The sequence below is a fragment of the Magnolia sinica genome, chromosome 12, assembly GCF_029962835.1.
Source record: "Magnolia sinica isolate HGM2019 chromosome 12, MsV1, whole genome shotgun sequence".
NCBI classification, from domain to species: Eukaryota; Viridiplantae; Streptophyta; class Magnoliopsida; order Magnoliales; family Magnoliaceae; genus Magnolia; species Magnolia sinica.
In genome coordinates this window covers 73,383,887-73,441,925 of record NC_080584.1, presented here as the reverse complement: position 1 = coordinate 73,441,925, position 58,039 = coordinate 73,383,887, and the positions used below count along the sequence as shown (strand labels likewise).

General features: G+C 39.7%; 1 protein-coding gene and 2 long non-coding RNA genes across 7 annotated transcripts; 1 reads left to right on the top strand and 2 right to left on the bottom strand.

Annotated features, from left to right (window-relative positions):
• Positions 1 to 15,899: 15,899 nt before the first annotated feature.
• On the bottom strand, positions 15,900 to 17,514 carry LOC131220640 (uncharacterized). Its single transcript, XR_009158748.1, has 2 exons — positions 16,125 to 17,514; positions 15,900 to 16,040 (listed from the first exon to the last, which is right to left on the bottom strand). It is a non-coding gene; the product is annotated as an uncharacterized LOC131220640 (long non-coding RNA).
• Positions 17,515 to 17,640: 126 nt separating this feature from the next.
• LOC131221701 (uncharacterized) lies at positions 17,641 to 22,252 on the bottom strand. Of its 5 annotated transcripts, none has more exons than XR_009159538.1 (4): positions 20,670 to 21,181; positions 19,437 to 19,907; positions 17,874 to 18,806; positions 17,641 to 17,724 (listed from the first exon to the last, which is right to left on the bottom strand). It is a non-coding gene; the product is annotated as an uncharacterized LOC131221701 (long non-coding RNA). The 5 variants fall into 5 exon arrangements; XR_009159537.1 differs by lacking the exon at positions 17,641 to 17,724 and adding an exon at positions 22,014 to 22,252 and having other exon boundaries at positions 17,738 to 18,806; positions 20,670 to 21,081; XR_009159539.1 differs by lacking the exon at positions 17,641 to 17,724 and having other exon boundaries at positions 17,738 to 18,806; positions 19,437 to 19,539; positions 19,813 to 19,907.
• Positions 22,253 to 26,932: 4,680 nt separating this feature from the next.
• On the top strand, positions 26,933 to 37,517 carry LOC131221699 (uncharacterized). The gene is made up of 7 exons (XM_058216996.1): positions 26,933 to 27,161; positions 35,514 to 35,584; positions 35,690 to 36,240; positions 36,350 to 36,454; positions 36,546 to 36,617; positions 36,701 to 36,964; positions 37,058 to 37,517. The coding sequence occupies exons 1-7, from the start codon at positions 27,154 to 27,156 to the stop codon at positions 37,322 to 37,324; spliced, it is 1,338 nt and encodes a 445-aa protein (XP_058072979.1). The 5' UTR covers positions 26,933 to 27,153; the 3' UTR covers positions 37,325 to 37,517.
• The last annotated feature ends 20,522 nt before the right edge of the window (positions 37,518 to 58,039 follow it).

Genomic DNA, 58,039 nt, shown 5'->3' with positions numbered 1-58,039 from the left:
TGCTTGGAACCATCCAAAGTATAGTTTTAGTTTGACTTGTATGACATGTATGCAATTTTATACTCACTTGAGATTGGGATATACCTCATTTTTGGTCTCTTGCCTTAAAATGATCTATAAAAATAGATAGACAGCATGAATGAAACAAATACATCATGGCGGGGTCCACAGCACTGACCACCGGTCATTAGCTGGTGGCAGGGGGAGTAGCTAATCCGTTTCCGTAGCTGATTAGCCATGACGTTTCTAGTGGCCCTAGTTTCTAAATCACATTCGCTTGAAATTTAAATCTCAAATGGAGCAAATTTGAAGTACTAGAAAATCATGACCCTAATCCCTGTGTCCATCCGTTTTTACCTCTAACCTCTGGTTAGAGGGTTTAAGCCCAAAATTGAAGTATATCAAAAGCTCAAGTGGACCATGTCATCCAACCTGTTCAAAAAATAACATAGACATGGATTAAATGAAAATATAAATATCAGCTTCATCCAAAACTTCTGTGGCCCCCAAGAAATTTTAACGGTAGACATTCAATTCACAATGTTTCCTGTAGTGTGGTCCACTTGAGATTTGTATATGCTTCATTTTTGGTATAATTTTGTTAAAATGTATGATAAAATGGATGGATGGAGTGGATAAAATACATGTATTACTGTAGGCCCAAAGAGTTTACTTTGTATGCGGCATGCTGAGTCACTCAATACGCAGTCCGCTTTGAAAAGTAAAAGGAAGGGATTTTGGCTGTACTGACCTTGAAGTTTGGTCAAATTATCTAAAAAGATTCAACCTTTCAAATATTTCAAGGGTGGCCTTCTAACTAGCTTCCAAAAATTACTTGGACCAAAATGCCTTTATCCTTGTTTCAGTAGTTGTACAGTTTTCCAGGGAATAAGAAGTTACGTCGTATTTAATGCCAAGGAAGTGATGTGTACAGAACCCTTTTTGCGTGTGGGCAAGGACCAAACTCGTGGGGCCCACATTGATGTATGTGTATAATTCATGCCACCCATCCTTTTTGCTGTGTCATTTTAGGGCTACGGCCCAAATATCATCCTGATCCAGAGCTCGTATGTTAACTTGGACACTGTCCAAGTTAGGACTTTTTGGGTCCACAATGAGCTGACCGACAAGGTGGATGAAACGGATCATCCCATTATGGGCCTTGGGCTACTGTACCAATGGCTATCCTTTACCACATTACAACTATGACCCATATCACACGACAACCACGACCCATATGACATGACAACCACGACCCATGTCAACTACGATCTTTATCACATTACAACCACGACCCATATAACATGACAACCATGACCCATGTCAACTACGATCTTTACCAAATTACAACCATGACTCATATCACATAGGTCGTGGTTGTAGTATCGTAAGGGTCGTAGTTGTCATGGGTCGTGGTTGTCATGATATATGAGTCGTGGTTATCATGAGGTAAGGGTCGTAGTATTCATTTTATAGGCCTTGGCCCTAAAATGAGAACTATGACCCATATAACATGACAACCACGACCCATGGGGTTAAGGGTCATGGTTGTCATGCCAGATGGGTCATGGTTGTGATGTTATAAGAATCGTGCCTTTCACTACCCTGTGTAGGGCCCAACTCGTTTGGCCCATAACCTTAGATTTATATCCGTCTCATTTTTGGGCTCAAGCCCTAAAATGATCTATAAAAAACAGATGAACGAAATAGATGAAACACAAACATCATGGTTGGGCCCATGGTTGGTGACGGGGGAGTAGTCAATCTGTTTTTCCCGATCCACAATCCAACATTTGATGACAATCACGATCCAACGTGGATAAAAACCACGATCCAATGTGTATGTGAACTACGATCATATGACAGGGTTGTGGTTGTTATACACATTGGGTCGTGGTTCCCAACCACGATCTATTGTGGATGACAACCACAACACATAGTTTGTAATATCCACGACACTTCGCAATCAGCACCACATTCTTTTTCAGGAAATCGCATAAATATTGCTTCTTCCTCGTAATATCGAGAAACAGTATTCCTAGCATCGAAAAACTATTAATCGCACTGCATTCTAAGCACATTAACCATTAGTTGACCAGCCTATAAAAGTGGTACTTAGGTTTCAAATTACTTTCACAAGTCAATCCGAATAAGAATCCTTATTGCAACAGCTTAAGCATTCATAGATTTATTTGCTCTTTCAATCAAAATAATGAAGGAGATATTTGAAGAAGGCATTGAGTCCTTCTTGCGTTCTTCCTTTATGGGTGATCCCTTCTCATGAGGTAAGGGTTGTGGTTGTCATATTATATAGGTCGTAGTCTTCATTTTATAGGCCTTGGTCCTAAAATGAGAACCACGACCCATATAACATGACAACCCCGACCCATATAACACAACAACCACGACCCATGAAAACTACGACTACAACCACGACCCATTTCACATGCGAACTATGACCCATGTTAATAACTACAATCCATGACAACCATGACCCATATAACATAACAACCACGACTCATATAACATAACAACCATGACCCATGAAAACTACGACCCATATAACATAATAACCACGACTCATATAACATAACAACCATGACCCATATAAAATGATAACCACGACTATAATTACAATACAATATGAAGAACAGTTCTCTTCAACGGGCACCGAGCGAGCTGAAAAGCTTTGTTGAGAATGTTTTGTTTAAGCCTGACCTTCTCTCAAGCTGTAGGCTTGGCATTGCAATGCAATAGATGCTGCCCTTCTCTCAACCTGTTGAAGTTTATGGTCAGGCTCAAACAAGACATTCTCAACAGAGTTTTTTAGCTCGCTGGGTGCCCGTTGAAGAGAACTGTTCTTCATATTGTATTGTAATTATGGTCGTGGTTGTCATGTTATATGGGTCGTGGTTGTTATGTTATATGAGTCGTTTTCCCATGGAGTTGTGGTTGTTATGTTATATGGGTCGTGGTTGTTATGTTATATGGGTCATGGTTGTCATATTATATAAGTCGTGGTTGTCATGGGTCATGGTTGTTATGTTATATAGGTCATAGTTGTGATGTTATATGGGTTATAGTTGTTATGTTAAATGGGTCGTTGCCCTAAAATGACACTGTAAAAAAGATGGGCTACATGGATTATACACATACATCAATGTGGGCCCATATGGGTCGTGGTTTGCATGGGTCGTAGTTGTTGTATTATATGGGTCGTGGCTGTCATGTTGCATGGATCGTGGTTTCACGTGTTCACTTCCTTTTATACCAAACCATTAGTACCCTAGCTTAAGGCCCCACAATGGGGTGATCTGATCCATTCACCTTGCCGGCTAGCTCGCCATGGGCCCAAAAAGTCCTGACTTGGGCAGTATCCACTTCTAACAAGCATCACAGTGAGCCTGGAAAGTTTCTACAGTCACTATTATTTTCTATTTTCTACTGGTAGATTTTAATCCCCACTTTGTGATCCACTTGTGCATTGGAACTGACTCAATTTTGAGCTTGTATCCTAAAATGATATGCCAAGATAGATGAAGGGTGTGGATAAAACCCATAAATACATCATGGTGGCCTCTTGAAGCCCCTGTTCATTCCTAGCTACAGACAGGTAAGTGGGCCATGGTGCAAAAATCAATTTATTAACTACACACGTGCAGGACCTAGGTAGTCCATTAATGGAGCTGGAAAGGCTCATTTATTAGATGGATGAAATAATCTAATTATAGTGAAATTGTTTAGGGACCAATGAAAGACTAGGCCCACGGGATGCCTGGTTCGGATGATTACACACATGTGCAAAAGTGCCTGACCCTAAATATGTACTTCTTCGAGAGCCGGGTATGGGATGACTCGACTCCTCGGACTAGTTCAGACTTACAAACATGTCAAGCCTGAATATGTACTTCTTTTAAAGCTGGGCATGGAATGACATGACTTGACTCTCCCGACAGACCCGACTTGATATATATATATATATATATATATATATATATATATATATATATATATATATATATATATATATATATATATATATATATATATATATATATAGCAGAGCGCTCACCTGCGAACCAATTCGCACGGACTACCTACGAACTTTTTTGAGAACTCATCATATCTGATGAGTCTCGAAAATCTGAACGGTCCACATGAAGCAGAACCTCATGAAACCCCTTGGTGCCAATTTTACTTTGAACCAAAACTTCGGTGGGCCATAAAAATGTAAACAGTTTCTTCCCTTAATTTGAATTTATCTTTGCTATGGCCCACCAAAATCTTAGATCAAGGTGAAAATTCACCCCCTTAGGTTTCATGGGATTCTACATCCTATGGACTGTTCGGATTTGACACCCATGACACATGTGCAAAGGTGCACACGTGCATAGGTGAGCATGCCTTAATATATATATATACAGCTATATATATATATATATATATATATATATATATACATCTATATATATATATATATATATATATATATATATATACACATACATATTGGAAAAAGTTCTATGGGGTTGAGCTCATGGGAACTTCCCATGAGGTCGAGCTGTGTGGGCCCCACCGTGTGATGTATGTCGAACATCAAAATCGTGCATTTGAGGGGTCCCCTTTAAATTATGGGATATCCCAAAAATCAGCCATACACTAAACTCAAGTGGGCCATACTAAATAAAATCATGTGAAAACATGCCTAAAACATATAAAAGCACTTGGAGGGGCCACCTGAAATTTGGATGCGTCTAAAACTTGGTCTAACCCCTCATCCAAGTGTGACACACATAATGGATGGTCTGGATTTGTGAACCACATCTCGGTGGGCCCAACAAATGATTATGAATGTTTTAATAGAGGGTAGCCACTCTCAACTTTTATATGTGGTGTGGCCCACACAAGTCATGGATTGACTCGATTTTTAATCCAAAGGCCCACTATGGAATGGTGCATGCGGTAGATGTTCGACATGAGATTAGCTAGAAAATCTTAGTGCGGGGTTTGATTGTATTTGATTGTAATAGCCCAATTGAAAACACAACTATACAAGTTTTAAGGTGAACCTGAGAAAACCTTGTTTCATAGTGAACGCCAATATTACGTGAGTTGTGATTATTGGGAATGGAGTAGGTGTGACTGTTTGAGAATAGTTGGTGTACACATCGAACCACTATAACACTTAGTGTTTGTGGTGGATGATGATGTATGTGATGGATGTGTGTTGAATGTTTGTAATTTCTTCTTTCATGTACATGTGGTGAATGTGTGTAATAGACAACATCCTTTATTTGCCTCTTGTTTTAGTTTGCGATCTTGATCCTTATTGCGTCTAAGAAATCAGATTGTCCTACCATAAATATTTATTTTGGGTGTAAGGTTGTCATTTGAAAAATGTTTGAATCAATTTCTCAATACTATTACGATTGAGATTTGTGATTGATTCAGTTATATTTATTATTTCTGTTAAGTATTTTTTAATTTTGGCATGGTAAGGCTCACCTGGGCCTCACATACGCCCCAAACTAGGCCGGGGCCCTATACAAGGACCCCTAGACAAACAGTCGGAGTAGATTTACCACAAACATCACAGAGGACCCCACACACAATGCATGTGCAACGTGTAGCACCATGCATGAGGTGCACTAAGCCAAGCTTGCTCTGTCAAATGGCTTTGACTGAATAGAAATGCAATAGAAAGAAAAGAACTCCCGCCATTTCAAAGGTTTGAAACTGAGGAGTTTCAAACCCCTAAGTGAGCCGCCCTGACCACTTTCCGGGTAATCCAGACCGTCCATTTTGTTGGTGGGGTCCATCCCAACAAAACCGTATTGGGATGAGGACCCTTGCAAAGGAACGAAGGAAGTAGCTTCGAGCCGTCCGTTTTTGTCATGCATGGCTGGATCTTTAGAGGACGAACAACTTGTTGGCGTGATGGGCAAGACAGTGTTGGTTTACCTGGAGGATTACCGACGTGCACCCGCCAACTAGAGAGGGTTCTCTCTCTCGAGCCAAAAACGCCCAGACAAGGATGAAATGAGGGGCAGAGCTTTCTGTTTCTGGAAAACAGGGACTGGCACCGATGGCCATTGTTTGGGGATAGGCAAAACTGATCCTAGCCATTGGAAACACCCCTCCCTGCCTATAAAAGGGTCGTGGATACCCTCAGAATCCACACAGAGAATGAAAAGAAAGAGAAAAAGAGAAAAAGGGAGGAAGGAGTGAAAGCAAGGAGTGTTTGTTCGGACGGGTGGGCTCATCGCACACTGCCCTAACTCAACCCATAAAAATCGGACCAAGTCAGGTCAGTGTGGGCCTACAGCTTCACCACCTGAGGGTGAGGAAGAAAAGGAAAGAAAAGAGAGAGTAGAGGGAAGAACTGTAGGTGTGTGCAGTCCAAACGGGGCCGATAGAGCAGGTAACTCCTCTCTCCCTCCTCTAAAAACTCCAGACTCAGCTAGGCACTTAAGCTTAAAAATAACTGGAATCTGCATTGTAAGAACAACTGAAATCGGGGCCAAGTTTGGGACCGAAACCATGATTTCTGCTGGGCAGTTTTTTTTTTATATTTTTTATATTTTTTTTATTTTTTATTTTTTTATTTATATAATGAGAATGTGATATATTCAATCTAGACAAAAATTACAGAGCTTCGGATATTCCTCAGAAAAAAGGACCAAAGGAAGACCTATTGGAAAGGCCGAACAAAGGAAGAAATCAAAATTACAAAAAAATAAAAATAAATAAATAAATGAAAAAGAGAGGAAACCGGGGAGGGGACAAAATCTAAATCTTCCTCTCCCTAATTGCTCCAAGCCCCACCTTGTCGAAGAAAAGGATGCCCCGCACATGCCGAGGAAGATCAGCAAAATAGGAGAAAAATAACCGTGATTGGGACACGCTGCCCACTCGAGCAAGACTGTCCATTGTGTCGTTGCCCTCCCTATAGATGTGCTTGAAATTCACCATTGGGAGACCTCAGAGCCTATCAGTAAGGGTTCTCTAACCTTTCCATACCCAGCCAATGTTAGCCCCCTCATTGAAAACCTTAATCACTATATCCAAATCTTATTCCACTATAATTTGGGAGAAACCTTTCTCCAAGCACAAAAGGATTCCATCATGAACTGCCTTGAACTCAGCACCAACGTTCATCATAGGACCATAACCTGAAGTAAATCCAAAGATAAAATCCCCCTTATCGTTTCTACAAACACCACCTCCCCCTGCCAAGCCCGGGTTTCCTCTAGATGAGCCGTCCACATTGACTTTTACCCAACCAGTGGGTGGTTTCTGCCATCGGATGACTGCTAGCGCCGCGTGTTTAGGATAGGAATCTCTAACCGACAGAAGTCCGTCCACATATTGGAGGCGCTGGGTGAACCTGTTTCTGGTAACCTCCTCCCTATCGCATGACAGCCACTAGAAGACTTTAGCTATGACCGACTGGTAGTTCATCAACCTGTCATCAAAAAAAGCTCCATTCCTAGATTTCCATAGCTCCCACAAAATGTATGCAGGGGTGAAAAGATGACGCTTCCCCTGGTTTCTCCTGGCCGCACAGGCAGTTCTCCATTGTATGATTTTGGATTCTACCGTCAACGCCTGCATGATGGAGATCCCCGCCTGCACACCAAAGAAATTCCAAACAGATTTTGCAATTTGGCCATCCAGAAAAAGATGGGAATAAGATTCTGTAGTTGGGCCCGGCACGGATCCGTCTCTGTAGCACAAACATTTAGAGGCAAGGGAAACTCCTTTAGCTTGGACTGCTAACTGAAGGGGAACCGCGTTTTGGAGAAGCCTCCAATGGAAGAGAGAGATTTTAGGCGGTTGCTGGGCCGTTAAATAAGCCTGAAAATAGGGAAGAAACCAGGCTTCCATCGGCCTGCTATTTGGACTACAGCCGGCCCTGCAAAGGGCTCAAAACGGTCCTTAAAAAGGACCCTAAAACCAGCAAAGATCCGGCCATTACCCAGGCTCTGTAATGAACCAAAAAGGGCTCCAGATTGGGTCGGACTCCGGCCTTCACCAAGTTCTGGTTCGGGCTAGAAACAGCCAGTAAAAGAGCTATGCTATAGTCCAGAAACAAGACCGAGTTGCTGACCTTCTGTTAACCTCCAAGATAGCTCAAGGTGGCCCACACCAAATGAGAGTCCGGACCCTCTGTTTGCCAAAACCACAACTCCCTATTCTTCCTCCCTTTCTGTATAGTGATGGATCTGTCTCAGCTATCAATGTAGAGTCAATGCATTCCACGGTCACACGGTCCAAATTGGGTTGCAGATCCGTATGGGTGGGCCACATCGGAGATTCAAATCTCAGTGGGCCACAACATCTCAGACTGAGGGCCACCCCACATTCCAAATGGGTGGGACACACGCTACAAAAGGCAAGTGGGCCGCACCACATTCTAAATGGTGGACCGCACCCTGTAAATAGCAGGTGGGCCACACGCTGCAAAAAAGGCAGGTGGGCCGCACTCTGCAGCAAGCAGGTGGGCTGCACTACACCACGTGCAAACAGGTGAACCCCTCCCTGATGTATACGTTACATCCAACCATCTATCCATTTGACGGAAAATGAAGAAGATTCAATTCTTTGGTGGGCCACATATGTGGACCCCACCTTAATGTATGTGATTCATCCAAACCGTCCATCCATTTGGTGAGCTCGTCCTAAGGGCTTGAGAAGAAAAATAAGACAGAGCTAGTTATCAAGTGGACCACACTGCCATAAACAGTGGGGATTGAACATCCAACATTGAAACCTTTGGGTCACAGAAGTTTTGGATCAATATGATATTTATTTTTCCTCTTGGTTCAGGTCCTTGTGACCTTATGAACAGACTGAATGGAAAATAAACATTATGGTGGCCCTATGAATTTGTAACAGTGAAAATCATTTTTTGAAATGTGGTCCAGATGATCTTTTGATATGATTCATTTTTTTGGATTAGACTCTAAAATGATCTCTTAAAATAGATGAATGGTGTAGATGGTGCGGCCCATCCATGAGGCCCACTTGATGTATATGAGGCCCATGTATGAGGCCCAATTTAGGCCTTAGCTGTGGGCAAACTCCAGGCCCGGTCTAGGCCATTAGTTGGGACAAAAACCTAGTGGGCCTAGCCACCCTAAAGCAGGCCCAAATAACCTAACTTATGAGCCCTTCTTTGCCTCCATGTAACTTCAACACGTCGGTTAGCTATAGTCTTGAAAATACTATCTAATAAGAACTCTTGGGTTGGAAACAAACCTAGGAAATCAGTCACACAATGTTGAACCGCTGGTTGATTGCAGGAATCTAAATCAAGGGAGGAGCTACAAACCCCCAGGTGATGACTTTTCCCCTTGGGCTTTCCATCCCTAAGTTATCCAAATATAGTATGTATTAAATTGCTACTACTAGTTATGGTTCTAGCATTCATTATAAATGCCTAATTTCTATTAACCACCCTGTCTCAACTCTATGATTCAATGTACTATGCTCATACTATATGATAGGCCCACTTGCTAGTTAATTCTTGTGAGATAATTACTATTCACATGTCTTAGTATTGTATCATTCGATAGCTAGTATTTCAGTTTCATGATGCCTCCTTACATGTTTCAGTATCATCATTTAAATTTATAAGTTGTTACATGATTGTTGTAAGTCACCTTATCATTTAACTCACAATGCTACACGTGGAGTATTCCACTATTGTATGTGAGCCACACATGGGATGTAACTAGACAGATTGTGTGAAAAAAAAATAGAGCCCTTGACCCAATGTCTCTTTGATCAAGGGATCTTATTTAAACATCCCAAGGTGGAGAACCTCATAAGCCGAGGATGGTGGTCATGGGACACTATATTCGAGTCGTCGGCCTACGCTGGGTGATGAACCCCCCGTAGTGACCACTGAGTTACTTAAATTGGTTGTTTGTAACTAGAATAATAATGGGTTGGCTAATCATGCATCCATAGCATTTTGGCGATGACGGGTGGCTAATTCTGGATGCTGTAGCACGTGCCCTTAGGATCATCGGGGTGTCATTTCGTTGGCTCCCAGGCCATCGACTATCGACCTACTGTTCTGACTGGATGAGTATTCCCAAGTCGATGATTGCATGGGTGACCAGCCCAAGTTCGACTGGATGAGCATCCCTAGGTCAATGTGCATTCATACATTCATGCATTTAATAAGACTGCATCTTGTCTGTTTTTTATTATTGTCTTATTTCCTTTAAAGTATGTCTGTTAAGGCGGCGATATGTAATCTTGAGGGGAATTCACATTGAGCTGGTCACTCATTCATTAACTATCCATCCGTACAAAGTATACATGGATGGATGTAGAGGATGACAGTGCCGGCCTTAATGACGCGACCGCGGAGCCCAAGGAAGGGTATTATGATGAAGAGCCGCAACAAGAAGCGGCGGCGTATTTCGAGCTAAATCAGTAGATTAGTATTTTAATTTCAGTAGTTTAATGTTTTGGAACTTTTGAATTTGTAACTAAGACCCTCAGCTGGGTGGGTCAAATATTTGGGCTTATAAGATTATTTATGCTTCATTTTGCTATCGCACTCTGAATTTATACTTTTGTCAGTTTCTCTAATTTATAAACTCTTGGATTTTTGAAGCGAGTCTCGTACTCGAGCTTTAGAAACTGGGGCGTCTAGGAGAACTAGCGGGAGCAACATTCTCGAGTTTTTTCGCTATGCGTGCACGGATTGTGTAAAGAATTGCATAAAAACCTCTCATCGACTCCTCTTGCTATGCACACCGACCTTCCTGCTCTATATAAAGAGAGAGGGTGGAGACATAGAGGGCATCTTGATCTCAAGCAGCTGTGGAGGCATCATCAGTGAGAGCTATGGATGTGAGCAAAGACAGGGAGAGAGAGCATGGAGTGAAGTTGTTTTCAAAAGAGTTTTTCTCTTCTTTGCTCTTATCTATTTATGTTTTTTCAGAGATTTTAGTCTAATCATGTTCATGATAGGCTAAACCTCTTAGTTAGGGCTAAGAGGTGAAGCTTTTAGCGTGATTGGGATAGTTGCTTTGTTTTGATTCATGCTTTATTGACTCTTTTAGATTCTAGTTTGATTATAAAAGAATATTTTTTAATTTTTAATGGTTTGTTGTGTCTCAAATTACAATAAATCTGTGATGGCTTGAGATTTTTTTTTCCTGAATTGAGATTGTGAAATTAGTCAGTCCCGTTGTTCACCATCGTCCTATGGGCATGGTAGGGTGACGGAATCCTTCCTAACTTTCACAATTCTCTTATGATTGGCTGTGAGATTGGTAAATTGCTGTTGTTTGCCATCGTCTCCTGGGCATGGTTAGGTGACGGAATCACTTCCAAATCTTCACCACTCTTATCTATTGGTGATTAGATCCATGAGAAGTTAAGAGATCTGACAAATCTCTTCTTACCAATTGGATAGGACAAGACTCTGATTCCAGTTGTTTTCTTGAATCGATGCAAGGTAGCTTTCCAATTGTTACAAGTGGATCCTTGACATCCTAGTTTCCCACATTTATTTTTATTAGTTTTTAATTAATCTATTCACAATTACTCTCTTAATTTCCTTTATTTAGATTACATCTTCACCTAGTTCTAGTTCGAGTTACTTTCAGATTACGTACAAGCTACAGTCCCTATGGATTTGACCTCAATCTTACCGAGATTATTACTACATCGCGACCCTATACTTGGGGTGATGAACAAGTTTTTTGGCGACCCTATACTTGGGGTCTATCCCTTGCCTTGGTAATTCTTGAGCATTAAATCCATGCTTTTAATACCCTTTTCAGTCCGAGCTTCCTAAATTCACCTTACACCACAAGCACGATTAAAATAGGCCGTTAAACAGTATCATGTTCGTAAATTCAGGTAATAATTGGGGTCTAATATACAATATTTAACCCTCAATAACAAAGAGGTATAGAGAGTTAAATGCCTTATTTTAGAGGTTTGGAGGAGCTCTTATTTCAAGTAATGGACACAGAGACAAGGGAAGGAGAACCCTAATTGGTTGGGTTAAGCTAAGGATTATTGTCCTCGGTCCATACCAGCCCGACTAGAAAGCGATCATGAATTTTAAGCCCAAGCACAGCCCTCGAGCCTGATACCCCAGCCCAACTCGGACCCAAGGCATTACGGATGAGGGGGATCCATCTACTTTTCATGAGGCTCTTGATGAGACAAATGCCGAAAGATGGAAAATAGCAATGAATTATGAGATGGACTCCTTTTACAAGAATAAAACGTGAGGTACAAGGTAGGGTTGACGCACCCTGCTAGTGGAGCTTCCAGTCGACTGAAAAACAATCGGTTGTAAGTGGATCTTAAAAAAGAAATAAGAAAGGTACAAGGTAGGGTTGATAGGAAAGGGATATGCTCAAAGAGAATGTGTCGACTTCACTAAGATATTCTTATCGGTAGTAATGAAAGTATCTATAAGATTTATATTGGAGCAGGTTGCCCAATACAATCTCGAGATAGAGCCGATGGATGTGAAGACTGCCTTCCTGCATAGTGAATTGGAAGAGCAGATTTATATGAAGCAATAGTAAGGTTTCAAAATATAAGGGGCAAAGAACATGGTTTGAAGGTTAAAGATGTCGTTATATGACCTGAAACAATCGCCTAGGCAGTGACACAAGGAATTTAATTGTTTCATTAAAGTCAGAGGTTTACCGGGAGTGAGTATGATCAATGTATCTATTACAAGACATTAAGTAATAGGAAGTTCATTATTTTAGTATTCTGTGTTGATAACATGCTTACCTCCATTTATAGAATGTCTATGATCGACATACTGAAGACTCGTTTATTAGGGACATTCAAGATGAAAGATCTGGGGGCTGCAAAAAGGATTCTTGGTATTGACATACATAGAGAAAGGAAAAAAAGCAGTCTATCGTTATATCAGGATGAATACCTTAAGAAGGTATTGATGGAGTATAGGATAGATAAGGCAAAACTAATCAACATTCCCCATGTAGCTGATTTTAAGCTATCTTTTTAATATTATTCTAAAATAAATGAAGAAAAGTAGGATATATCTCATGTGCCTTATTCGAGTGCAGTTGATAACTTGATATATGCCATGGTCTATATTAGACCAAATATTTCACATGCGGTGGGTGTTGTTAACAGATATATGTCTAACTTCGCCAAGAAAAAGTGAGAGGTAGTGAAATAGCTACTTCGATATATTGAAGGTACACAGGACTACATATCATTTGAAAAATCATGAGACAAGTTAGTAGGTTATGTGGATTTTGATTACGTAGGCACTGTGGATAATTGAAGGTCGACTTCCGATTACTCGTTTGTACTAGCTGGTGGAGTAATCAGTTGGATGTCGAAGTTTCAGTCTATGGTGGATCTTTTCACAACCGAATCTAAATATATGGCAGTGACGTAAGTATTCAAGGAAGGTGTTTGGTTGAGGTGGATGATAAACCAGTTAGGGCTTCAGTAGGAGGTCATGCTAATCTTCTTTTTTTCAACCTACTTTTATTACATTTGATTTTGATAACCAATGTTAGCAATCTACATTTTAGATAAACATCTACCACACCCACTGAAATATGTACATAGCATAATAAGGAAAATACCTTCTCCGTGCTTCATTATAATCACACAATATACATACACAATAATAATGATCTTGACACTACACACCCATAACCTGGGGGATTTTCATCCATCAGTTGATGCAATGTAAGTGTATTGAATGGTTCAAGAGAGAAGGAAGGCCTACCAACAAATAGCTCCCGAGCCACGTGATGCGTGGTTGGCCAAAAGTCTGGATCTGACTGAATGCAGGCAAGTGACATGGACATCGTAAATACAACTTCTTGTTCAACATCAACCATTACATCCAAAAGATGTTGGTCCAATGCATCCGTCAACAATTTGTCTTGTCTATTTGGTGATGTCAAAGAGGAGATGAGCTCCATAGGATGCCTTCCTATCATCATTTCAAGTGCCACAACACGAATGCTATATTCATCGCATTTTCAGTCACCCTCATTGTATATGCAAGCTCCTAATGAAAATAATGCTCCTAGTTGGACTCTCCTTCCATCAAAGAAAACATAACCTTGCGCCACCATTGATCGGGGAACATTTAGAAGTGTTCTTAGAAACCGAAAATCTACCTACATAAACAAAGACTATACCACCACGCAATGGCTAAAAATCTATCGTGCATGCCAATCAATTATGACACCGAAAGTGCAATCGACTTAGCTAAAAATTTTGTTTATCACTCATGTACTAAACATATTGATCCGCGTCATCATTTTATCTGACAGGTGCTTGATAAAGGAGGTGTGAATCTAGAGAAGATTCACGTAAGCGTGAAAATAGTTGACATACTTACGAAGGTGGTTTCCACAAGAAGTTCAAGTTCCGTGCAACTTCTCTAGGCTTGGCGAAGGCATAAATGGAAGATGGAGTGTGCACAAGAAGTGATGATGGAGCTATGATGGAATGCGGAATAAGAAATGATGATTAATAAGGAGCTATGAAGATTGAAGATTGAAGACATGGTCGATATTGTTCTTGATGTCTTAAACTTATCAATAATAAGGTTTGTCGATGTTATGGGAAAATTTTGAAAAATCCATGTTAGTTGCTATAATGTTTTGGTGTTTCTACTCGATGTCATTGACAGATCTTTGATCGCGTGTTGATGCTGTCAAAGGTCCCATCAAAGATGTGTAGAATTGTGTAGGTGTGGAATTTGTTTTCTATTCCGGTTGTGATAGTATATATATAGGGTATAATTGGGATTAGGAATGAAAGAGGTGTATTAGGCCTTTCTAAATAGTTCCTAAGGGTTTAAGAGAATAGTCAGGGCTTGTGAAGTAGATTCGAAGTTTGTTCAAATCGGTAAGACTCTATCTCTTATAATTTCTGCTTTCATAGTGTATTACTTGTAGCTTTGTACTGTGGTTTTTTTCTCGCACGGGTTTTTCCAAAAAAAAAAAAAAATCGAACTACTCTTCTTTAGACTTGGTTGTGAGATTACGTGTACTTTGATTGATTTATCTCGGGGTGTTTCCATGGTTTCCAACATTAATTTATCTAAATTTGATGGACTAACCCATCCAGGCTAACTGTTGTCCTCGGTCCATACCTAGCCCCATTGAAAAGCAAGCTTGAGTTTTAAGCCTGAGTGCAGCCCTCTAGGTTAATACTCTAGCACAAGCGCAGCCGGAGGCGGGGTCATCTTCTTGATTGGCAGCCGTACACACTAGTTGTACATCTAACTAGTTTGTGTGTAAGCCTCATGGTTGTTTCATCACTAAAATGGGATGTCCAAAAAATCAGTTCGACCCAACCAATACGTGCAGCCCATGTGAATATAACATTGTTTTTTAAAAAATAAAAAATAAAAAATTATATCGTATGTGTGCCTCACCTGTTAGTTGAACAAGCTGATTTTTGGGAGTGGGACAACCTTTCTGGATGAGTGAGATGTCATACAAACACCATATTGGGTCCCACACACCGACACTACAAGAAAACTGGCATTTACCGACGGTCAAAACCGCCGACAAATCCTTTGCCCGCGGTCAGCTAATAGCCGGTAAAGGCTTGACCGGCGGTCAAGACCTTTACTGACGGTTGTGCTGGACGCCGCTAAATCGTCAGTTTTTACTACACTACCAGAAAATTGGTCAAAAGCTACGATGACTAGCTCACAGTATGACTGTAGCCATTAGGATCGTAGCTCTTAAAAATTTGCTACAGATTAAATCCGTAGCTATAGAGTTCAAAGCTGCCGAAAATCCATAGCCACAAAGAAAATCTTTCTCATCTAAAAAAAAAAAAAATTTTAAAAGAAAAGAAAAGAAAAGAAAAGGTGACCCATATGTATCCTAGTTTTTTATTTTTATTTTTATTTTTATTTTTTACACCAGTCTAAGCAGCTAACATACCTTGGTTAATGTCAATGATCTCCTTGTTGCCAATGATTGCCATTGTTTCCAAGGGACTGGTTTCTTCTGTCGATCTTTGGTAAGCTGTGTAGTAGTAGAAGGCATCAGCACCAGTATTTCAAAGTCCTTCAGCAGGTTCAAGCCCTCAATGGTATCGAGGTTCACCACCTGTGAGCGGAGGTTCTCTGTTTTGTCTACCAAAAGCTCAATCTTCTCACCATGGTCCAGAACCTGCACAAAGGAAGATTACAATGGGTTTATGTTGTTTTGCACATCACAAGATTTAAGTAATTTGGGGGCTTCGAAAGACAGGGCTGCATGGAGGACACTAATCTTGGCATTCTGTCGATTTGACGCACCTGCAGGAGATTCATTATGAAGTTCAGTTAACAGTGGTTAAACAGTGTTAGCTGTAAGTGTCCAATTGAGAGCATTCATTATGTCCGAATATGAAATTGGGTGAAGTAAACGAAAATGAAGCATCTCTTTATATTTGATGTGAATAGCAGAGAAAAAGTAAACTAAATTAGACCAATGACCTCTGCATATAAGAAGTCATAGTTTCCAGGCTAAGAAACAAATGTCGTTTTTCTTTGTTAGCTGCTGGTTGAATTGGTTGTTGTGGGAGGGAAGTTAGAGCCAGAGATGTGGTTTCCGGATTGGCTTGTTCGATTTGGGGTCCCCTCATGTTTTCATTAACGAATTGAAGAAGAACCAATCATAACTTTCAGCTATGAATTTTGTAGCTACAGTACATACGAACCAAAAGGTAGTTGAACTTTGAAAAAAATCTGGTCCAATCAAACACAAGAATTAGTTTGGTGAACAACACATCCATTGTGCTAAAACAAAGCCAAATCCAAGTCAGATAGTTCAAATTGATTCCCTAACCAAAGAAAACTATACCACATTCCAATATGAAATAACTTTGAGATATTCAGTGATCATTCTTTTAAAACCTGTAAGAACCAGACAGTCAAGCCAGTTATTGACTGGAACCATCCATTAAAATAGGCCAACTCAGTAGGAACCCAACTCAACTACGTGGGCAACTGTTTAAAAAGTAAAAAAAGTCATGAGTCAAGGGTCAAACTCATAATTTTATAGTATGAGCAGATCTTTTGTAACCTTCTTAAATTCACATTCAATTTAAAAGAGGATTTTATTTGGCCCACGCATTGCATACAAAAAGAATCATTTGTCCGAAAGTGTTCTACAAAAATAATGAAATATTTTGCAAATAATCCATACTTCATGAACCAAAGTAGATCTCATAAAACTGAACCCGACTTACCCAACCCGAGTTTGGGTCATATTGGACATTTGCATTGGAAGATCGCATCAAGTCTCCTAACCAAGAGGCTTATCATAAAACAATAATGCATTTCATTGGGAGGTCTTGAAGCAACAATAATCTATAAATAGTACTAAAAGTATGATTTTAGATTAGTGCAAATTTCCTAGTAATAAGAATCTTAGATGCAGAAATATCCATAAAAATGAAACAATTTGGTAAAATAAAGTTCTAGCTAACAAAATTTATAGATAATGCCAACATAAATCCTTAAAAAAAATTTTAAAATTTTTTTAAAAAAAAAACATAAAAAAATAAAAAATCCACAGAACAGTTGGTTACAAGAACTATAAAATATAGTTCCCTTAAAAGAAAAGAATGAGAGAAAACATGATTTGATCCTCAGAGGCAGTTAGCACCCAATCACCATTTTGATTCCACTTGACATAGAGCACGGTATTTTTGTGACCATGGCTACAAAAGATATGCAAGAACAACCTTGAAATATCCAATTATCAACTGAAAAAAAAAATTTTAAAAAAATTGGCATGGCAACCGTGAAGAACCATTCTTGGTCGAAGTCTCAAAATTGAGGGAATTATTGAATTACTCATTGAAGATACCTTGCAGCTTCCTCTTTGAAAATCTTCATAGGCTGTTTGTCAAGCAAAGCAAATAGCTCCCCACTTGGGCAAAAATCTGTTATCAAACAGACATGGGCAGAAGTCTGTGGAGTAAAAGAAAATTGTCAGTATATAGGATAGCATGAAACAGCATGCAGGAATGAAATATGTCTAATATAGGATAACATGAAACACAAGCATCATCATCATCATCGTCATCAACAACAACAACGAGCTAACTTAAACAACATTACCAAATACATCATTTGGCCAGTTAAGAAGGACAAGGCACACCTGACCAAATGATAAGAAGAAATGAACACATACATGGCCTAGCCATCTTAGCCTTTACACATTGCAGGCCTTCGAGAACTATTCTCCCATGACAGAAGCTTACACCACAAACCATGTATATAGCCTAAGGAGACCGGGAGAATGGAACAACCTGGAACCGCCTGTTGGCAGTAAGTTCAAACACCATCATCATTTTGCTGTTGAGGAATGCTTTCAAAGAAAATGGAGGTCCATCCTACCAATTCACAAGAAGAAAGTTTTGACGGAGAAAATAAGTAGGCACTTGCAAAGTCGCATATTCCATGATTCTGAGAATCAACTAACTAATGGCTACAACATTTTGTCAAACAGAACTTAATTTAGCAATAGCATCAGAAAGAATAAAGCACAGATAAATTCACTGTGATTAACATAAGGATGATCACTTACCATTTAGCCAAATAATTTGAGACATTTTTTCTCCGGTTGGTCAAAATTTTAATAAAAAGATCCCATTCTACTGGTATACTAAAATTCTCACAAATTGCTTCTGTAGAAGCATTCATTGAAGGTCTATTGAAATCTTTCTTCGAATCATTGAGGATTGTTCTTGTTGAAATCATCTCATATATGACATTGAACATCAACAAGGTTCAATATCTGCATGTTGGAAAGAAGGCCCAAAACCAGTTAGAGATCAATCAATATCTACAAAGGTAACATGTGCAGTAGCAAAGTATCCATCAATGATGAGAACCCTGTAAAGAGATGAGATTGATTGGCATTCGTATTAGTTTCACAAGCTTTTAATTAGATCTGTTGATAAACTAATTTGGGAAATTTTCTAGCAAATGTGAACTTCTAAGGAAGAAATATTAGCTATGCATAGCATGTTCCATTAGGCATGTATATGGGAAAAGCATCAGGATGTTTTTGGGGATTTTGGGTTAAGTCTAATGGTATATAAATGTAATATAATAGGTTCCTCATCTGAAAAATCCATAACAAATATACCATTAGGCTTAAATCCTAACATGATTTTTCTCAAATGATGGACGAAGTGGATGTTGCACTAGCATCACAATGGATGTCATTAGGCAATGTACCTGCTGGACAGTGTGGATCTCATTCACATTAGTTGGCATGCCTGCATTTTTCCACATGAGAGCTATGCTAGAGCAGTCCTAATAAAATGAGATTGTCATCCAAACTCTTCAATTGTTGGCCATCTACTGTATAGCTATAATCTGTACATATGAGAGAGAGAGAGAGAGAGTACCTAATTGGAACCTTGTCCACTTGATGGATCATCTCATCTTCAGCACCTCATTCAATTCTCTTGCCATCAATCCAGATGTTTGGATACATGATGCCTTGCTCCAGATCATACATTCTTTCCAACACCATAAACACATTAACTATAATTAAACAAACCACAACTTCTTCAAAACCAGAATGAACAAGAAAAACACTCGAAAAACCAGTTGAGAAAACCAGCAATACCCGAAAAACCATATATGGGAGAGTTCAAGTGCATGTAGACATTCAAAATGCAAGACCCAATTGAGAATACCAACAATACCCAATTTCCAAAAAGCCAGATATGAGAGTATCCAAGTGCATGTAGAAGTTCAAAATGAGACCCAATTGAGAAGACAAGCAATACCAAATATTCAAAGAATAGATGAGAGAGTCCAAGTGCATGTACAAGTTGGAAGGTGCAGCTTTACATGAAAGGTTGCAGGCCATGCTCTCTATCAGCTGCACACCATAAAATAGTGAAAGTTTGATCCTCTGTCTTGCATCCGTACTACATACTACATACTACAAAGGTTGAAATGTAAGCTTCTAAAAGTAGTTGTATTTTCATTGGAGTTGGGAACATCACTTATTACTCTCATTCCAAGTCCTTGAGGGATTTCAGGCCAATCAGATTGATTGAAAGTCCCTACAAAATCCATGCTAAAATACTACCATCCACTTACAAAAAGTGCTAGGAAATGTATCTCCAAGGTACAGGGAGCTTTTGTATATAGCAGACAGACTATAAATGGAACTTTGATTGCCCACTAGTGCATCAATTCCCAGTATAGCAGAAGATCCGCAACCAATTTCTGGCTCAATTAGTAATTAGGTGTAAATGTCCATTAGATCCAGAACAACAGACCAAAGAGTCTAGAGTCTGGACCCAAGCCCAAGTGGGCCTGACCGTTCACACCCTTAACAATGAAATAGGAAACAGATATTAAAAGAAGGAAAAGAAAGGCAATGAAGTAGCTAACTAGTTATATCGTGTTGCACTTGTAGAGATGCAATCCTAGGGTAGCATCTAAATGACCCAACTTTCCTAGTGCATTAGATCAAAAGCCACACAGGCTTCAAAAATAGAACAGAATAACAGATAGACTATGGACTCTATTTCTGATTCTGCTTTTAACTAGTTTCAAGGCCTTACCTAATTCAAGATGGATCAAAGACAAGATGATAAAAGGACACCACACTAAAGAAAAGCATTAAGTTAACCTTGCATATCAAAAATGGATTCATCCTAAGTTGTTTGTTTGAGTCTTTAGAAATTTCAGGTTGTCCTCATGATGCTTGATCTTCAATCCCAACTTTTGCAGATCATCTTGAAGCTACTGCAAGTTATGAAAGTTAATTATTGTTATGTGGGATTGAGACAGTTTGAACTCAGGATCAGTTATTATCACATCAGGATGGTCTATTTACCATGGACTTTCATCACAACAAATATCAGCAAACTTTAGCTCATGAAGTTCTAGAGCCAACAAACATGGTATATAAAACATCCACAAAATGGAAATTTCACTTATCACATTTCATCCATTACAAAGGCATCACCTAACTTATCACATTTCACTTTCAAGCCAGCCTCCATCTTGCGTGCCAATGACTTTTGATACTCTGTTGTGTCCTGCAAGGATATAGTCAAGACTGAGAAACAAACAGGCTCTAAAGAAAAACCACCTCAAAGTGCTCCAAAATAAATGCCTCGCCAACTTCTTTGAATCACCATTTCTCTATGAGTTAGAAAACCCTTTTGATTATATTCTGAAGAAAAAACCTTTACTTGAACTATCAAGTAGTTGACATGAAAGAAGTTGCTTAAGTTTCATGGTCTATATAAGCACATGGCATGGTCCCATTTGTAGCTAAGCTATAAATCACAAAAAGCAGTTTTTTTTTTTTTCTAGTTGAAAGGCTCTAATTTATGCTGGAATTCTGTTGGGTTCTCAGTTTTTCCAACATCTACAAATCAGGATAGCATGAATTGTAAAGATTCAATCATTCTAACTGAGATTTAAGGCCTTCATCCCACAAAATGAAGTAAATGAAATTACTCACAAATGCACCTCCATTTGTGTTCCATAAACATGGCTGTGAAACATGGCCTGTACAAGCAAGCAGAAGGAAATGCAGACCACTGGCTTGGTGCTACAGCCACATACAACAGATGCACATGACACAATATTAAGATGTTTAAACAAGAATACAAAAATCACATTGAAGCTAATGGTTTCAGCATTTTCCCAATCTAGCTACTCTCAAGAGAAACAAAGCATTTCATAGTTCTAAACAAAATTCCACTAATTAGGGATTTTTCAGTTTTTTTTTTTTAAATTTATAATCCACAATTAGGGAATCAACACTACAAAATCCCTAATTAGGGATTCGAAACTCAAAAATTCCCAAAACACAAATCATTACACAATGTTACTTTAAGGATTAAAAAATGCCAAAAAATGCCCAAATTGATATGAATAGATAAGGGAGGGAGGGGGAGAGAGAGAGAGAGAGAGAGAGAGAGAGAGAGAGAGAGAGAGAGAGAGAGAGAGAGAGAGAGACCTGATATTGCATAATGATCCTTAATCTGCTGGACAAAAGAAAAGAAGAAATAAAAGAGGGAGAGAGAGGGAGAGGGAGAGGTAGATCAAGAGGAGAGGGAGAGGGGAGGGTTCAAGAGTGAAGAGGGAGAGAGATCGAGTGGAGAGGGAGAGGCTGAGAGGTAGATCAAGCAGAGCGGGAGAGGTGCAGAGAGGGAGGCGTAGAGAGATAGATCGAGCAGAGAGGGAGAGGCGCAGAGAGGGAGAGGCGCAGAGAGAGAGAGAGAATCGGTGGTGGGGAGAGAGAGGGAGAGCAAGCAGCAGAGAGAGGGATAGAGAGGGTTAGGCCTGTTTGGCCAAGTGCATTAGGTGGTATTAGATGGTATGGTATTCATAATCCCATCTAATTCATCTGGTTGACATGTTTGGAATGGAGGATGAAATCATTTTGATATTGGTCCCCAAACACCGTGGTTATGGGTGGGATTTTGCCATCCCTCGTTGATTCTCTGAATCCCACCTCCACGAGTTGTAAGGGAAGGGTGGGGCCTCCACTCGTGGGTCCCAACTTGATGCGTATGTTTCATCCAAGCTATCCATCCAATTTTCCATTTTGTTTTATCCTTGAAACCCAAAAATGAAGTCTATCCTCATCCTAGGTGGGCCACAGAGACAAAAAACTCCTACCTCACACTCGCATGCATAGAATTTTATAGTGGGTTTCTACTTATGGGACCCATAATGAGGTAGCTATTAGATCCAACCATCCACCTTTTTAATTAGGTTATTTTGACCACTAAAACCAAAAATCAAGTTGATCCAACCATCAGTGGACCACACTATAGGTGACGGTGGGTTGGTAAGACCCACACACATCACTGCTCGTCAAGGTGGGGTGGGTTATCCCACTTGTGACCCCGCCTTGATGTATATGATATATCCACACTGTACACCGGTTTCTCTATATCATTTTAGGCCATGGGCTAAAAAATGAGGCAGATTCGAGTTTCAAGTGGCCACACAGAGGGAAATGAACTCCTGCGGTTGAAACCTTTCAAGGCTCTCTGTGGGGTCCCTGATCATCAAAACCAATCAAAGTTAGGATCCATAAGACCCGCTCGAGCTGACCTACTTGGTGAACGGGTCGGATTGTCCAAATGGAGCCCACCTCGATGGTGACACAAAAAAATATATAAAAATGATTTATATATTTTCAATCCCATGATTTATCTTTCCCAAACAGGATTTGTCTCCAATCCTGCTGGATAGAAGTTACTCCCATATCTTCCAAACATGCCTGTAAAAAGCATGGGATACACCCGATCTAGAGACAATACCTTACACATGCATTTAATGCTACTTTTTCAATTCCATTCAGCTTAATCCCACCTAATGCAGTTGGCCAAATGGGCCCTTAGAGAGGGAGAGCGAACGGCAGAGAGAGAGAGAGAGAGAGAGAGAGAGAGAGAGAGAGAGAGTCACGCTAGGTTTAGGTTTTTTTTCTTTTATATATATGGACCCTGCCAGCAGCTGTTAAAACTGGCAGCCGGCAAAGGGTTGGCTCATCGGTCGGCTATGGCCCTATTTCTTGTAGCGAGTAATTAAGTGTACAAATGTATGATCATCTTTATTTCAACCATTACACCGGTAGAGTAGCCAATAATTCTCTTTCACGTGTCTTTTCGTGGCCTTTGCGCCTTGGTTTTTATGGCCAGAAACCCTGTAGTACTCTATTTTGGCAGCTGACACCTTGAGTACCAAGGTCGGTACTGTGGGTCCCACCTTGATGTTTGTGTTTTATCCCTGCAGTCCATCGGTTCTGCCAGCTCAATTTAGAGAACTAGAATCCAAACCTCAGGTAGACCACACATCAGGAAACGGTGGTGATTGAACTTGGAAGCACAAAAGAATTTGGATGGCAGATAAACATTGTGTGGGCCCTAAATATTTTTTTATGGTGGGCATTCAATCACCACAGTTTCCTGAGGTATGGTCCGCCTGAGATTTGTATTTGCATCATTTTTGGGCCATGCCCTAAAATGAACCGGAAAAATGATCGACGGCATGGATAAAACATGTATTATGGTAGGGCCCACAGCGCCGACCAGTATGAGGGGGTCACTACCCAAACCGAGTCCGGCAACCACCTAGGTGACTTTCCATGTAACCCTAAACTAGGCAGGGTCCACCATGCTGTCTGTGTTATATCCACTCCGTCCACCGGCTGCGCGATGCTATGCTAGGTATTTTTAAGTCAGGCAGGTTCAAAATTCAAGTACATTACACCACAAGAAATGATGGAGATTGGACACCACCCATTGATACCTTCTTGGGGATACAGAAGTTTTGATCCTGCCAATACGTGTTCTTTCCATTCATCCTGGTGGGACTCACCTCATGAACGGTTTGGATCGCGTATAGACATCATGGTTGGGACATGATGGTTTCAACCATGTGTACTTTCATCCCCCACCGTTTCCCGTGGTGTGGCCACTTGAGTTTTGAATCTGTCTATTTTTTGGCTCATAGATGGAATGGAGTGGATATAACTTAGACATCAGGGTATGCTCCATAGAGCTAATGTACCGTAGACTGTGGTGCCACTACTTTTGAACGATGGAGGCAGATGGGCTAGTGACCTGCCGTCAAATGGCTACTACTGATCGTTGCTCTGTGGGCTTTATCATGGTGTATGTGTTTCATCCATGCTATCGGTCCATTTTTCCATATACAAAATGAGGTGGATCCAAATCTTTAAGTAAATCTATCACAAAAACAGTGTTGATTGAATGCCCATCAGTAAAAATTCCTTGAGGCCCACAAAGGTTTTGGATAGCTGATATTTGTTTCTTTCCTTTCATCCAAGTCCCTATGATCCAATCAATTGGTTGAATGTAGAATAAACATTACAGTGTGTCACGCCTCAAACTCGGAAACCAGGCTCATAAAATTTTCGATCGCTGAATCCGACGCCGACAGCCTCCGTAGTACCCCATTCTCGATTCCCAAACACCAGGTTCCTATCCTGTGATCCTACAATGAGGATTTCAAGCATGATTTTGATTCAGTATAAGCATAACCCACGAACAATAACCACAAGAATACTATCACAAAATCCGCTATGATCAAAAACTTTGAGTACAATGTGTATGAAAGGGAAATACAAGATAACGAAAATAACAGAAACTCCAAAAGCTCAACTGAACACTCCAACTGTGGCGAAGCTACGGCTGCGTCCTGGGGTCACCTACATGCATCAATCGTACATAAGCTTATAGAAAACTTAGAGAGCGGTGTAAATGTGTGCGGAATATGAGCGTGCTCAGAATGTAAAGTCAGAGTAATGTGGAAACAGGCTGATGAGTACATGAATGCAATCAGTTGTACCAAGGCTATGCAGTGCAGGATATTAATGTTATCGACCATAATAAGACCATGCGATGCGGGATGCAACTCAAGCATATCAATCCTCATCCAAATCCACATATCAATATAAATCATCAAATATCAGTACAGTTCTCATTCTGGATAATCACCGGGGTTTAGTACACTCCAAATGGTACTGCCGCTCTCCTAGCCGCACAGTCCAAGTGAGCGTAAAAAACCTCACTATCCACCTGGCTAATAGTCTATCAATATCTATCCGGCACGTTGATAGCGGACCCATTCACGAGTTGGTCAAACTTAGCCTAGTATTGCCCCCTACCCTCGAGCGAGTAAGGTCACACCCATTTCCAACCGACCACGACACAGTGGGAGACGCGGCCTCCTGGTATTCGGCCCTCGTGCACTCATATATCCACTCAGTCTCGATGTTGGAGTCATCCTCTGGTACCATCGGGTTTAAGGATTTTCACCTAGGGACATCTATGACGCCCCGATGCTAGAAACAATATTTTCGGTATCTAATCCAGTCATCCACAATATCTATGTGGAGGCTATGGTCATGATGTCGTTAGGGAACAATAATCATAATCACACACATGCAAGTGCATGAATCACTCTACCAGACATGCAACAATCTTGTGCGTACCGCACGCTCATGTAGGGCAACTCCGCCTATCAGGGAGCCCAAAAACAATCTGCCCGAAGGCATATGCTATAATCAGTCACCCCTCATATCAGGCATACATATGATGCGTATGATCATGAATCATGGATCTACACTAAACATGTTATGTGGTGATGGGCTCTGTTCATAACAAAGATGGGCCTAAACAGCCTATAAGTACGGATCTATCAAAGGGCCCTAGGGAGAGTGACAATGCAGACATTTAACTAACACTATCCTTACAATGTGGACGTCAAACCATCATTGCTCCCAACACTACCAAAAAACAGGGCAAAGCCGACGGATGTGTGGCTGTTTTTGCTACGGATTTTAGCTGTGGGGAATTCCGACGGCTAAAATCCGTAGCTAAATCATAAATAATCCGTAGCAATAGCCTGTATTTTAAGGGTGGACGTTCAATCGCTACTGTTTTCCTGTAGTGTTGTTCACCTGAGTTTTATTTCGATCTGATATTTTAAAATAAACCATAAAAAATTATTTACTAATGGATTTACGGTGTGGATTAAACAAAAACATCATGGTGGGGCCCATAGAGCCCTACCAGATCCAATATCCAAGCCACCGTTTTCATTTTACGGTAAATGAATGTTGAATTTCCATTTTATGTTAAATAGTGGAAACTCGTCTACATAAGATGTGGGTTTGATATATGGCTATCCAGACCATCCGAATAATGGGTCTTGTTGTAGATGATTTATATTTACAATTATCTTATAGAATAATATCTTAAAAATCCACTAAATGGACCCTTAACTGTACGGCTGTGAATATAGTTTAGTATATAAAATATGTAAAACTCACATTTTAACGGATCCGAATTCTTCCACGATTTCAGAAAAGGAATTTTTTCATTTTCCCTCTCTGAACGCCCGCTTCCTCCTCTCCCTTTCCCTCTCGCTGAAGAGGAATTTTCATTTTCCCTCTTTCGATTCCTTCTTTCGACCGCCCTTTTATTCCTCTCCCTTCCCTCTTTCGACCACCCTTTTCTTCCTCTCCCTTCCCTCTTTCGAGCGCCATCTTCATCGCCCTTGATCGCCCTTTTTGAAGCTCGTATACAGATCGTTCATTCAGAAGCTCATATGCAGATTTCATGCTAAGGTGAGTCATGAAATGTAATCAGATTTTTTTCTTTATGATGTTCTTGGACTATTGTATTCACATTTACATTTTCTGGCCAAACTTGATCAAACTCGTGAATATGATGTAGCTGGAGGAATTATTAAAAAGAGCTTCTCATAATATCTGTTTATTAGAGATCTTTTTGAATGCATTCGATTGTATTTAGCTGATAACCGTTGGAACGTCAGATGGTAGTCGGTGCTTCGTTTGGGGACGATAGCACTGGACTGCATTCTGTTGAACAAAGGCCATGATTGGTGGCTAGGATCTTCTAATTGCAATGAGTTTTACTGCATTGATCCACACTACAAGAAAAGTAGGCATACTGTCCAAATCAAATGATCAAAATGGGACGGTGAAGATGGCCCCTTATATGCAATTTTCAGCCTATACTTCATTTGCAATGAGGCCTATGATTTGGACGGTCCTGATCGTGTTATATGTTTGCCATGTGCGCAATGTATGAGTCATTGCTTTCTTGAAAGAGAATCATCAGTGCATTGTAGCCCAAGAAGCTGTGTTGAGCCTTCCTTCTCATGCAGATACAAAATTGAAAGAACGTAAGACAAAAGGGCAAATTTAGTTTACTGTTCTTTCTCTTTTTCCTGTTGTATTGGTATCATTCTTCAGCATCATCTTAAAAATGGTGGCGATTCTTCTACCGTACATGTGGCATAATCCCACGGTGATTTATAGTACCATCAAAATTTCTGACCACTGATGGATGGATAGATTAGATGCTAATCAACTGGATTATCCAGATTATCCCTCACAAACCCTTCAATCTAGTTCATTTTCGTGTTCATGCCTTAAAATGACCTGTCAAATTAAATAGACGGTGGATAAAATACGGACCGTCCGTCTCTATCTTGGTCCTGATGGGTAGGACAGGACTGTTTGTCTCTAGCTGGTCCAGTCTCTACCAAGCTAGAGACAGACAGTCCTATAAGTGGCTCTATAAGGCCCACCGTGATGCATATATTTTATTCATGTATCTATTCATTTTGACTTATTAGTTTAAGGCATGAGCTGGAAAAGGGGACAGGTTAAAAGCTTAAGCTGACTACATCACGTGGAAAAATGGGAATTGAAAGCCTACCGTTGAAAACTTAACAGGACAGCAGTAGTTTTGAATCAAGTAGATATTTATGTTTTCTCTTCATCCTAGTCTATGTGATTTTATTAATAGATTGGATGGCAAATAAACGTTATGTTGGGTTGTAGGAAGTTTTCAATGGTAAAAGTTAATTCCTAACTGCTTTTTTTTTTTTTTTTTTTTTCTATGGAACATGTACAGGTTAAAGAATAGTCCTTGATGGTGTGGAATGCTAGAATAGGATTCATGTAACTGACCCCAGTTAGTTTGGATGAGACTTACATGATGATGATAATTCATAAATTATTATGCGAATAAAAATTGACAATATCTTAAACCATTCTACTAATAAACACGATAAAATATCTCTAAGAGTCATCCAGCTGGTTGGCTAGCATCTATTATCTATAATGTTTGAGTTATTCATTTCACTTTTATTGACGTGTGGATGTCATTCAGTTCATGAAATATTTTATTTTGGCAACACTTTTGTGGTTTGATAAATACCCTATGTCATGTGAGGAAGGAGCTACCAAGGGGTGTTTGGATGTATGAAGTTGGTCAACCTTGTACTTCTGCCAAAGCTTTTGTAGGCTCTCTCTTCCCATAGGCTTTGCAAATTCACCACTCAGGTTGTACCCATACCTTGAACTGTAGCCAAGAACATGATGACCAACAAAGATCAACCATGGTTGTTTCTGCCTATCCGCTGACAAAAGGCAATGCTCGATGAATCTGTACTGTACCTAACCCTCTCTCCAATCATGTTCACTGTCTGCTATGCAGAAATGGAACATACCATAGTTTGTAGAATACCCGTAGTAGATTGGAACATTAAGTATGGTGAAAAATGAGTAATGTTCATTCTTCACATACACCTCAACAGAAAAAATAAAATAAAAATTGTATCAGCTTTATTTACGTGTGTACGCCATATGAGCCATCCAAAAGGTGGGCTTTCACATTGATCCAATTATCAAGGTGAGTCACCAAGGGTGGAAGTATATATCATTTCCCATATCTTGCTATTTATCTATGTTTTTCTCCTTAGGGGTCCTTTGGATGCCTGAAAATTTTGTAAGTGGTAAATGAATTGGAGGTAATTGAATTACAGTTAAATTGTTTACTGCATGTCCTGTTTGGCTTTAAGCTGTAATCTGTTTACAGGTAAATAGTTAATTATGTTTAGATAACCTGTAAATTATTTAAACCGTAATCTATTTATAGCCAAATTTCAAAAATCTAGTTGTTATGCTGAATTCAGTTTCAGGTAAATGAAATCATTGCTTTTCAGCAGGTTTTTATTTACAGTTAAATTGTTTACTGCACGTCCTGTTTGGCTTTAAGCTGTAATGTGTTTACAGGTAAATAGTTAATTATGTTTAGATAACCTGTAAATTATTTAAACCGTAATCTATTTATAGCCAAATTTCAAAATTCTAGTTGTTATGCTGAATTCAGTTGCAGGTAAATGAAATCAGTGTTTTTCAACAGGTTTTCATTTACAGTTAAATTGTTTACTGCATGTCCTGTTTGGCTTTAAGCTGTAATCTGTTTACAGGTAAATAGTTAATTGTGTTTGGATAACCTGTAAATTATTTAAACCGTAATCTATTTATAGCCAAATTTCAAAATTCTAGTTGTTATGCTGAATTCAGTTGCAGGTAAATGAAATCAGTGCTTTTCAACATGTTTTCATTTACAGTTAAATTGTTTACTGCATGTCCTGTTTGGGTTTAAGCTGTAATCTGTTTATAGTTAAATAGTTAATTGTATTTGGATAACCTATAAATTATATAAACTGTAATCTATTTATTGCCAAATTTCAAAATTCTAGCTGTTAGGCTGAATTTAGTTGCAGGTAAATGAAATTTCAGCAGGTTTTCATTTACAGCTAAAAGTTGTAAATGCTTTACAACCTGTAATTCATTGACTGACATTTTTGAGCATCCAAACACTCCCATATCTTGCTTACTATCTTTCACATTATAAACTTTATGTTTGCTAGCCTAAATACACCATCACATGTAGCACAAGGTCCAACCTGGAGAAATTCTCAGTCTAATGTCTCAACTCTCAGTCTAAAATTCTCTTGTAGCCTTTGAAAAGAAATTCCACCATTTGTTCTTTAAATGTTAAATAAATGTTGTCAAGTGTCAACCATTTGTTCTTTAAATGTTTATACTTATGATCCTTTGTTAAATGTTGAATTGAAAGATGATGCTTCTAGATGTTTCAGGAATATAATCCTATTTGTTACAAGTCCACTTCTCCTGCTGCATTTTAAGAACCTGCTGAATCAGGTATAATTTGTAGAAATCCAACTTGTAACTCCTCAGAACCCGCTCTGCCGTAAGATATTACGGTGCATGACGGTTCCCAGTAGGTTAAGTTGCAAGTTGTTATATAAAATTGGTTGGATATTTTTCATTTTTTTAAATGTTGTCAATAGTTAGTTGGATGATGAATTAGGTATAATTGTGTGCCTACCTACAGGTCGTATCGAATGGGCTCTAGGGAGTGGATAACTCTACATTACCCAGACCCACAATTTGTAGATGGTATGATGAGATTTGTGAAGTTCGTAAAAGAACATCTTCCTGGTAGAGAATCCATTCATTGTCCATGTACCAGATGCAGATGTCTACGTTTACCCTGCCTAATCGATGATGTGGTGATAGATCTGATTAAATATGGATTTAATCCAACATATAAGGTGTGGAACATGCATGGTGAGAATGCATCGCCCAAGTGTACTGAACGTGCATCAACTTCTCACCAGTGCCCTAGTGTTGCAGACTTAAACAACATTGTTAATGCGGTTGTTGAAGACCTCGGTGGTAATAACCTGGATAAAGTTATTCAAGATGAACCCAATGTAGCCCCTGAAGCTGAAGACGTTGCTGGAGATACTTCAACCAATGAGTTTGAAGCAAATCTACGAGATGCGATGACTGAGCTATATCCTGGTTGTCACAAATTCACCGTCCTGACCTTCATAGTGCAACTCTTTAAATTAAAGGTAAACCATGGATGGAGTGAACAAAGCTTTACGGCTCTTCTTCAACTACTCCAGAGTGTCTTGCCATCCGGTAATAAGACTCCAATTAATACCTACCAAGCAAAAAAGATCATTATAAAGTTGGGTCTTGATTATCAGAAGATTCATGCATGTCCAAATGACTGCATGTTATACTGGAGAGAGCATGAGTTGAAGACGAGTTGTCCAAACTGTGGTGCTTCTAGGTACAAGACAGAAGTTAATTTGAAGTCGAGACGAGATCATGTACCTAAGAAGGTGTTAAGGTATTTTCCATTAACACCAAGGCTACAAAGAATGTACAGTGTGCCATGGGTGGCAAAGGAGATGACCTGGCACTCAACCGGAAAAATGCAGAGTGGAAAGATGGGGCATCCGGTGGACTCTAGCACATGGAAGTTTGTTGACAACAAGTATAAGGATTTTTCAGCAGAAACTCGTAATGTTCGATTAGGTCTAGCCACAGATGGGTTTAACCCCTATGGCACTTTCAGCACGTCGTACAGTTCTTGGCCTGTTATGTGTGTGACATATAACCTTCCACCACATTTATGTATGAAACCGCAATTTACTATGCTCACTTTGCTCATTGAGGGACCACGACAGCCTGGGAAGGATATTGATGTGTATTTGGAGCCGTTGATTGTTGAGTTACAAGACTTATGGCGGAAGGGGATGACGACATTCGACGCATACCATGGAAACAGGTTCAACATGCGTACCATCTTGCTGTGGACAATTCACGACTTTCCCGCATATGGTAATGTTTCTGGTTGTAGGACCAAGGGTAAATATGGTTGTCCTCCATGTGGTCCTCACACAGATTCCCTGCGACTACGCCATGGAAAGAAACACGTTTATATGGGTCATAGAAGGTGGTTGCCACTAAACGATGAGGCCAGGAAGGATACAAGTGCGGGCACCTTCAATAAGAAGGCGGAGCCACGACCACAACCGATTCGTCTAACTGGGATTGAGCTTGAAAGCATCACTACGAAACTAAATGTGCAGCGGGGGAAAATCAGAAAGAGGAAACAAATGGGTACAAAAGGAGGACGGGAACAAGCTGATGATGCTGAATCATCATGCTTCTTGAAGCGGTCCATATTATATGATCTGGAGTACTGGAAGGATATTCCCGTACGCCATAACCTTGATGTTATGCACATTGAGAAGAATGTATGTGAAATTCTTATTGCACTAATGTTGAACACAACTAGAAAAACTAAGGATGATGCCAATGCACGCAGAGACTTGAAGTGGCTAGGAATAAAGAAGCGTCTATGGTTAGAAAATATTAATGGCAAGGTGATCCAAAAACGAGGTCCTTTCTTGCTTCGAAAAGAAGAGAAAAAAATTTTCATCCAGACTTTACGTGAGCTTCGTGTTCCGATCGGTTTTAGTGGGAATTGGAAGAACATCGTAAATGAAGATAGTGTGGATTTAAAGGGTATGAAGTCTCATGATTACCACGTGTTGATGCAACATCTGCTTCCAATTTTGATCCAACATGCATTCAGGGATAGTAAGCATATGCGCACTATAATTAGAAGCTTCTGTACCTTTTTCAATGCCCTATGCTCGCGAACCATAGATATTGAAATGTTAATGGTTCTCGAGAAGGGTATGGCAAGGACATTATGTGAGCTTGAGATTACATGCCCTCCTTCAATTTTTGTTGTGATGATGCATTTGCCTATCCACTTGGCTTACGAGGCTCGCGTATGTGGTCCTGTCTACTATCGATGGATGTATCCATTCGAAAGGTATGATATGATTTTAATGTGAATAAACCCACCTAACATCTACAATTACATTTATTAATGTGTCGTTAACTCTTTTAGGTTCATGAAGACGTTTAAGGCGTATGTCCGCAATAAGACACGACCTGAAGGTTGTATAGCAGAACGATACATTCAAGAGGAGACACTTATATACTGCAACCAATATAAAGGCAAAAATAATACAAGCCTCTTGGAGAAACTGGAAAAGCGGTTTGACGGATCAATTTCACTACTGCCGAAGTTGCAAGATATTGTTGATGACTTCAATGTTGATGAGGTTGGTCCAGTTGGCCCTGGTCAAAGTGTCATTTTAGAAGGTATTGAATACGAACAGGCTCGCACCTGGGTACTGAAGAGTCAACCCAACTATGATACATGGCAAGGGTATGCACTAGACTTAGCTTGTATGTATGTCTTCTTCATTTATTTCAAATATTATTCAACATAATTGTAACAACATTTATGAGATTAAAAAATTGTCAATTTTGTTACAACCTTCTTAACTTGCAGGAAATATGCTAATTTCTTGAAGCAACGAACCGTAGTTGCCGGGAAGAGGACTAAGGTGGCTAGTGATGAAGAGTTCATACCTTGGTTGAAGAAACAGCTCGACTTGGATGAATCAAGTAATGAAGTCTTCAAAGATATAGTTAGGGGACCAAAGGCTTTTGCAATGCAGTACAATAAGTATTGTATCAATGGTTTCCTCTTCGTCACCAAGGATTATGAAGAGAATAAAGTGAACCAGAACAGTGGGGTTAGCACAGAGAGTATGACCACCTTCCGATCTAGTGCTAAGGACAAGAATACAGTGGATGAATCTGTACCTTATTATGGGGTCCTACGCAAAATCATCCAACTGGAGTACCGAGAAGGGTACAAGCCAGTCCTACTAAAGTGTGATTGGGTGAAGGTGACGCATCAAGGTGTTTCTTTCAATGCTGAAGGGAATTTGAGATTGGTGAATTTGTCTAATTTTCTCAGTTCAGACCAAGTGGGTGATGAGCCGTTTATTCTTGCAGAGCATGCCGTGCAGGTTTTCTATTCTAGAGATCCAAAAAATCCTGATTGGCATGTGGTCTTGGAGGTTCCAAGAAAGATTTTCGTCGAAGATGAGACGAGCCTTTTATCAGAAACAGGGGTTGTAACTGATGCTGAAGTAGGACCTAATCTCACTGAAGTAGAGATGGGTGGCGAGTTGTTATTCAATGACAATGAAGATATTTGTGTGGTTGTTGAAAAGGAAAAGAAAAGAAAGCGAGTAGGGAGAAAAAGTTGATTTGTTGGTACTTTTATGTATGTAACGAAACGATTTTGGATTTAGGACCTTTTTTATTTTCCCATTATTATATTAATGTAACGGAAGATATTTACTATTTTCTTTTTTACTCGTCTCTTTATTATATTTAAATTGGAACTCAATGCTGTTAATTTTTACATTGTTTTAAAGTAAAGTGATGTTTTTAGGCGTTGGCATTGCTACAATTCACGTACGACATGTCATCATTCAACATTTTTTTGTGTTAGATGCTAGCATTCATGGCCTATAAAGAACCAGATGGCATAGATATTAAAAGATGGAATCCTCGATGCCTGCCATGTGCTCTTACATTACTCATCTACACAAAGATTGGACTGCTCTAATCACCCATTTATGGCAAATTTTGCCTGTTGAATGTGGATGGATATTTGTAATTTGAGTTAACTGTACCTTTTTAGGCCATTGACCAAATGGTCACCCATTTGGATTGCCTTGCATTTTGGGTATGGGCAGTCCATCTGGTGACCACAAAGCAATTGTCCTGATCATTGTACACATGTGCCACATGTAAAAGAAAGGCTTTTAACTGTGCACCCAATGAAACTCAACGGTGTCTATCTTTGTTGCATTATACCTTTGTCTAATCTTTAGCATTATGTTATTTCTCTAACTGTTGGATTTGTTCTGAAAATTTCCTGCAGGGAATTGTTTTCATGGTCAGAATTGTCTAAATCAACACTCTTCATTTTCTTGAAAATTTTCTCAACAGGTCCTACTGATCCTAGTATGATTTTCTAGAGTTAAATGTCATATTGTTGTATGTATATGACATCCAACCTGTCCCACAGCTGAATCCTATTTGAAGATCAGACGAATGAAAATTCTGTTGGATCCAACCAAACAGTGGGCCACACCATAGAAAATAATATCCGCTGCCCAAAACATCCAAATCGATATGGCCAACATCCAAATTTTGCTCTTACAATTTCTAAGGAAAAAGTAACCAAAATTTCTAAGGAAAATTTTGCTCATTTGTTTTCCTTATTTGGTTTTTAGCATTAAGTGATGCAGCCCTTGAAGATGTATTGGATAGTCTAGTCTCATATCTTCTTTTTATGCCTGGGTTTGATTTATATTGCCAATGAAATAGGCATATGGATCTAGAGGCATCGTCATTCGGCACAGAGCCGCTAGGGGATGCAGCCCGTGAAGAAGCCATAGGTAATAAGATAACTTCTATATTTTTCTTCTTTTTAACCTCATTTAATTTTCTTTTATATTGGAGGTGATGAAACATGTGTGTAGCTAATTTCCCATTTTATGCAGACGGGTTGTCATCTTCATCGTCTAGGAAGAGAGGTCCTACGCGAGGTCGAGAATTAAATGAGAAGACTTCATTGAAGAGGGTCATTACGACTAATGAATTTGGGCAACCGAATGCGGGGGATATAAATCAAGTTACATTCAATTCATGCATTGGTGTTCTCACCCACACCCACATCCCGATCACCTACACAGACTTTCGCCAGGTGCCTCCGGAGCACCTTCAGAGAGTCATTGAAAGCTTGGAGTGTAGTTATGATTTTCAGAATAACCAACATGCGATGACAACTTACGTTCGTGAACGTGTGAATACCTCTTGGAGAAATTACAAGAACCAGTTGCATTTAAAGTATGTTAAGGACAAGGATCTTGCAGCTGTGAAGTCATCTCCAGCCCCCGTTGGTGTGCCTATAGAGGATTGGATACTCTTTGTGGATCAACGTAATACAAATGAATTTAAGGAATTAAGTGCAAGAAATGCATCCAATCGGGCCAAACAAGTTGGCCCTTCTACACTTGGGCGGCGTAGCATGGCTGTTATACGCCATCAGATGGTACATGTCTTAAAATATATATCTTACTATATTTATGATGATTATTTGAAATTATTAGTCATTTAATTCCATTAATAATGTGTTTTGGCATGTATGTAATGTGGAAAAGGCAATTGAGAGGAATCTTACTAGTGATGCCGACGTTGGTAGGGCTGATGTGTACATCAGAGCCCATACAACAAAGGATGACAAATTACAGTTTCCCGAAGCCTTTGTAAGTGCAACCCTCGTACATTCTGTCATTATCCATATGAATTTTAAACGTGTCTTTTAGTTGCTAATTTTTCTTTTGGATGTTGTCATAGGAAAAAATAAAGTCGATTCAGAGTAGTAATCCAACATCTCAGATGACCAATGTAGATGATGCCCTTACACAGGTATATATGCTTGTCCTTCAAGTACTTGAGTTTATTTATACTTACGCATTCTCTGATAAATCGACTTGCAATTTTGATTATAGTCAATTGGGAGTGATAGTAGAGGGCGCATGCGGGGTATAGGTGGAAATGTAGGCAAGATTGCATTGAGGAAGACAATCCCTATTATAGATAAGCTCAATATGGTGATGCGGGATCCAGATAATTTGAAGGAGGAAGTAGGTGAAATGAAGAAAAGCCTGGTAGACCTCCATATGAAGCTTAATTGTATTGTAGAAAAGCAAGGGGAACAGGGGGTTGTGGATCCACCAACAATACCTCCATTTAAATCTAGTCGTGCCTTGTCGGTATGTATGCGTTTCTCTATTAGAAATTTATGTTTATGATTATATGCACCTCCATTTAAAAATACTAATGACATGTTATACTTGTACATGTAGCCTGATTTAATACATATTGGCAAGAGATGCGATCTTTGCGATTGGAAGAAACGGGTAGTTGCTCGTGGTGAGGTGCATGAAGTTGATTCAACTGCCCATGTCCATGGAGCAGATCTAGGCGAAGGAAATTTTAGAGTTGTCTTGATCGAGATTAAAGCTTCGCACGTAGAGTTGTGGAAGGAAGATGGTTATCATCATACACTTGGAGAGGTCGGCGTAGGAGGATTTGTTATTTGGCCCAAGCTATTTCTAACCATCTATCCATGATGTTTATAATTAGACATTACAAAAACTGAGACAATTTACTTTTATTTTCAAACTATACGGTAACATAGACACTTATCTGAATATTATGGAATGGAATGTATTCAACTCTCACATCAGATTACACACACATATATGGAATGGTATGGAATGCATTTATCACTCACATTAGATTACACCCACATATATGGAATGGAATGGAATGGATTTAGCACCCACGTTTATGCTTTGATATATTTGTTTGGCATTTCAACCTCCCCTTGAGGAATTGAAAGATTTGTAATATATAATTTTTACTTTTAGTGTTATTTGCACTTGGGGAGAGAGAGAGAGAGAGAGAGAGAGAACTATAGGGAATTATCATCATCTGTGGCAGCTGTTGCAGAGAATGCGATCAACCCCGACGAGAAGTTCCTTCATCATTATTCCACGACTGCTGTTGGTTCTGCATGTCTACAAACATTACACCGAAAACAGATGTGTAAATATTTTTGTTCATTAATATTTTGGAAGTTTAGATTTTGATTTGGGATATCTCATAATTTGGATGTGTTTTTTGCAGGGTTTTTTTACTCTCATGATTTATTCAACTGTTTTGGCATCTTCAGCTTTTTCTTTGAATGAAGAGGTCAGTTTCACATTTGCGAGCATCCTAACTTTGTGCGCGGTTGGTGGTTCCATCATACTTTGGTAAGGAAAATCGGATGTGTTTTTTGTTCCTAATTGCATTATTTCAGTTAGACAGATCAATCGAATGATCTGAACTATCATTTAAGCCTATAACAGATTTCTAAGGCTACCATACATGGATTGAATGTGCAGATAATGTAGATTTCTAAGGCTATCAAATCCATCGAGTTTGACCTTGAGAAGACGAAGAAAGTGAGTTTCAGATGCACACAGCATGTTGTACAAAGATATACTGTTGAATAATTTCATATGGTAATTGTCAAAATCTCTGGTATTGTAGGCAACAGTGATGAAGCAAACAGAGATTGCTGAGTCGCTGGATCAGCTGCCTCTCAATAGGATGCATGCATACCTATGTCATAAAATCCAGCTTTAATGGCAGCAGCAACATCAGCAACTGCGTGGAGTCCAGATGAGTATTGCTAGTTTACAGTTCTTATAGGCACAGTTTTTGTTTGACACAGATAGTAAATACAAATGATAAAGTTAAAAAAAGAAACCGACTGTTCCCAAATAGACCATGTAAAAGGAAGCATACCAGGGAAACCAGCATAAAATGCAACCATCCTGCATTCACTTGCTCAGATGAGAGCCAGCATATCTTTATTATTATTGTTATTTATTTATTTTTCTAAATCTTCTCAGTACAGGGATTGGGGCTGGATTGGAGTCTATGACAGCAAATCCAATGGCTAGGGAAGGGTCAATAAACCCCATGATACGTTCTCGCTAAACTCTACATCTTCTTTTTTGTTTTGCATGTTTTTTTGCTTTAAGAAAGGATGTTTATTGCACTAACAAAGATCTTTTAGCAAGCTCAAGACTGTCTTCCTGAAGTTCTTAATTGTGAGGGAGTGCTGCACAGGTGTACAGTGCTGGTTCGTTCAGCCTCACAGGGTATGGGTAAGGTTTCATTTTAGATATGGTTCCATTCACATGTTTAGAGTGATTCCCTCCTTGATATCTTTTATTTATTGAAAAAAAAAACTCCAAAATTGAAATACTCCAGATCATTAGGTTTTGAAGGAGCCTTTATACCATGAAGCAGACTCTCCTTACTGCTTCACCTGGCACTTCAAACTGATCAAAATGATTACTTGCTATAGAATACAGATCCAATGGACTTAATTTATACATGGATCTCTACCAACCATTCCCACGACAACATCTTCCAAGTTCTATAATGAACTTCTTTCAAATTTCTTTGAACTTTGCATGAAATGAAGTCCAATTAAAGAATCTATTTAGTGAGGTACCTCCATTTTACATTAAGAAGGTTTGTCATTTAACCGAAATTTGAAAATGCAGGTTTACTGGTTCATCTTGGGCATCTTTTCTATATGGATGGGAGAACCTCATATGCATGTACTGGTAATCTATCTCTTGTTTATAAAGCTATATCTGCAAAACACCATCCCACCAGATTCCTTTGAGCTCTGGCATTGTAATGAACTCATCGACACCTTGCATTGTCCTTCCAGTTTTCTGTAAATTTTGCATTATTACCATGGAAGCGTAGCTAGAATCTGCATGCTTAATATCCTAGAGTATCCATTACCAGTATTAGTATCCTACTGTACTAGACATGATAGGCTGAAGTATTCAAGTATCATTGGCTAAGGTATGCAAAACATAAGTACTTTACACCAGATGCTATACTAAAAGTATCCATCATATGTACCCTGGTTCATCTTACAGTTCAATTTTTTGGTACGGGCCATGATAAATTTGAATTGGTAGTGCTCAATTGGATGTTTGTTTTCCTAATCTTACAACCATGCATTGGCCTTTGTTATGTTCATAGTGAAAAAGAACAAAGGAAAGAAAAACCGATTATTGTCTTAGCAATTCTTAAATCAATACTTCTAGGTTGAGAGATGACATGGGGAATTGTCTTTGATTTTTAAAAGAAAAGTGCTGCAGGTGTCTATGATTGGCCCCACATAGTGGGACTCTTCCATAAGTAAGCCAAACACACAGATGTTATGTGGGTGGTCCTATTGTACAGGGTCATTTTGATATGCGAGGTATGCCATTTCCACACGTGGATCACGACCAATCTGCACATATCACCACACCCAAAAAGATGCCACATGCTCTAGCTCCAAGCCGTCCATCAGGTCAGTTTTGCCATGTGCATTCCTAATGTTTTGTCACAACCAATCAACTGTACCACGGTGTTAGCTTGGGTATTATTTTAGCAACATGGTGTCTGACATCTTGTATCTTGTTGTGCAGGATGTTGATGGTAGAGCTACAGACGTGGCCCTTGGATGGTCGGTTGCTCTTGGTTCTCCATTTACATTTCCCACTACATTGGAGCAAGAGTACAAGAGTGACATTTTTGTCCGTCTTTTGTAGGACATTGATTGACAGATTAGGATGTGCAGTAGACCATATCTACTTGCATAGAATGCTGGTAGAAGAACACTTCAACCAAATGGATAGGAACTTATACTTCCTCCTGCTTTATATCATTGACTAGTTTTAATGTAAGTAAATGCTTCAACTGATTTTATAGTCCTTTTCCACAAACAAGCATCCACGAATCAGAGGTTAGGATTGCATTGCATTTTACAGGATTCACAGGGCTGTCTTACAGACGCAGGTGAGCGTTTTTGAGATAATGTATATTCATTCACCCTTCTGTAGGTAGTTTTGTTCTTGTCTGACAGTCTTAAACTAAAGCTTTCAAAAGCATTTGAATTTGGTTTGCTGTTAAACAATGGCTTATTTTCCAGAGCTTTATTTGAATTTGGTTTGCTGTTAAACAATGGCTTATACTTCCTCCTACTTTATCATTGACTAGTTTTAATGTAAGTAAATGCTTCGACTGATTTTATAGTCCTTTTCCACAAACAAGCATCCACGAATCAGAGGTTAGGATTGCATTGCATTTTACAGGATTCACAGGGCTGTCTTACAGATGCAGGTGAGCGTTTTTGAGATAATATATATTCATTCACCCTTCTGTAGGTAGTTTTGTTCTTGTCTGACAGTCTTAAACTAAAGCTTTCAAAACCATTTGAATTTGGTTTGCTGTTAAACAATGGCTTATTTTCCAGAGCTTTATATGCACTGTTTGGTTAAATTATAGAAATATCTGAGCAACTGTGTTTGGATTGTTTCTAATGTTCATTTGTGTACAATGTGCATTGCCTGTGAGAGTTGTTTGCATCAAGGAATTGTGTTTGGGGTATTCACTTGCCTATGGGGGCTGTTTGCATCAATGGAGATTGTAGCTGGGGTTTTCACTTGGGTTCAAATGAAGAGTACCAGGGTGATGGAAGCTCAATGGCAATCTGGGTCCTCATTTTTCACATTTATTGGAAATCAGTTGAGGATGGCCCGTGCTGGCCTGTTAGGTGTCAAAAGCTCTAATGAGGCTGTGCTTTCTTAATTGCTGGATCGAGTTTTAGATTTTATTTTATTTTTCCCATCTTCACTCCCTTCATGTTGAACATGTTAAAGGCAAATTTCTTTATTCCACTAGGTGAATGATGATGTCCTCTCTCATGTAGATTTGCAAAGGATGTCTGTGACAAATCTCTCGTGGAGGTTTCCTTCCATTGTATACCCAGCAGCAAACAGGGTCAAGAACATAATGGGGGTGGTGTGACAAGACCTTTTTCTGGAGCAACCGTTCTTTCTCGTCATTAACTTACTTTTAAGTGTTATTTTGTGTTTGCACGCGCGCGCTTTGCACATCATCTAAGCCTGCTCCCAACTAATTGGGATCGGATTATACGAATCCCGTTCTGGCATTCCACTTTATCAAGGACCTTAGCCTCAGTTAACCACAGGTCATCAAACCCTTTCTTACTGCCTCCAACCATGTTCTTTTGGTTTGTGCCCTTGCCCCTTTGTAGCCTACAACTTCAACCAACTTATTATTTCCAGTCATGTACTTTCTATGTTCCCTTTTGGCTTTGCATTTACCCTCTTATTTCGTCAATCAAAACTATGTCATTTGCACTGATCCATAACCATTGAACTGTGGACTCAATGCTTTCCCCTAGTGTTTGTGCGTGTTGCTTTGCTTCTTTTTTTTTTTGTTAAATAATAATAATTTTTTGTTTAAATTTAGTGAATCTCAGAAATCTAATCTTGTAATTACGTGTATGTATTGCTTTGCTAATTTTTTTTTATTACTAATAAAACTTAGTGTTTGTATTTAACAGAACACAAAGTCTGTCTTTGTAATGATTGGTGAAACATGATATGGCTGTGACAAGGCAATGATGATGACTGCGGTGATGATAGAGACAGCATAGTCTTTCAATAAAGAGTTTGATTTTAACTGTATCCTAAACAATAAGAACCCAAATAATACTAATTTGATGTTTGTAAAGGTGATTTTGGATGAATTTGAAGATTTTACTAGGCTTCTCCAACTTTTGGCAAAGGCTTCTCCGGTTTCTTCAAGCACGGATTCGCTAAGATGGTTAAAAAATAAAGTAGGAAAATTTTCAGTTAAATCGTTGTATCGATCTCTAACTGAGGGTGAGGGAAACATTTAGATATCTTCGACAACATATGTATGTCAATATGGGGCTCCGTTGAAGGTAGTGGTTTTTGGATGGCTAGTTGGAAGGAACAAGGTGCTAACAATTGATGATTTTCGTAAGAGAAATATGGTTCTTCCAAATGTATGTCTTCTTTGTCTCCAAGATGTGGAATCAGTGAATCATTTGTTCCTACTATGTCCTTTTGCAAGGGAGGTTTGGAACTGTTTCTTTCAGTTTTTTGGGGTACTATGGGTGCTCCCGGCCACTATAGACGATTTTCTGCTATCTTGGCATGGAGGGGTCATAGGGAATTCAGAGAAAAAGACATGGCGGCTGACTTGTCTAGTGGGTCTTTGGGCACTATGGCTAGAAGGAAATGGCTGATGTTTCAAGAACAAGAGCGAGAAAGCAATTTATGTTTTTTAGGAGGGCTAAATCTATTGTTATCGAATGGGAGGTAGGGTCGAATAGTTTGATTCAACTTCTGTGGGGGTGCAAGTAGTGTTTTGTTTACTGGTTTCTAATATTCTTTTGTACATATTGGCTTTTTGCCTTTTAATGAAATTATCGCTTCTCAAAAAGAAGAAGAAGAAGATTTTGGATGAAATCATTGTTGCAGTAGCTGGTGGTCTGGATTTATTATACATCAATCCTTGCCAATCTTGTGAGACTTGATGGACAGATCAATTATCTTTAAATGTCTGGAAAAGCAAATGTTACCTTTGACCATGAAGATGTGAGGAATGCTTTTTAAACAAGAGGGTTTCAAACGTGCAGCTGTAAGGGTTATATATATATATATATATATATATATATATATATATATATATATATAGGATAGTATCCAGATTTGTAAAGATTAGTTGATTGTATTTTCGAACAAAGGATATTGGGAAGATGCAAGGGGTACTTTACTATTCCTTCCTATTGTTATCCTTGAATCTGTATTCACAGTATTTCTTGTGAAGAAGTCTTTGGTCATTTTGGATAAACTGTGTAGGCTGAGCTGGATCTTTTTCTACACTTGGGTCTGCATGTTGGGATGAAACTATTAGATAACTTCACATGAGCTTGACAAATAGAAAACCCAGAGGCGGTGTGGTGGCAAATGGCAGTTGGGATGACTAGTGTTTCATATACAAGTGCTCTTATTATGTTTTGCATAATTTTTGTTATTTTGGGTTTCACATATTATGCAAGCACATAGTGGTGTAGTGACCTAGCTATAGTTTTAAGCTTGAACCAGTTAAGTTAGCATGTGTGTCATTGCCTTGTATAAGATTCGGGTTGCAGACCATTGTCAGGCTGGAATAGCAGCCTTTTGCAGTCAGGGACCATCGTTCTTAAGTTGTTCAAGAAGGTTTAAGTTTTTGTCGTGGCTTACTGCAGTGATACTCGAAGATTAGTCCCTGAACAACATAAAAAAAAGGTGATATGTTTCTCGTCTGCAATTAGTAACATTACTTGTGTATTTGTCCAATGAAATGCATTTGGAATGGTTAGGATCATCTTTAATTTCTGTTGTGCTTTAGTTTATATTTTGTTGCTTGTAGTACTATGTTTTTATGAATGCGTTTGAAATGCCATCAGAATGGTTAGGATCATCTAGTTTTTGATGTGCATCGATTAGGCAATTAATTATTATTATTATTTTTTTTTATGAGAAACACCGACGGCTTTTCGCCGTCGAAAATACCGACGGTTTTTTCTGTCCTCCATATCAGACGGAAATACCGACGGTTCTAGCCGTCGTAGACGCCGACGGCTAAAACTGTTGTCCTTGCCGTCGGAAACACCAACGGTTTTAGCTGTCGGAAACGCCGATGGCTATAATCCGTCGGCGAGCAACGCCCACGCCCCTTTTCCCGACGGCCCGTCCGACGGCTAGAAGCCGTCGGGGAAGGTCAATGCTGACGGTTTTGAGCCGTCGGATTTGCCCTGTTTTTTGGTAGTGCAAGGGCATAGCCCGCTATAAAGGTCAACACATAAACCATGGTGGAATCACATTACAATAGGCCTCATGTACACCTCATCGGGCCTCGACCCATAGGCCTCCAATACATCAAATAGGCCGCATCACATGGGCCTCATATATATCAAAGTGGGCCTCAACAACGGACCACAAATACATCAAGATGGGCCTAATCACACGGGCCTCATATATATCAAAGTGGCCATCAACAACGGGCCACAAATACATCAAGATGGGCCTCATATATATCAAAGTGGGCCTCAACAATGGGCCACAAATACATCAAGATAAGCCTAATCACATGGGCCTCATATATATCAAAGTGGGCCTCAACAACGAGCCACAAATACATCAAGATGGGCCTAATCATATGGGCCTCATATATATGGACAGTGTTGATATAAAACATATAGACGGCATTAATGAAATACATGTATCATGGTGGAGTCACTCGAATATCATGGTGGGCCACCGTTCCATCTGGATGGTGGAATTGGAACACATACATCAACGGTGGGTCCCACGCACGTGGCCCACCCTTCATATATATATATATATATATATTATACTATAATATAATATAATATAATATATCTTATTATAATATAATATAATATATATAAATCACCAAGAGCCACCGTCCAGACCCCTGGACGTTCTGGACTGTGGAGACCACATACATATCTACATGGTGGGTCCACACGTGTGGATACAATACATACATCAGTGGGTCCCACGTGGGGCCCACCGTAATGCTTATTTGCCATCCAATCTGTTGATAAGGTCACACGTACTTGGATGAAAAGGAAAAACAAATTTCATATGATCCAAAACTTCTGCTACCTGAAAAGGGTTTCAATGGCAGTCGTTCAAACACACTGTTTCCTGCCGTGTGGGCCACCTGAGTCCCAAATATAGGTGCTTTTGGGGGGGACCCACTGTCCCAAAGGGACCCAACAAATGCACGGTGTTGATGAACAAATCACATCATGGTGGGGCCTACAAGTGGGACCATGTCCTTGCCTTAACCGCGTCCACGGCAGCAGCGTCCTGTGCTCCTGACGCTGCAGCAGCAGGCGCTGCTGCATGCATGGTATTTTTTTCTAAAATTTCATGGTTTTTCATATATAGGGCCCACATCTGAAAAATCCAACCTGGTCATTAGATTCTACGGCCCATGATTGACCAAATGGGACCAATATGCGATGGGTTTTTGGCGAATAAAAGAATCAAGGTGGGTTTTAACAGTAATAACACTATTTCCTATGGTATGGCTTGCCCGAGAATCGAATTAGGTTCATTCTTCAGCTCAACGTCTAAAATGAGCTGGGGAATAAAATGATCGGCGTGGATCACCCCCATACATCAAGATAGGGCCTACATGGGCAGCCCACCCCAACTAATATATATATATATATATATATATATATATATATATATATATATATATATATATATATATATATATATATATAAAAGCTCCCGTGAGGTCGAGCTGTGTGGGCCCCACCGTGATGCGTGTCAACCATCAACACCACTGGACGGCATGGTTATAACATAAGCATCATGGTGGGTCCCACATGTACACAGCCCACCTGTTTGGATCACCTGATACTTGTGTTTTTCCTTCCGTCCGGGACCACTAATGGGCTGGATGGTGTAGATCCAACACATCCAAATGACGGGTCCCACTTAAAGGTAAATGGATTAAAAATATATACTCCATGGTGGGACACACACACACTAGATGGGCCACACACCCGTTCATCATCATCATCATCATATAAAGAGAGAGAGAGAGAGAGAAATATATGTGAAGGGGAGGGACCCCGCCACTATTGTGCCCTCCCAAATACGATGCATACATCAAGTGGTTCCTACAATAAGTGGGACCTAAAGATAGAATTCGACGGTCGATCACCCACCTATTGGCCTCCTTCTTGCTCCCTTAGGCTTGTATACCTCTTGCCTTCAACTTTGATGGAGGTTGATAGAGTTTGGATGGTGAGGATGAGAGATGAGAGGGTAGGGAAAGTGGGCCACACTTGGCTTTGGGGAAGAGAGGGCTTGGACGTGTGGTGCTTAGAAGGTTTGAGAAATGAGAGAGAGAGAGAGAGAGAGAGAGAGAATGGGATGATATGGATGGGTGGAGTGGTTGTTGTAAGGTGAGGTATGAGTTGGGTTGAAAATTTGTAAAAGGAGAATGGTGAGAGGAGAGAGAGAGTTGACTTATAAAAAAGGAGGGATGAATTGTTGTACTTGGGGTATGGCTTGTACTTGATATTGATTGATTGATTAATTGATGGGACATGTCGTAGAGATTCCCTCGAAATTAGTAACGTGCGGCGTTTCTTCGAAATGAACGTGGACCCACAACTTCTAGCCTAGGTATCGAATCGGTACGCGAGTCGCGGCAACGGCGCGGTCGCTAGGGTACAAGTTTCTGGTTGAGTCGACTCAGGTATGTAGAACTCAGCGTAGGGTCGCACGCCAACGTTGGATACAGGTCGAGGGTTGCCGGAATTCGACCGAGAGGACCGCGGAATCCTACGGAACGGTACGGACTAGGATACGGGTCTTACACAATGGGCCTTTGGGGAGCTTTTAATGGCGAACATTCAACCACTATTGTTTTCCTGTGGTATTGTCTACCTAAGATATTTGCCTCTCTCTCATTTTTGAAATAAAAAAAGTTCTGAATTGTTAAACACATGATATATAGCTTATGGTAGGCACCAAGAAAAGCTTTGCAACCTCGCATATCATATCCTCAAGAGAAAGAGATCCCCACGAGACCAAAAAAAAGAGGACCGCAAATAAAAAAACAAATACAGCCCTATTCCACCCAAAACAAAGATTGTTGTCAATGTCTTAAATCTTCAATGTCTATATATGTCATTGCTAGGCCACTTGATTCCTTTGAGCAACTGTCGATGCTATCGACAAATACTTGATCCCATCAAATTCTAATTATTTACTGGATAGTTTTGGAGTTTCTACTCAATGGCATCGAAAGTGGCTTTGATGTAATCGACTGGTTCTCGATGTCTGTCGATGCTATCAAAGGTCCCATCGAAGTCGCACGTAGTACTGGGTAAGTGCATGATTTGTTTTCTATTCTAATTGTGGTATTATATATATATATATATATATATATATATATATATATATATATATATATATATATATATATATATATATATATATCGATATAAAATATTACGGTAGGGATAGGGTTCACAGAGATGTTCCTAAGGGTTCAAGAGCATAGTTAGAAATTTAAAAGAGGTTCTTAGGTTGTTCAGATTAGTAAGTCCATTTATCTCTTGTAATATTACTTTCATAGTGGATCGCTTATCTCTTTATGCTGTAAATTTTCTCGTGAGGGTGTTTTTAAGTAAAACTTGCGTGTTCTATGTGCATTTTGATTTTGTTTGATTTCGTCTTGTGAGTTTGAATTCGAGATTACTTTCGTGCGACCCCCTACAAGTAGTATCATAACTAATGTTGGGGTTTTGAGTTCTAATCGAAACATGTCGATGAAATGATTTAACATGAAGTATGAAACAAAAATGTTCCTAGGTAAAAATAATTTTGAATTATGGAAGGTGAAGATGAAAGGACTTTTAATTCAGCAAAGATTGCAACATACTCCCCTTTGGAAGGCGAAGCATCCTGCATCTATGAATAATAAAGTCTGGGATAAACTCGATGAGGAGGCTACAACCTTAATCCAATTGTACCCAGCGGACAATGTTCTCTAGAGTGGCTTGGATGAAAAGACCACAAAAAAGATATAGATGAAACTACACAGTTTGTAAATGAAGAAATCCCTAGACAGTCGTCTCTATCTTAAGAAATAATTCTACAATCTTAAGATGACAGAGGAATATGAAATTATCGAACACATGAATACTTTTAAGTGAATTGCTCTATAAATTGACAAACACGGAGGTTAAGATTTAAGAAGAAGATCAAGCCTTGATTCTCTTGATTTCACTTCCACCATCTTTTAAGAATCTAATAGACATGATGATTTATGGTAGGGATACCATCAATGTTGAATCTGTCATCTTAGCCCTTTATGAGAAGTAGTTGAGAAAGAAAAATACTAGCGATGTTACCTCTACAAATGCATTGGTTACCAAGAGAATAAATTTTGAATAGGAAAATGACAATTCTTGATCGTGGTCCAAATCGAAAGGGAATAGTAAGATGGAGTGCTTGAATTGTGGGATAACAGGACATGAAAAAGTATTGTTGGAATCTTAAGGCTCAAAAGGGAGAAAAGTCTGATAATATGACAAAGGAGGCCAATATAATACAGTTTAGCGAAGAGGTGGATGGTGGTGATATCTCAACCGCATCTAAATCTGGTTACATAAGTGACGAATGGATTTTGGATTTGAGAGCTTCATACCACATGACTTCTCACAGAAATTGGTTCACCAGTTACAGTAAGAACAATAGTAGACAAGTTTTTATAGGTAATGTCATTGCCTGTAAGGTGATTGGTATCGGTTCAGTGCGCATCAGTATGTCCGATGGGGTGGAGAATATCTTAATGGATATGAGACATGTTCCTAACCTCAGGAAAAATCTTATCTTTCTTGGGGCACTAGAGGCACTTGGGTATAAGTTCACTAATTTTAATTAGGTCCTTAAAGTTTCTAAATGTGCTCTCATAGTAATGAAAATGCAGTGAAATAGTAATCTTCACAAGTTGATTAGAAATAGTATATCATGTGGAGCCGTAGCATCTGTAGCAGAGTCCACATCGGCACGTTTGTAGTATGCTCATTTGTCCCACATGAGTTAGCATGGTATGAAGGTACTTTCTTATCGTACCTTGATTCATGTTTTTCAAAGCGCTAATTTTCATATATGTGAACATTGTATATATAGTGAACAATCTCGGCTAACTTTTAAGACTAAAAATCATTTATATTAATGAGTGCTTAAGTATATACATTTAGATATATGGGACCCGTCACCTGTTGTTACGAGTAGAGGGTCATCGTTTTTTGTCTCATTCATAAATGACTAATGTATGAAGGTGTGGTTTACTTTCTAAAAAATAAATATGATGCATTTACCACATTCAAGGCGTGGAAGACAATGGTTGAGAACTTGACAGGGCAAAAACTTAAGGTTTTAAGGATAAACAATGGAGCGAATTCACTTCAAAGGAATTCAATCAATTTTATAAAGACGAGAGGATTATAAGGCACAATACAGTGAGGCGCACACCTGAACAAAATGGTGTAATGAAATATATGAATTGGATAGAGAGCGAAGCATGGTGAGTAAATGCTGAATTGGGCAAGGAGCTGTAGATTGAAATCGTAAATATGACCTGCTATTTAGTGAATAGGTCCCCATCTAAGTTTTTTTTTTTTTTTTTGAGTCAACTACTGAATTTTCCATATATATCACCAAGATTTACAATTCCGGCTTTCCAGGAGAAAAATGGACCTGGGTAAAGCCTATCATAACTAAAACAAAGGAAGGACAAAAGGGACCTGTGGGAGAGCTTCGCACATGGCAAAGACCACAACCGACCAAACAAAACAATGGCCAAGGAGGATCTCAAAGCTGGGCTGCTAGAGAAAAACCTTAACACCATGTTAGATTGCTCTGATCTCAAGGAAGAGAAGCCCTCTGACATGGGAAGGGAGGTCTGCCTTGTAAACGAACGGAGAAGCTTGACCGACGCTACCCAGGCGGGCCATGGCATTGGCCAGGCCATTACCCTCCCTAAAAAGTGGGAAAACACCACGTTACCTCTAAGCTTGAGACTTTCAATCCTAGACATTCAGTATCTCCACTTCCAACTTGGGATGGAAACCCCCAATAGGAGATTCACAACTAATTAGGAATCTGATTCGACAATGACATTCGTGTGGCCCATAGAGAGGCCAAAGCGAAGCCCATCATGAATAGCCTGAAGCTTAGCATTGATGTTGGAACCTATACCATAGCCTTCAGCAAATGCGAACAAGAACTCCCGTTGGTCACCTCTGCATATGCAACCCCCCCCCCCCTCCCCCACAGGGATAGACTTGCGTTACCTCTTGCTGACCCATCTCAATTGATCTCCACCCAGCCGCAGGACGACTTATGCCATTTCACAACCAAATCTAATAACTGAAACTGTGTTGAATTTGAATTCACGCTGGGGGTCGGAGAACCCGCAGCGTCTACAGTAGAGGATCCGCTGGCTGGAGCTAGCTGATTCATGACTTGAGGATTAGGAGAGCTAAAGGGGAGAAATCTCTGCATCATTCCCTAGTAGTGGCCACTGATGTAGGAAATCCACCAGCGAACTCTAGCAATTAGCTTAGAAGGCGAAGGAGATATCTCGTCAAATATGCCTTCATTCCTAACCTTCCAAATCCTCCAAAGAATGAGGCAAGGGACAAGCTTCTAGGTAGTGGGAAGAGTGGCCTTGGAGGGCGGGGTGCTTCACCATTGGGCTAATTTATTCTCTATTGATGAGGCGTCCATTATGTTGTTACTAAACATCCCCCCAAAGTATGACCAGGAGGATTTTGCAAGGCAGCCTTTGAGGAACTAATGCTTAATTGGCTCTCCTGAATGGTCTGCGAGGTCCTGGGAAGATCTGCCATCACAACACACACACTTGGACGCCAATTGGATTCCCCTTGATTGCACCACATCATCCATAGGGACCGGTCTCATCAGGACTTTCTAAACAAAGAAGGAGATTTTGGGGGGCAAATTCGCATGCCAGACCCATCTTGCCTAGTCTTTTCTATCCACACCCGTTTTGCACTTCTCCCATATAGATTTGACGGAGAAACGGCCCGACGAGGTGAACAGCCAGAGAGGGGCATCAAGACCTGAAGATATACAGAAGCTTGCTTGGAATACGAAGTTCACTACTTCTTGGGGGAGATACCAAAACATAGTGGAGAGAGGGACCGAGCCATTTTTGTCCAGGAAGTGCTTTACCTTCATCGTCCACATGGCTGTTGGAATTTGGCTAACCGCAATTTAATGAAGAGGTCCCAGCACCATCTAGTTCGAGGTCCATAGATTGCATTCACCCTCTCCAATTTGTCGTTGAGCTAACGATTCCAGAAGAGGTATAAGAGCTAGAATTTTCTTCCATATTGGAGAGGCGAAGGTAGATGGGCTGTGGTGGCACGTTAAAGCGAGATCTTGACTGTATTTGGCCAACATAAATTTGCACCATAAGCTTCCTTCCTCCTTGAATTTGATTACCCAGGCCAGCTTAAGACGAAATGCTTTCATAGTGTCCGACAATTTTCTGATCCCTACACCTCCATCTTTTGGTTGGGATATCGATTTCCAGCCCCTCTAGTGTGGTTTGTATTTGCCATCTACCCATCCCCAAAAGAACTTGGTGAATTGCCTTTCTAAGCATGATAGAACATGCGCAGGGACGTGGGCTGCAACCAAAGCATGAACTGGAATGCTCCCCCAAAACATGTTGAATCAAGACAATCCTACCAGACTAGGAAAGGAATCTTACCTGCCACACTTTTATGTGGGCCTCTACTCTATCCAGTAGCAATTGAAAGGCAATAAATTTTAAACTACCTGCAGCCTTTGGGACTCCAAGGTATGATAGCAGAGAGGCTGATTTTAAGATCCCAAGGGATCTCTCGATGGACTTAGCTCTGGAAGGAGGGAGAGATTTTAAGCAAATCAACGAGCTTTTACAAAGGTTGACTCTTTGACTTGAAACCTCTTGATATGAGTCTAGAAAAGACTTTGTGGCTTGGATGGATGCATGCTCACCATTGAGGAATAGAAGGGTATCATCCGCATATAGAAGGTGGGAGATTATGGGGCGCCCTCTTCTTAGCTTAAACGGGAGACTTCGACCCTAAGACACCAACGCTTTAAGGGCCTGTTTGGATTCACGTACTAGACTGTATTGTATGGTATTAAAGGGCTTGATTTGACATTTACCGTGTTTGGTTTGGAGTTGAGATGCGTGGAAAACCATGCGTGCGAATACATCATAATTCTAAAAAATCGCAGCGACGGTAGAGGATTGTCAAACGGCTCTGTTGCCGTCAGTATAGACTATTCAATGCAATGTATTCACGTGAAAAACCATCCAACCGCCTTCACAATAATAGAAAAAGAAAATAACAGAAGAAAAAAAAAAAGACAACAAATCGAGACTCCCAACCATCCATTGATGGCTGCAGCTACCGCTTCACTACTCAAACCAATCCCTTCATTCTTCCCAAACTCAAAGCCTCTCTCTCTGAAATGGAATCCTCTCTTACAAAGTCTCCCAATACGGTCTTACCGTTAGATGCATCTGACTTTAACCTCCTCCAAGCCTATCATCAGATTCTCCAAACCCAACCCTCCTCCTATCAAATGCTCCAACTCCTCGAAGAAGATCGGATCCCCGTCAAGAGAGCAATGCAATCCCTTCCAAGCGATTCTCGATGCCATTTACAAGACCCTGAAATCGCTACAAAAGCCGGCGATCGCAGCCGTCCTTCTGGGGGTCCTCCTAGTCTACGACCGACATTTGGTGCTAGCGGCTTCCGGCAGGAGGATGGGTGGGCGGGCCGGCATTCTCGTCGTCATCGTCATCTTCTTCCTCGTCAAGGAGATACTCAGTCGCGCCATCGAGCAGGCCTAGGTTCTCTTACTTGGTGTCGTACTACGCCCTGACACCGTTTGGGGGTGGCGGGGGGTGTTACATAGGGCCTGCCGTCGATGTTGGGGTGGGTACCGGGTCAGGCTTCTTTGTGCTGACGATGGGTTTCGCTACGGCCATTTTGGTGTCAGGGTTCCTTTCTAATTAACTGTTTAAATCAACGGACCAGATGATGCCCTTGTTTTCTCTCACTATCTATCATTGAAATTGTACGACACAAAGGTGGCCCAGATCATGGTCCGTCAGCTCCTAAAAAATAGATTGTACAATATGCAAGCCTAATACGTCGTATCCAAACATTGATCTATATAAGAATTTGTATACTTGCCCGAACAATACCTCCTATCCAAACATTGATTAATGACATGTTGATTTGGATATATTCTGATAACCATCCAACGTATACATGAACAGTACCCAAATATAATACAATACACCCTAATATGCGAATCCAAATAGGCCCTAAGCCCCCAGCTCAGCAATTTCGCGGCGAGAATGAAGAGACTCGGAGACAACGGGTCTCCCTGGTGCAAGCCCCTAGAGGATTTGAAGAATCCCGCCGCTTCCCCAATTAGCACCGAAAACCAACTATTAGCCCAACAATTCTCCACCATTGCCACCCACAGGAGACTGAAGTCGAACCTCTATAAGACCTGCTTGAGAAAACCCCAATCTACTCTGTTTTATGCCTTCTCCATATCCAGTCTAAGTTGATAGACTGTACATTTCCTAAAGAAGTGTGAAATGATTATGATGTTGATTACTCAAGGTTACACGTATTTGGTTATGACACATACTCTTATGTACCGTCAATTGAGAGAAATAAGGTAAACCCAATAATAAAGAAACTTACCTTTGCGGGATATGGTGATAACATAAAAGGGTACTGACTATACGATCAGGTCACTCGGAAAATCACTTTGAGTCGCGACATCAAATTTGATGAGGATTCCTTATATTTGCAAGGATGAAGGAAAGGAACTAAAAAAATTAGTAATAATCAACGTTAAAATTAAAAGGGGTGAGATACAGTTTGAAGCTGAGCCACAGATAGAGGTACATGAGTAGGTGGAGCAGCCATCTATTTGAAGAAATCCACTAATAGATCGCAAATTACCAGTCTGATGCATGGGTGACTCGAATGTTGCATTCACCTGCATTATGAATAAAGGAGATATATCTTCCTTCTATGAAGTATTAGATGGTTTTCATTTTGAGAAGTGGACGGCAGCCATGCATGACGTGATGAACTCTTTACATAAGAATTAAACATGGGAGCTAGTGGATCTTCTAATGGGGAGTAAATTGATCTGTTGTAAGTGAATTTACAAGAAGAAGCAGGATAGATACTAATGTAGAGCGGGATGCGGGCACTTTCATGTCCAAGATTGATCAGAAAAGGCCTGATTAGAAGCAGCAGTCATCAAGACCGTCAAACCTTAAAACAAGCATATCTCGTAAATCGGAATGAGTTACTCGATGTACCATATATGCTTTTGGGGTAGGACGATCTACTTTAGCCAACCAACCAAGCATGGCCTGGTTACCCACACCGAATTTGCAAGATTCCAACATATCAACAGTCGAATTCCATGTTTATTTCCGTTTTTACTATTTTTAGTAAGTTTTAGTTTGATTATAATTATTCATCCGTTGGGCTTTAGGAGTTGTGTCCAACATTAAAAGTGTTTAGAAAAATTAGGAGAATAACGTGCTTAAGCCACCTAGGACACTTAATATAAAAAGTAAATTTACTATTTATAGTAATTTACGAATTTTAGGGAGTTTTAGTTATAGTTCAATTCTTAAACTTCTTCCTAGTCTTAGTATCCCTATTTAAAGGGTTGTAGACTCATTTATTTCATCTATCAATCAATCAACAAGTTTCTTTCATATATTTTAAAATTATTTCTATTTCTTTTCCTCATAGATTTGAGAAGTCTCTGTGAGGAGTCTAGGGAAGCTCCGTGGATTCAAAGTAGTTATCCTTGAGGAAGACGGTGATCGACCTCGTCACGTTCATCCTTGCGTCAGATACAAAGCAAGTGTCCATCATGCAGAAGGAGGGTGTTGACTTCAGCAAGGTCTTCGCCCCCATGAACAAGTAGGTGTCTATCAAATTTATATTGGCATTGGTTACCAATAAAATCTGAAATTGGAATAGATGGATGTGAATACTACTTTCCTATATGGGAAGTTGGAGGAGTAGATTTATATAAAGCAATCAAAATAGTTCAAAGTAAAAGAAGCTTGAATAAAGTTTGCAGGTTGAAGAGGTCGTTATAAAATCCAAAATAGTCGCCTAGGCAGTGATATAAAAGGTTTAATACTTTCATAATGGGTCAGGGATTTACTCAAAGTGAATGTAATCATTGTGTTTATCATAAGACACTGGATGATGGTCAGTTTATAGTATTGATATTGTTGTAGATGACATGCTTATCGCCAGTTATAACATATCTGAGATCGATACGTTGAAAGCTCAATTGTTAGGGACATTTGAAATGAAAGATCTGGGGGCTGCAAAGAAAATTCTCAATCTAGATATTCACAAAGACAAACAAAGGAGAAAGCTACAGTTATCACAGACATAATACCTTGAAAATGTATTGGTTAAGTTCGGTATGGATAAGGCAAAATCAGTTAGCACATCCTTTCTTGTAAATAATGCCCTACTACAGATGAAAAAAAGCAAGTGATGTCTCATGTGTCCTATTCAAGCATTATTAGTAGTTTGATGTATGTCATGGTTTTAATGAGACCTTATATTTCACATGCAGTAGGTGTTGTGAGCAGATACATGGGTAACCTCAACAAGAAACACTAGGAGGCAATGAAATGGTTACTTCGGTATATATGATGTATGCTGAATTACATCTTGACGTTTGAAAAGTTACAGGGACAAGTCGATAGGTTATATTGATTCGGACTACGAAGGTATCGTGGATAATAGAAGGTCGACTTCTGGTAACTCATTTGTATTAGTGGTTTGAGTGATTGGTTAGATGTTGAGGCTTCGGTCTGTGATGACTCTTTTTACAACTGAAGCTGAGTATATAGTAGTGACAGAAGCATTCAAAGAAGGCGTTTGGTTGAGATGAATGATAAATCGGCTTGAGCTTTAGTAGGATGTTGTACTAATTAATTGTGACAATGAAAGTGTAATTAATTTAGCAAAGATCTCTGTTTATCATTCACATAATAAACATAATAAGGTTCATCATTATTTTATCCAACAGAAGCTCGAGGAAAGAGATGTGACCGCAGAGAAGATCCGCACAAGTTTAAATTCGGCTAACATGCTTACGAAGGTAGTTCCTCATAAAAGTTCAAGTTTTGTGCAGGTTCTCTCGGCTTGGCAAAGACCGAATGAAGACAAAGTGTGCACGAGAAACAACGATAAAGGTATGATGAAAGGCGATTAAAGATAGTGGTGGTAAGGTGCAATGGAGTGTGAAGATTGAAGACATGCTGGAGATTGTTGTCAATGTCTTAAATCTGTGTAATAGAGTTTGTCAATGTCATCCACTCGATTCCATTGAGCAGTTGTCGAAGCCATCGACAGATGCTCGATCTCATCAAGAAAATCTGAAAAAATATTGTACTTGATTGTTAGACAGTTTTAGAATTGATACTCGATTGCATCGAAGTTGGCTTCAATGTCATTGACTCGTCCTCGATGGTCGTTGATGTCATCGAAGGTTCAATTGAAGGCATGGACAGAACTACGTAAGTAAACGATTAATTTCTTATTCTGCTTGTGGTATTATATATATCTGGTATAATAATGATTAAGTTAAGGTTAGGGTTCTCTAAGACGTTCCGTGTTTGGGCTGTGGGATTAGAAGGGATTAGGTGGGATGGGATTTAAAAAACATAATTATTACCCATGGCAGGGATTGTCCCCTATTGCCATGGGATAAGATTAATGCCATGCTTTGTTGGTAATACGGTGGTACATTGAATGGATATACCCACCATCATTTGAAATTACTGAGAATAACATACATGTGTTATATCTAAACCGTTCATTTGTTTTGTAACCACATTTTATGGCATGGGCCTAAAAATGAGGTAGATCCAAAACTTATGTGGCCCCAAAGAAGCTTTCAACGGTAAGTATTTAATCCCCGTTACTTTTTATGGTGGGGTCCACTTGAGCTTTAGATTTACCTTATTTTTTGGCCCATGCTCTAAAATAATCTCAAAAAATGGGTGGACGGTGTGGATATAGACCACACATCATGGTGGGACCTACACAACTTACTAACATTGAGTGAAATTGTCACGGGACCCAATGCAATTCCATTAATCTAATTCCAAGCTTTTCCATTCTTCCCAAACATGGAGTGGAATTGGCACAGGACCAGATGAATCCCATCCCACCTAATCCCTTCTAATCCCACTGCCCAAACACTCCCTAAGAGTTCAAGAGCATAATTAGATATTTTAAGGAGGTTTTTAGAGTTGTTTAAGTCGATAAGTTCATTCATTTCTTATAACATTGCTTTCATAGTGGATTGTTTGTCACTATGGTTTTTTTTTTTTTTTCCTTTCTTCTGTGAGGATTTTTTCATATGAAACTTAGGTGTTCTCTGTACGTTTTATACGTTTTGCTTTCGTTTGATTTTGTATTATTAGTTTAAATTTAGATTCACTTCCGTGTGACCCCAATAAATACAACTCTACCCCACCTAAAGCAAAAACAAAGACAATCCTATCTAGCCTGAAATATAGGTATGACTTATTTTTAGGATCAATATTTTTGGGCTCAATGTGGAAGATTGTATCTACAGGGTGGATAAAACACATACATCACGGTGGGGCTCACGTAGCACTGACCAGTATACATGGTGGGTAATGGCTAGTCACTT

Excerpts from the sequence above, each read along its gene's own strand:
- LOC131221699 (XM_058216996.1), top strand. Across the intron at positions 36,618-36,700 it reads TAGATGATGCCCTTACACAG|TCAATTGGGAGTGATAGTAG; the intron begins GTATATATGCTT and ends TTTTGATTATAG. Across the intron at positions 36,965-37,057 it reads AATCTAGTCGTGCCTTGTCG|CCTGATTTAATACATATTGG; the intron begins GTATGTATGCGT and ends TTGTACATGTAG.